Genomic DNA, 72,089 nt, shown 5'->3' on the forward strand with positions numbered 1-72,089 from the left:
GAACATGGGACCAATCGCAAATGCAGAATTGACTTCACAAAAGTGAAGCTGTCCTAATTTCTCCAAGGTCGCAAATGCAACTAATAGACAGCAATTGCGAAATCCACCTCTCATCACAAATGCGAAGCTCCCCAATCCCCTCCAGCATCGCAAATGCGAGACTCGCATTTGCGATCAGAATCTCTCAAATGCGAGATTTGCAGATCAACAACACTAGCAACCTAACAGTTATGCAAAATCAGTTTGCACCCTACCTGAAACTTACCCGAGTCCCTCAGACTCCAATTAGTACATTCACACAAGTGTAATAACACCATACAAACTCGCTCGCAAGCTCAATCATCAAAATAACATTTAAAATCAATAATCAATCATCAAAACTCAAGATTTTTCAAAGTTCTCAATTTTTCTAACTTTTCACATAAAGCGCCAAAACGACTTCGGGTCACCCGAGGACCCAACCAAACATGCGTACAGGTCAAAAATCATCATGCAAACCTACGTGAATCATCAAAACACCGATCCAAGGTTGTTAACCAAAAACATTGACTGTGGTCAATTCTAGCAATTTTCAAAGTAAAAAATCACCCTTTTCGTTAAAAAGTCACATTTGAATTTTTCGAAGATAGGCACGGACCATGCACGCAAGTGATAAATAATCAAAAAAAGCTATGAAATTTTTTGAAATACAGAAAGTGAAGCTAGTACTCAAAACGACAGATCAAATCATTATAGTAAAACACAAAAAAGATATCATATTTGAAGTGTTTTTCACTTCAGATAAAAAACGATGCAGTTAGTTTCTAATTTGAAACTTCAGACTCATTGAAAAAGTGATTGTTACTTCTTCAAATTTTTTTAAAATTTCACACGATTTTAATTATTAAATTTGAAGTTTTCAAGATGTTTTGAGATTCTGTAAGTTATGAAATCTGAAGTTTCAAATTTTAGACAACTAAATATGATTTCTAACCAATTGTAAGTAAAACAAAACTAGTTTATGTCAGACTAAAATGGCTAAAGTTAGCTTCTAAAATTTTAGAACTTCAGACTCATTCATTTGAAATTTTTCTGGAAACAATTGGTTGTTTGTTGAAGCTGATTTTATTATGAAATCTTAAGCTTTCAAAATATTTGAGGCTCTACAAGTTATAAAATCTAAAGTTTCAAATATCAGACAACTAAATATGATTTCTAACTAATTTTAAGTAACATAAAGTTACTAAATTTTATTTTTTTCGTGAAGTTTTTTTTTTTAAATTGTTAAACTTCAAAAAAAAGAATCTGATTCTAATTAATTATAATATAAAGCTCGATCAACCACAAAAATAATGCAAAATCTAAAGTGCTTGATGAAAGCTCGATCAACTACAGAAATATTGATAAATAAATACATAAATAATACTCACACTACATCTGTAAATTAAATCTGAAGTGTTTTTGATGATCAACAACAAGTTTTGGATTTTTGAATAAAGCTACTGCATTGAAAAACTAGAAATTATGGTAGCAAATCACACGATCTATATTGGACGCAACTTTTATAATGTTCCTTAGTTTTTTTTTTGTTTGAATATTATTAATTTACTACTAAGTGGGTACCGTTTAAATAATTTATAAAAAGAGAATACATGTTATGCAAACCCCTTCGGTTTATTAGCGGGAAAAGTTGCAAAAAATGGCGGGAAAATTCTTCAACATTTTTATAGGGTTACAATATAGAATAAATTCCTCTGTCAACAAAACACCCAACTTAATCTATTTCCCTTTTTGAGAGAGTAAAGTAAAGAAAGAATCGAAAAAATGTTCGGAGGCAGTCAATTGGACTCATTTTCTGGCGGAGGTTTTATGCCTTCTCAATCAACTCAAGGCTCCGATCCTTCACGCACTTCCGCTAAGGTAATGAATCTCTACTGCCAAACCCAATAAACCTTTTCCTTTTCTGATGTATTTTTCTCGCACATGACAAGATTCTTTTTATTTTTTTGGACAGAGTCGTGATAACCCACCTCTGCTTCCGCTAACAGTGAAACAGATAAGCCAAGCAATACAATCAAGTGATGAGAAATCTAACTTTGTTATTGATGGTGTCGATGTCAATAATGTAAGTGTTGTTTTATTTTTTTTTTCTTTTTGAAGTCAAGAATTTGTTCATTTTTTTGGGTACTCGGTCCGTTCTAAAAGAGCACAAGGGTTAAAACATTTAAATTTTGGTCTTAATTGGGGTATCCATGTCGCAACTTATTTTCTAGAAAAAATGGGAATTCACATAACTGGAAACGAAATGAAAAGTATTTTCAAATCACAATTGTTTGTGATTACAAGGATTCAAGAAAAAGCCACTTTGACTGTTCATATTAATAGTGTCATATGAATTGGGAGGAGGTAATATTTTGGATTACTTGATTCTTCTGTTTAGAATTTTTGAGGGTCAATATTGTTATTCAGTAAATCCAGGTATACCTGTGGAAATTTCCACTTAATTTTTGGTTTGTAGTTTTTGTGGGTTAAAATTGAGTCAATTCAAAGGGCAATTGTTGGGTTAAGCTACTCTTTCGGTGGTGCTGTGTGCTAAGGTGCCATTTCCAGTGTTGTGTAAATATTGCATATTTATTCCTTCCACTAGAAAAGATATTTTGGGGGTTGTCTGTGAAATTTTACCCAACTTTTTGGTTTAGGTGAGATTGGTCGGATTGGCATTTAAAAAATCCGAGAGAGTGACAGATGTGACTTTTACAATTGATGATGGCACTGGTCGCATTGAATGCACTAGATGGTAAATTTTCTTGCTTTTCTTTTTCTTGACATTACATTTTCTCACTTATATAAAGACATAAAAATACATATATGATCTACATGCTGTTAGGGGGCAAACAATGGTCATCCTAAGGGGATCCATTGCTGCAAGAGCACTTAAATTAAAACTTACTTCTTGTAAGTAACTTTCACATTTTGGCTGTGTTTCTTGAACAATTGAAGTATTTAAGATGGTGATACAGGATCTTTACTGTGTTATTAGTCATTTTCCTATCGATTGGTTTGGGTGCTTTTATTCCTAATACTGCTTTCAGTACATAAAAATGGAGGTGCCTTCTTAAAAGAAGTTCTTCCTGTGCATAAAATGAAGGTGAACTTGCATTTTCTCTTTTGGTAACTAATGTGAACTTGTATTTTCTGTAATTGAAATGCAACAAGTTTGACCAAACTTAAAAAAATTAGGGAGCTCAATGCAGTATTTGAAGCTTGATGTTGTCTACCTTGATGGCTCTAGGTTTAATCTCTTACCCTTTTTCAGGGTGAATGATGCTGTGGATACCAAGGAAGTAGAGGAAGTATCGTAAGTCACGTCTCTATCAACCATTTGGGAGCCAATGATGTGTTTTTTCTTTTTTACCTTTGTAAATCTACATTTCTTTAAGCAGGGATGGGATGTATGTGCGGGTCCACGGACACTTGAAAGGTTTTCAGGGTAAAACACAGCTAGTGATTTTTGCTATCAGGTTTGTGAAGTCTATGCTTCTATTCTTGTTCTATTTTAAAAAATGCTCTAAACTTGTACGATCTTAACTATTCTATGGCCAAATTTTCCTTACTTGTTATTGCAATTATGTTGCAGTTCGTCATTAATATCTCTAACAGATAATACCTTTTTCTTCTCAAGAGTTAAACAATATCATGACCTCATAATGTCTTCAACGATTGGAACTACTTTTTTGATAGAATATTCACACCCTTGATTTTTCTCCAATTAGTGGGGGAAAACTAATCCATAATCCTCTTCTACTTGTTAGTTTTGATCCAAGGATGATCTCTTTGTTCATTTATTTGTGTTCTCTCTGAGGGGGGAACAACCTTTCCCTTTAGCACTACCTGATTTCAACTTACATAGCCAAATTTGCAGTCCTTCAAGTGTGAGGTGTTCACTGAGAACCATAGAGATTTACAGTGTATGTCTTATGGTGTTTCGTCAATTGAACTTTATGATCTTTATCAAACTTTGGTATGATTAGTCATTTCAAGTATGTAATATCTGCTTTTCCAGGTATTTTCTTAAACATTTTAAGACTGATCCATAATTTATCAATCATGCCTCCTCTTGTTGTACACTGTATTAAAGTTCGCGCTCCCAACTTTTTGTTTTTGCCTAGAGAAAGGTAGAATATTAGAAGACAAACAATTTAGTATTGGACGCTGGGGACATGCTATGGAGTTGAATCAGGACAGCTTAGTGTTTATTTGTTATAGAAACTATTTTCTTGGACTTGCGTACTCTTTGTTTGTGAATTAATGTCCTTTGAGTGTCTTTTCAGATGGTGTGAGGTTTTCGACATTGATTTCCAAATCTGTTTATTGGTATAACTTCCAATTCCTATGTATAGCTTTCTTTGTGTTTCTCTTTCTTGATCATTTTTAGGATGTCTATAGTGATATTGAGTGCCGAAATTATCTTCGGGTGGTTTGTGGTTGAACTTTGCTTGTTCCACAGATCATCCTTGACTAATCTTTAGTTTGGCTTATTACTTGTAATTTAGAGATTTTATATTGTTTGTCCCTTATGGACCTTAGTTTTAATTAAATTGAACTCTAGAATCAGTTGTTGATGAAGGGTGAGACTCCATTCTCCCCGGTTGTTTTCCAGTTTTCACGTGGCATCCCTGAGTTTTCAAGATATGCATAGCACCTCTTAACCTTTCGAAAGCAAGCATTTTATCTCCAAGTAACTTAGTTTATGCTGCATGTGCAACTAATGTAAAATGAAGTTGGTTTCTTTAGCTTTTATTTTCCTCCAAAATATGATATGTGAAAATTTGCCCAAATTCTCTTCCTTTCAAGTTGTAACAAAAGGTTTATCCTAACTCTTTGTCCCCCTTGCCAGAAAGATTGCTAAAAACTTTACATCATTGTATATAGCGATTCTTTTATAAGCTTATCAATAAACACACTATTTTGGTCGTTGATGATATTTCAGACCGATTACTGATTACAATGAAGTTGCTACACACTACCTTGAATGTATCTATGTCCATCACTGCAATAGGAAGCCACAGGTAAAAATTGGCTTCTAAAAGCAAATGAGAGTTTGATATAAATCATCCTTTTCTGTTCCTTCTACAGCCCTACTTGTAGAATAACTTTACTCTTTTCTCCAATACAGAGCGGTCTCTCTGTCTCCGCTCCCGGTCAAACTGATGTGCTTGCAGCAGTTAGTGCCCCTTTAAGTGGATTCAGTTCCAGTCAGGTTAGTATTGGACTATGCAGTGAATGATGATTCCAGATCGCTATTCTATTATGCATCATGCACAAATGATTTTGTGTGATTATCTGCTTCACCCATTATTTCTTTCAGTTGTCTGGACATTTGAGCATCGATGGGCTCAAGGGCATAGAGAAGGCAGTGATCGATTATTTGGAACAGCCGTCATCACTGTAAGTTGTTTAATATGCTGTTAATCATATCAGTGATTCATGATGCTCATAGCTTCTCTTTGGTTGATATACTATTTCAGAAGAGAAAATTTTATTGAGTATGAATCGTATGCTTTCCGAATGACATAGTCTAGTTTTCAAGAGTTAAACTAACTTTTTTGGTTTGAGTTTCCTCTCCATCTCAAAGTGAACGACGCCCTGTTCATCCAAAAATTAAGATTCTCTTAAAACTCTAATTTGATGAAAGATTTATTCAGCATTTGAAATCCAGGAAGCTTCTTCTTGATCTTACTTGTTTATATTTTGTTATTTTTCTCATTTTGTTCTTCAAAAGCATACGAGAGAATTATCAGAAATAAGTTTGATCAAGTTTGACCTTTTAAAAAGACAAGGAACTTCGAATTGAAGAGAAGGGGGTAACATTATCCTTCGTCACACTCGTTTCTGAGGGTTAAATGGCACCTAGTTGGCTTTTCAAACATTCCAGGCAAATTTGGCAGCTGCAAGAATATAGGTTTACTTGATTTGAGTAACTTCTCTACTGTGATTAACTTGTGAAGCTAGAAAAGATACTGTCATTCATACACACATACATGCATATGTATACAAAGATGCATATACACAGTACAGCCCAAATCTAAATCCTCTTGAGCAGACACTGAACACAACATGATTTATCTATGTTCATATTTTGCAATGACGACGATGCTCTGAGAGTATTTTGGTAAACTTTATGGGATAATTATATTTTGTTCAGAGCAATTGATTTTGAAAAAGATAGTTCTGAAAGAAAGGAAAAGTAGAAAAGAGGTCAGCAGCTTTGAAACTACTGCCTCAAAGTGCTGAAGGCATTTGATTTGACATTACTTGCCATTTTAAGCCAAATATTTACTGAAAATAGTGAATCCTATTTGGTTGTGCTTGTGGGAGGTAGCAAGTATCCCATGGAATTAGTCAATGTGCGCTCAAGCCAGAGACGAATTTAGGATTTTTAGAACATGGGTGCACCGCTAAGAAAGAAGAAAAAAGAATATTTAGTGGGAACTGATACCTCTTCCTTTGGGTAGAAAACTCAATATTTAACCAAATGCACCATTCAACCATTTTGGAGCATGGGGGCCAACAAATAAGATCAATTCTAGGAAATATGTACATAAAATACTTGTTTTGGAGGAAAGACCATGGGTTCACGTGCATCATAATTTGGCCAAAATCTGCCGCTGGCTGGCTTGCTCAAGTTGGACCAGGCACCACGGTTATAAATTTGATTGTGCATATAACATTTTCCGAAACTATTATCTGGAAAATGTTCTTTGATGAGAACCATTTGTGGAGGTTATTTTCAGTGCTTGATTGGTCATGCATATTTGTAGCAATTAAAATTTAAGGACGATTCGAATGTTGTTTTCATATGGATATCAAAAATAAAAACACTGTTCTCTATTTGTAGGAGTAAGTGATATTGTATAGTGGAGGGAATCACAATAATTATGCCCTCAAGGAAGAAATGCATTGAAATATGGTGAATCTTCCATCAAACTAATAAAAAGATCAAGATTCCATGCTTCATTTGAAATCAAGATAGATATCATTTCCTAGAGTTGAATTGCTCGATGGTAGTTAAAACATAATCGGCTCGTACCAATTTTGCTTTTTGTGGAACATGTAGTTGGCGTCTGAGTAATTCTGCAACATGTAGCACTCAACTGCTTTTAATACCAAGCTGTAATATTGTAGAAGGGGTCTTTTGAAGAACATCATTCATCTTCGTTTGAGTTGATCATGTTTCCTAGCTCTAGATGCAAAATCTTATCATCTATCCATGTTCAGTTCACAGGAGAAAGGGATACACTGGAATGAAATTGCTCAACAACTTAAAGTTCCTCTGGAGAAAATCAAGTATATCTCTTTATCTATCAAACAAAAAGATAAAGGACAATTTTGTTCCTCATTTTCATTTGCATGCAGATTGTAACAAGTCCCTTCTTTATAACCTAATCTTTTTTGAATCTTGATAGGGAAGCAATAGCATCTCTTGAATCGGAAGGGCTGGCTTACTCTACCATCGATGAATGTCACTACAAGTCAACAAGTGCTTAAAGCTTTGCTTAAATGCTCAGGGAATCAGGGGAAAGATCATGCATTATAGTTAAGCTTGCCCTCGTCAAATATATCTAGTTTTAGTAACTGATTTCTGTCAGTGTAGATTCATGTTGGAGTCGACTTTGAACGAACTAAAGCCTGTGAGAAGGTTTTTGTGTTTTTTGCTATTTTTTTGGGTTGTATTTGTTAGGGTTCGTTGATCTGTTGCCACTCCTGTTTTGATGTAAAGAATTACCCATGGATAGGGGTAAACAGGTCTTTCGTCTTTCAAAATCTCCACAATGGCAATGGTGCTTTCGGCAGACCTAGTAGTGGAGCAACCCAGTTGGAGCCCCTTTGGGAGCTCAATGTTTTTTTCCTTCATTCATTAGTCAAACGATAACCGTGTCTTTTATTGAGAGCATTGGTCAATTATTAGATCCCTCTATTACAAAGCCACACTGGATAACCCAACAGGCACAAAATTTTTATGTAAGAATTACAAGAAAATACATATGACTTCACGCCATAACAAAAAATGATCCATATTTTTAAGTTTTATCGGACCTAGTCCACATTATACATATTTTAAAAGCACTAGCAAATTCAAAATTTGTGTCCTTGTAACTATTGTTTCTAAAAGTTATGGAGTTAAATGTGTTTTCACAACCATTGCTTTCACTCTCTTTTCTTCTCACATCTTATACATATGCTTCAAGGGGCCGTGTATTTTTTGCTTCTCCTCTTATGTCACCTGCTTGCAATGTAAGAAAATTGAAGAGTAGAAGTCCAACATTGAAGACCATTCAAAGCTTTGCTTTCGAAAATGTTTTTTTTTGAATTTGTTGGTTGTTTGGATTGGGTGTTGCTCTAATTGATTGAAAATATCAAAAGAAGTTTAAAATTTAAGTTTGAAGTGATTTGGAGTAGATTTGAGTTAAATTTTAGAAAAGACGCAAGGAAGAAGACGACGCCAATTTTTTGTATAATTATGTATAATTTTGTATAATAGTGTATATTAGTGTAGAAATACACCTTATACACTATTATACACTTTTATACACATTTATACAAGCGTCTGTAGACAAATTTTTTCTACGATTTTCAGTTACAATTCTTATTCAAATCAGTCCAAATCTCCATTAAATGATTTCAAATTTTATATACAACCTCCTTATACTATGTCTAACAAGTCTAAATAGCACCCACTCCAAATTTCTCACAAAATCAAATTCGGAATTTAAACCCACATATTTAAGCTTGTTGAAAATCTAATTTTCACCACCCAAATGAATTTGGTTTGTTGTACTAATATTTGAGCCACAGTTACTGATTCAAAAATTAATTTAAAAGCTTGAGGAATCTTTTTTTAAAATTAAATAGTAATTTTAGAATTTATTGGAATTGGATATTGAATCTTAACCTATTATTTTTGGGCTAGTTGGTTGTAAATTGAAATATAGACTAAAAGCGAAAAGTAGGGAGCCCAATAGTTCTAATGTGAAATTTTTCCAATTTTTAACCACTTTGCACCAAGAACAATAAATGCAACTCGACGTACCTTTGATCTATGTTTTCATCAATTGTTAATGGTTATGTGCCAAATGTATTTTAATTTTGCGAGGGTTTAAGTTTCTTTTTTTTTGGCTTAAGTTTAAATTTTTGGTTTGGTGCTAACACTATTGGTAATGTTGATTCTGCTAGAATGAGATAGTGTAGAGAACACTCTTATTTGGGCTAAGATGAGTTGGGTTAAAATGAGCTAAAATTCAGGTCATAGCTCAACCTGCCCAATTCTTTTCAAGCTTCACTTAATATGTGTTGTCTTCTTATGAATTGTATAATTAGTAAGGAAAACTTCTTTTTTCTTTTGTTATAGTCATATATAACATATCAAACAAAAAAAATTTATTTATAAGATATTTTGACAAAGTTATTCATGAATCAATTTGGGCTAAAAATTGGCTCAATTTTAAATGAGAAATTTTCGTTCCTATACCATATAAGAAACTATATTACCAAATATGTTCATAGTTTGCATATTACCCACCATGCTAATAGTTTCTACAAAATATAAACAATTCATTAAATAAAGAATCATTGTAGTTGTAGGCTTCCTTATTTAGGCGCACTAATATTGAAGAATTAAATATTCTTCCAGATATTTTACAACGCAAATCATGCATTAATATTATCGGCTGTTTCGATTCAAAATTTAGCGACTCTGTTTTTGCGATACACTGTGTTTCAATATTTTTTCTGATTTCACAAATCAAAAATGACTATATCTTCTACAATTCTTCTGCAACAAACACAATTATGTCCAAAATTTCAATTATGCTACAACTGAATGAGAATTGGGATAACTATGAGAGATTTAGAGAATTTCAGGTCGATGACATTGTAGTCGATGAGGATGCGAGTTATAGTCTATTGATTTCTACAATAGCACAACAATTAATGATCGATACATCCGAAAAATTATAGAAATCAAATACAAAGCAAAGGAAAAGAGAGCAACAATTCCACCATTGACAGCCATTAAAAAGCTTTGAAGCTTTGAATTCGAATTTGGGTTTTCAAAAATTATTATTTGTTTGGATTGGGTGTTGTTGAAAATAATTGGGAATATGGTTTGGAGTTTATATCTCAATTTTAAGGGGTTTTGGTGAAGATTAGGCTTGGTTTTGGCTGAATTTCATATTGAAACTCGAAGAAGAAGAAGAAAAAGAAGACATGACATACATTATATTACAAAAATTGTAGACTGTTGTTTATTTATTTTTCTTTTATTCATTTAACTATTGTATGAAGGTTGAACAATATTGTATAAAAATTGTATGTAAGTGGTATTATATTGTAGTTGTGTATTCATGGAGACGAAAAAGAAAAACAAAAACTTATGATCATATCCGCTATGTATAACTGTTCGCGATTTCAATATGTAATTGAGTATCACCAATGAGAACACAGTTGCAGGTTTGTGCTGATACATTTTCTATCAAATTTTGGTTGTATATCAATGTCCTACACTTTATCTACATTTTATCTACATATATATATATATATATATATATATATATATATATATATATATATATATATATATATATATATATATATATATGTATGTATACATGTATGTATATATGTATGTATGTATGTATGTATATATATATATATGTATGTATATATATATATATGTATGTATACATGTATGTATGTATGTATTTTCACAATATCTACAAAATTTCTACATTTATTCTACAATAAAACTACATATCATTTGAAAAATTAATATGAAATATAGAATTTCAACGTTTCTACAAATTATCTACAAAATTTCTACAAACTGTAACAGAATTTATCTGTATTTTCATGCAGGTTCGTCTGGAACACTAAAGTTACTTGATATGCAAACATCTCCCGTTATAATGGAATATGAAAGTATAATAATAAGAGATAGTACACCAAGTTTTATTGAAGTAGGACAAATATACCAAGACAAGCAAATTTCATACAACTAATTATACATAGTAAAAATAAATTTCACACAACTAATTATATATTATACAACTTATTTTCATACATTATTTCTACTCAGTTATATACAACTACAACATAATACCAGTTAAATACAATTTTTATACAATGTTGTTCAACTTTCATACAATAGTTAAATAAATAAAAGAAAAATAAATAAACAACAGTCTACAATTTTTCTACATTTTTTCTACAATTTCTGCAATATATTCAATCTAAAATTCAGCCAAAATCAAGTCTAATCTTCACCAAAGCCCCTCAAAATTGAGATATAAACTCCAAACCATATTCCCGATTATTTTCAACAACACCCAATCCAAACAAATAATGATTTTTGAAAACCCAAATTCGAATTCAAAGCTTCAAATAATGATCTTCTTCTTCTTAGAGTTTCAATCTGAAATTCAGCCAAAATCAAGTCGAGTCTTCACCAAAACCCCTCAAAATTGAGATATAAACTCTAAACCATATTCCCAATTATTTTCAACAACACCCAATCCAAACAAATAATGATTTTTGAAAACCCAAATTCGAATTCAAAGCTTCAAAGCTTTTTAATGGGTGTCAATGGTGGAATTGCTGCTCTCTTTTCCTTTGCTTTATATTACTAAAATTTGGGATTGAGAGATAGAGAGAGACGTAGAGAGAATTCTCAATTCTTTGCAACAACATCCAATCCAAACAAGCAAATGTCTTTTGAAAACCCAAATTCGAATTCAAAGCTTCAAAACTTTTTAATGGTTGTCAATGGTGGAGGGGTTACAAATTTTCGCTGGTTTTAGAAGAGGAAATCGTGGGTGATTGAAGAGGAAATCGTGGGATGTGGTTTGATACGTGAGTGAGGTGGTGGGATTTGGAGAGAGAAACTTGGGGGAGTGGGAATATACGGTTGAGTAAAATTAGGAGACTAATTAATACCATTAAAATCCTAAAATGGTATATAGATGGTAATTAGGTATATAGAAGGTAATTATATTAAAAGTTAAGCATGAAGGGTAATATAGTTTACTATATGGCATAAGAATATAAAAATTCCATTTTAAATGGGTTGAGATGAATTGAGTCAAGATGGGTCAAGTTTAACAAATTGGCGGGTCAATAACCAACCCAACCTTGAACGAGTTGGGCGGGTCATTTGGGTTTGGGTCAAATTTGACAGCCCTAATACTCCATTGATACAACGGGTTGAGTGACGATAAAAAGAATCCTCGATTAAAGTACATATTTATATACGCAGTTTCAAATGAAATAAGGCGATGGAAGCAAAAGATTGTCAATTTTTATTTGGAATTAATCAACGACCCATGTTAAAAGATGAGCACATGAGCTTTTCATATCCACGTAAACAAACTAATGGTGATAGTTTCCCTGTCGCAATATAACCTAATCTTAATATTATAAATCAAACATGAAACATTTCCAAAATAATGCATATGCACTAGCAATTCAGCCACAAAAGTGTAGTTGAGGGTATATATTAGACCAATTTGATAGTTTATTGACTTTTTGTTTGTCTATGCGGTACCAATATGGTGAATGTTATAGCCGTGATGAACATCCGTTAAAGCAAGAGACAACAAATACGGGATGAAGTTAATGCTGCGAGGCTCTTGTATAACACCCGTTACTATGGGGCTAAGGTTTGATCCGTACGACATGGATATAATGACACCAAGATTGGAAGTGCGGGAACCAACAAGGATAATATAGTCAAAAGTGGCTAAACAATTTAAGACTTTAAGATGTGAAAACAATGGCTAGATATATTTTTTGCATGTCCAAGGAGGCTACAGACTTATACCATATAAGATGGTCCTAAAATAAGTGTATCATGTATTTTGAAAGTTAACTAAGGTATAAGAAGATCTCTAGCACAAAATCAAGTAAGAATTCACACAACATCCCCGTATTTCAAAGGAGCTCGTACCAGCTTCAATTTCAAACAAGCTACCTACCCGTGTATGATGATTTAGGTGGTGGATTACTTATCAAATTAAAGGTCTTAAGTCTCGTTTTCAACATACTAATGGTACAAAAAATTATACGTGTTATACTACGAACCTGCATAGTGCCCAATGAATACGGGACACATAACACCTCCTAGGTAAAGTCGCCAAACTTTATGTTTTATAAGGTAAAACTTTGGGAATTCATTCTTAGTCACTTGCTAAACGTTTTTAGGCATAATCTCTCCATTTTTCCTCTTCTCTCACCCTCCAAGATCAAGATAAGTGTTTCAACTACTACTCTAGCTTAAATAATTATCAAAGACATGAATCTCACCTCAATCCATCTTTGGGTTTTAGAAGCAAGGTCCTCCTCTTAGTAAATTCAAGTGAAGAACTTCTAGAGTACTACCAACAAGGTAAAATATCTTCTTCTAAGCTATGATACTGATTCATATGAGTATTTCTAGTATATTGTATGGCGGTGGACTCACGGGACGGTGATAAAAAACCGTGAGTCCAAGTTTTGCTATTTGTTTGAGATGGTTAGGGGCTATTTTGTATGTTGATGCTATAAGGAAAGTATTGGTTGACCTCACAAGATGTTTAGTATGCTATTGTGAGCTATGAGACATAAAGGGTGTAGTGAAACTCCATTGTAAAAGAACCTTAAAGCTTTACGCTCGTTAAGTGTTTGACGATTTGCCTAAATGGTTGGAACCAATGTTTGATTGTTAACATGAATTTCTATTATCATTATTGTTATAGATTGAAGCTACTAAGAAGTATTTTGATTGTTGTAATACGTTAAGGATTGGAATCGAAGTATGTAATGATCACTATCTTGTTTCCATTTTCTTGCCATGACTCCATATGACATGTTTCCTCACAATAGAAATCCTAAAGAACGAAATGTCGTGAAGCTTCTATTCATATACTTGATATTCCTTATTTGCCTTCATGTGACATTGATTCTATAGTATCAAACCTTCGGACGGTTTCGTAAAATTCCTTGTTTCTTCAAAGTGTTTAGATTTCCTTATATGAAGGGTCTGTAACATACTTGTATCAAGGAATCGTTCACATAGATAACTGCTTTACTAAGTTGTGAACATGTTTCAGAAGCTAAGAAACAAGAACCTTGTTAAGTTATCTTTATGTACATTTATCCATATGATATATGAAGGTCGTGCCTCACATGGGGTTTAATAAGGTCTATTTATCTGCATGATATTTGAAGGTCGTGCCTCGCACGGGGCCTAATAACATTGCTCTCGTTATTTTCAACTTTTTTCCTTCTCTAATGTCTTGCTTCAATTTGTGACAGAACCTTTTGATATGCCCTTTCTTGCCACAGTGGTTGTACGTAATATTATGGTATTTGAACCTTGACTTACTTCTGTTTTTACCTCTATTCCTCGAACCTCTTTTTCTATCTCTCCCCCGGTCTCCTGTAACCAAGATATATGCTTTGTGAGGACAAACCCTGAGATTTTCTCCTTACTTCCTCGTTCAACACACCACTCTTGGCATATTCCATCACCTTACCACCAGGAGCTGAATTTGTTAATGAAACATGAAGAGTTTCCCAAAAATCTGGCAAAGTATTAAGAAGCCAAAGTCCTTATATCTCATCATTAAAATTAACTCCCATTCCAGACAGCTAATCAAGGACGCCCTGAAAATTATTTATGTGATCAAGAATAGGACCGCCCTCCTTGTATTTAAAGGTCATCAATTGCTTTAGTATGAACAACTTGTTGTTTCCAGTTTTTGAAGCATAAAGAGTCTCTAGCTTTTCCCACAATGATCTCGTATGTGTCTCATTAACAATATGCTTGTGAACATTATATTCAACCCATTGTCGTATATATCCATATATTTGCTGATGCTCGAAATCCCAATCTTCATCAGATACAGTCTCGGGTTTATGAGTTGCAAAAACTGGTAGATGCATCTTCTTCACGAACAATAAATCGTTCATCTTGCTTATCCAAACATTATAATTGTTTCTATTTAAACATATTATCTTGCTCATATTTGCCTCCATTCCGTAAAAATCCCAGATAAATAATCAAAGCTCTGATACCATTGTTATGTTGGGGAAGAGGCAAACCCAAAAATAAATAAGATAAAGAACACCAAATTTTAACGTGGAAAACCCTTTTAACCGAAGGTAAAAATTCACGGATCACAAAGATTAAAAAAGCTCCACTATAACAATAAGAGGGTTACAAAATTTCTTCAAATTGACTACACAACTAGTGCCAAATACGGGGCAATAATAGCAACAACAAATTAAGGTAAGAAATAGGAGAAGTCACAAAAACGGAACTGCTCGCATCTCCAAATCTCTACCACAAAGTTTGCTACCTCCAATTTTGTCCGGTGAGGAAATCTGGGAGAGGGTTCAGAACATCACTACAGTTACCGAGGCCCTACATTCTAGATTTTCTGGATATGTTGTTACTCATAATTGCATAAAACAGAGCATATTTTGGGAGTTGCCATATTGGAAGGATAATCTTCTACGACACAATCTTGTGTCACGACCCAAAACTAACCCTGTCGTGATGGCGCCTATGTGGTACTAGGAAAGCCGAAACATTACCAAAACAAATCGATATTTCCATTTCAAAGATAGTTCCAAAACTATTTAATATAAAATCTTCATAAAAGAGTTCAAATCAAAATAAAAGTGCAGAAAGAAAGTCTGACATCGGGGTGTAACTAGTTATGAGCATCTGCTACAACCCTCTGACAATATCAAGACTAACATAGTTTGGAAATAACTGAATACAACTAAGGGAAGATAAAAAGGTAGGAAAGCAGGGCAGCGATCGCCAGGCTAACTCCGATGGATCTGCAACTGAACAATCAACACTCGCTACAAGGTGCAGAGAGTAACGTGAGTACGCCAACTCAGTAAGTAACCAAAGTAAATAAAGGTTGAGCAGTAATGACGAACAATAAAGCATGTAAAGTTCATATCATGAAAGTAAAAATACAACAGACTTTAAAAGCAGAGTTTGAATCAAATCATTTCGTTTAAACTCAATTCCAGTAAAAATCATTTAAAGATATTTTTCAACAATTCTCAAACAGAGGCTCAATGCAATAGTGAGTAAAATGATGGAATCATAAACAGCCCCTCGGGCAAAACATCACTCATATACATCCCCTTGGGCATACCTCACAGTCATTCGTATACGGCCCCTCGGGTATACCTCACTATCACTCATATACAGCCCCTCAAGCAAAAATATCACTCAGTAGGTACTTGCGCTTACTAGGGGTGTGTAGACTAAGCCCAAGTGCTATAACAAGCGACCTCGTGACATAAATCAATCAGGCCCTCGGCTTCACATAATCATGAATCAGTAACAACATGCTGCGGCGTGCAGTCCGGTCCCATAAATATCCTCACAAATCAGGTCCTCGGCCTCACTCAGTCATAAACCTCTCAAGCCACTCGGGATCTCAGTAAAATAGGGTAGGTATTCAGCCCAAAACAACATTTATATGCATCAAAATAGAGTAATAAAGATTGAATTATGGAATCAATAAGTATAACATGACTGAGTATAGATTTTCAATCGAAAACAGTGAGAGGATAGTAAGAAAAAGGCCCCTAAGGGTCCAAATAACTCTGGCACAAGGCCCAAACATGGCATTTAACCCAATTTACAGAAAATCTTTCTAAACACATAAGTATCATATAGTTTCAACTAAATACGCAACTTTATAGTTGCTACGGAACGGACCAAATCACAATCCCCAATGGTGGACGCTCACACGCCCGTCACCTAGCATGTGCGTCACCTCAAAATAGTAATACGATACAAAATCCGCGGTTTCATACCCTCAGGACTAGATTTACAATCGTTACTTACCTTAAACCGGTCAAATCTCTACTCTACGATGATCTTGCCCCTCGACTCGGCCTCCAATCGCTTCGAATCTATTCATAATCAGAACAATACCATCAATATGCACTAATGAAATGAATTCCACAAGAAAAACTATCAAATTAGACACAAATTGTTACAACCCATGTTTTTGTACGTGAAAGTACGTCGTAAGTCCGTTGATGTAAGCTCAGAAATGAGATCCTTTTGGAAAGTATATAAAGTGATTTTACATCCCATATTTTTTTTTTCAAGCCTTTGAGAGTTAATATTCAAGGATAAATGTTTATAAGGGTACATGTTGTTACACCCCGTACTTTAGACGTTACTATCATTATAGGATTATCTAATGTAAACTCAAAAAGGATGAAATCTTTCTACAAGGATAAGAAAGGTTTGCCGAAGTGTTAAGTAAGTTTAGATAAATATGAGACTTGTTAACCATGATTTAAATGAGTTTAAAGCCATGATATGACTATATATATGTTTGTATATGAAGTATAAAGTTTGAGAAAAATCGGATTTAAGTTGCGGAAAAACCGACTAAGGATTTGCCTTGTAATGGAGCTTATTGAGTAATAAATTTCGTGTGTTATATGAGGTCTTTTTGGGACATATTATATACCAAATTGAAGGTCTTGGAATGTAGTTTCCAACGCTCTTAACCATTTGCTCATACGACATCCGGAAAAAAAGATATAAGTATTTGAAAAAGGGCCAATGAGATGGTGCCAAGTAGCACCTTTTGACTTTTCAACCAAAATGGATATTTATCTTCCTATGTCGTCTCTTTCTGCATAATTCCAGAGAGCTCGACCAAATAAGACCCCTAACCTCACCCATAAGCTGTTCACAAGGTTATCCAACAAGATTATCATCCGAGGCACGAAATCACGAAGCAATAACACTAGAACGATCCCCACGACGTAAGTATCGCTATATAACCTCTCTTTTTCTTTGTAGTTTGAGTTTTGGAAGGTATTTTGAGGTTAATAAAAATGCCTAATTTCTGGTTTCAAGCTCTTAAACATCAAGGAAGATTGATTAATTTATTTCATAATAGTTAGAACTCACGGGACGGTGATCGGAAGCCGTGAGTTCGAGTTATTTGATTTGTAATGGACTGTTTTGTGGGCTGTTTCGTGTAGCTTTTGGTCTGTATATTTTGCTGCTATTTAATGGAGTTTTTGGAAGATAAATGGTGTGGAGAAACACCACTTAATGGCGAAATGATGGATTAGTCATTCTTTGTAATATTTTCGGGGTGTTGGACACTATTATAGTCGTCGTTTTTGGTATGAATTGATTGGGGTATGTTGGGCTGTTGTAATCTAAATATAACATGGATTTCGACTTGCATCCACTGTAGGTGGTAATTATATTGTGTTCCTACAGGCGCTTAAGGTTATCTTGGCATTGGTTAAGTTAAGTGGATGAACTGGACCTGAACTAGTGAATAAAGTTGCTAATTAAGAATAATTGGAGTTGTGGATCATTTTCTTTATTATGGATATATGGTATAAGGCTGGAATTATTGATGAATGACTTCATTATCATGTTAATGATACTATTAAGTTAAAGTAAAAAGTCTATAAAAGATGATATGGGGCATACAAATTCCAATTGGAGCTTGTCGCTCGTCGTAAAATAGTTATGACTTGTTGTTTTATGGTGTCTTGTTATTGATAATTATATATTGCTGGATTTCTCTGGTAATTGTTGTTGGTATATGGTATTGGAGGAGGTCCTTGTTTTAAGGGAGATGCTGCCCGAATTTATATAAACGAACTACAAGTTTAAGTTACAGACTTAGCCTTTATTCAACACTGATTTTGAATCTTTTTATGCAATGGTAGATTGAGTTGAGTTGTTTGAAGAGTAGCTTGGGAGGTATTAAGGACTCACCATGGTTAAGGTATGTTAAAAAACTTTCCTCTTTCTTTTGGCATGATCTAAAGTGAAATGAATACGCTATTTCATAACGGATTTACTCCTAGAAACTAAGGTTGCCCATGTTGTTCTTTCCTTATAAAGTTATTTTAAGCAAGTATGTATGATCCTTGAATTCTATAGAAGCTCATATTGATGGTATGATGTCTATAATGTTAATCGAAGGTGCAACGACCTTAAGTCACTCCAAAAGGTTTAGAACGTGATTTCATGAGTCTAACATGCATTATATATATCATCTACTTTACTCTACCGAGCCGCGCTATAGTAGGCCGGGTACAATACCTTATTGTGCAACCACTGATCAGTTGGGTTTACCGAGCTCCACGTGGCCGTGTACGATTCTACCGAGCCTTATGATGGTCGGGTACGTTTTTACCGAGTCTTCTTTTAGGCCGAGTACGATATGATGATGATAATGCCCACAGAGGCGTATGTTTTTAAAAGTTTATGTATATATATGTATTATGCATTTCATGTCAGTATCCCACAGAGGCACTCAGATGTTACAGGTTGTATCTCCTCTATCTCTCTTTACATTAATGTTCTTGTTTATGCTTTCCTGCCTTACATACTCGGTACTTTATTTGTACTGACGTCCCTTTTGCCTGTGGACGCTGTGTTTCATGCCCGTAGGTCTCGATTGATAGGTTGACAATCTTCCTAGTAAGCTATCAGCTCAGCGGAGGTGTTGGTGCACTCCACTTGCTCCAGAGTTGTCTATTTGGTCAGTATGCTTTGGATATGTATTGATTGGTATGACGGGCCCTGTCCCGACCTTTATGATTTTATGTACTCTTAGAGGCTTGTAGACAGATGTCAGGTTTATGGATACTTGTATGGCCTTGTTGGCCTATGTGTTGAGTTTACAAATGGTCATGTCGGCCTTATAGGCCCGTATGTCACATGTGTAAGTTTTTGTATCATGTTGGGTCGTCATATGTTGAGTATTCCCTTACGTTTTATTCTTGTTATCTCATGACGGGTTTCTGGCTCATTTACTCAAGATAGTATAATAAGAAAGATATGTTATGTTGGTACTCGATTGAGTAAGGCACCGGGTGCCCGTCGCGGCCCTTCGATTTGGGTCATGACAGAAATGGTATCAGAGCAGTTCTGTCCCAGGGAGTCTACAAGCCGTGTCTAGTAGAGTCTTGTTTATGGGTATGTTGTGCACCACACTTATAAGCAAGAGGCTAAAGGGCATTTAAGACTGTCACTCTTTCTTCTTGTTCTAGATCGTGTGATAGAGCTCAGTTGTAATAATTCAAACTCCTAAATTTTGTTTATTCATAATACAGTGATACCTACATTCAGAAAGACAGTTGGTAAGAGATTGATTTTTGATGCGAAAGAGTTGAGTCAGGGGAACTCAATTTTGCATCATGCTTATGACGAGCAAATGTGGGGTCTTCAACAAATCATGTGTGTACTAAGATGTGTAAGCTTCTTGATAAGGAGTCATAAGGTAAGAATATATATCCACTCGTATGGTAAAAAGGAATAAGAGAATCGGAAAGTAGACACAAGTTTCAACAAGTAAAACAAGCAAGATGACGAAGTGTAAGAGGTACCTAGTTAATGAAGATTATTAGTATTTACAATTCAGGCAGAGAAATGTAAGTATTGGTGTTACCTTTAATATTAACGGTGATATATACAATTGACCACACCCATCTCAGTTGTGCCCAATGGGAGCTAACAAATATAGTTTAAAAGAAGAAGGTGATATCAAGATTCAATTCGGGTTAGAGTAACCAAAAACAATTGTGGATGGATTGTTATCATTAACTAATGTTTCCGAAAGATGGTGCAAATGTGGTAATAGATCTCCTTGTGAGACATTCAAATGGTGAACTCTAGAGTAGTACAATCAGATATGAATACTGGAATATTCAGAAATTTCAGAAGATAGGCAGTGGGATCCTAGAAGGGACAAATATTTACCTTAGTATGACTCTAGCCCCGAGTAAAAAAAAGGAGAATGTTAGGCATTCCAAAGAGCTAGTGAGATGACGCTAGGGGAGCAAAAAGGGAAAGAACTTTTTTGTTGAGATTTTTAGAATAAAGTGATAAACAAAAAGTATTATCCGGAGAATTAGAAGAGAGTAAATGAAGCATCATGAGTAAGATGTAATATATGAGTCAACAACAACAACATCATCCCAGTATAATCCCACAAGTGAGGTCTGGGGAGGGTAGTATGTACGCAGACCTTACCCCTACCCCGAGGGGCAGAGAGGCTGTTTCCAGGAAGATGTGATATATGAGTGATAACAGTAGATCAAAATATGACATGATGACAGAGTCTATAGTCAAGTGAAGGAAAATACAAGAGGTGATAGGCCTTGAGACAATAAAAGAGTATAAGCCATAAAGTCATATCCTTATTTCGAGAAATGAGTTGGTGACTTCAACGTGATTACCAGGAGGAAAGGTTAGACCCCAGAGTAATAAAAATCAGTATGGGCTGGTGAACAAGATAACATGAACATGAATTAGGGACTGAAGGATTTTATAATGGCTGATATCATGAGAAATTTCAGAGATAATATTTCGACAATAATAGAATGGACAAAAAAATAATAACCTTGAAGGTTCATTCAGGAAGATGTTTCCCTAAAGCAAGCACGTGGAACAAAGTTAAGCTTAAGGGACTAAGTGTGCCAATTACATTAAGTGTCACCCTTGTGCGTAAATTCAATTATCCCTGGTATAGAGAGGTTATCGCAAGACGAGTAAGATGTTAGTGAAAATGTGAAAAAAATGGCAAGATGAAGAGGTAACTATGGAATAGTAAAGGAGGAATGCGGTAAAAAGGTGAAAGGAATGAGATATCATCTATTCAGATCCTATAGATATGATATGACTCCAAAACATTATGCAAGCATGACGCCGGAGAGAAACGGTAAGGGTTGCGCACCTGATGATATTGATAAATAAGTGCAAATGAACACTTGATACATAAGGAGCCAGTACGAGAGGTAACTTAAGATAAAGTAATTAACTAAAGAGAGATTACACGGAATATAGATATGAGAATGGACCAACGAGTAGTTTGTAGTTGATTCAGGAAGAGCCATGTTATGGCTATACAAGAGGTTATAAGCAAATCAGCAGATCATGCAAGATAAACGTAGTGAATCCTAATCTAGTAAATTCAGTCTCGCAGATATGATGTCGTAACCTTGAGAAATATTCAGATATGAGTTGTGTTACTAAAGGTACCGTATAAGTGTTACGGAAATAATAGAGAGTGCCACTAAGGAGATAATCAAAATCTGAGTTTAGAAGTAACCCTACGAGCACAAGGGCATGAAGGTATGTAACTAAGGATGTTTGTAGGCGAGTAAGAACATCGAAAATTCCTTCGGGTATACAGTATAACAAGATCGTAAATTTACAAGATCCAGAAGGTCTCCTTAAGTACTACAAAGAAAGACTAGCTGACGAAATAAGGAAGAAGGCTTCAACTTAAGCATAACGATATAAAGAAGAAATGGTCTTGTAACAACAGTCTCACTACAATATGGTATACACTCCATAAGAAAGTGGCACCTATCGTGACTAATGAACGAGAAGTCAAAAGTGATATTTGATATCATATGAGTTATAGGAAATTCAAGTATTGGTGGGCAATAAGATAAGCCAAGTATTCATGCAACAAGTGGCATAACGACCAGGAAAAGTGATTGCTTACATTTAAAGAACGCTGAGAAGGCACGAAAGGAATTATTCAATTAATGTTCCAGAGTTAATTACGTTATGAATGCACTTAAGACTTCAGAGTTATATCCATGCAGCATATATGTTGACATTCATACAACTATAGGAGACTCTAGTATAAGTTAAAAGAAAGAATTAAGTCCACGTCACCTATAAAGGCTTGAATTGTTAGAAGATTATATCATGGATGCTACATAGAGTTCATGAAAGGCTAATATAATAGCTAATACACTAAGCTGAAGATTGGAAGATAGTCTAAGCTTAATTAAAGGCCGAGAAGGAAGAGGAAGCTCGAAAGTTACATCACGAGTCCGATTGTTAGACCCAGATGATTATAGAAATCGTGACTCAAACCATAGCAGGAACACTTTTAATAGCAGAGGTATAAAAGAAATAGTACAACAATCATATTCTATAAAAGCTCTACGATAAAGCAATTAGAAGAGTACCAGCCTCATAAGACGTTAATACGAAGCTCCTACCAGATTGTGTATGCACCAGGGTTGCAAGTATTATAGTAGAGCTCTAAGGTATGGATGTGAATTCCACCAATGTAGAAGGGAGGTTATGAAATCGATAGAAGATACGGTGCAAGATTTAAAGGTAAGTATGGTAAATATGAGTGAGAAGGTGATAATAATAGGCAAGGTCTCAGGATTAAACCCGTCAAAACTAGAGGGCTGATGCTTTCCATGAGCTATAGAAAGCTCGATACACTTTGAATGAACTCAGAGGAGTCTAAGAACAGGAGCAATTAGAAGAGATGGAAAACTGCCCTGGTAGTAGAATAAGGGTGTAATTGTGATAGTTAAAAGAATGACGTTTGGGCCTTCGATTGAGTAATGATTTAAAGAAAGGGGATTTCATGGATGGAACGGTATTAGAATGCCCCCGTAAGATGAATACGTTGGGATGTTATGAAATTGCAGTTATTGAAGTATAGTATCGTCCCTAGGTTCATCAAGAAAATCACTTCAAATGTTCCCTAATGAGACGCGAGCCTTAGTGACAATGTATTACATCAGAGGCGATGGTTGGAGTTAGTGAAGACTATGATGTTTATATTTTATGTCATCCAAGGAAGGCGAATATAGTAGTCAACACCCTCAATCGTAGATCTATGTGTAGCCTATCATATTTACAGACATAGAAGAGTGAGATAGCTTGTGAGATTCATCTGCTAGCTAATCTTGGAATTCGATTACTAGATGCAGGTTGTACCAGAGTTACTACTTAGGACATGGAAACCTCCTCTTTAGTAACTGAAGTGAAGGAATGCCAGTATGAAGATCATGCGCTAGATCATTGAAGAGATACAACCCCTCAAAAGGAGAAGACACTATTTGAGATTACAGGAGATGGAGTCCTCAAATATCGAGGTCGATTATATTTCCTAATGTGGCAGGGTGAGATGGAGTACTCAAATATTGAGGTCAATTATATGTTCCTAATGTGGAAGGGTTGCACCGACAGGTTATGGGACAAACAATGAGAAAGTAACCTAGAGTTGTGTAGCACACCTCAGTAATAATACCAAGGCTATAAAATGAAATATATCAATAGTCGTACATTCAGCAAAGTACCAAGCGAAGAGCTTAAATATACCTATATATGCTCAGAGGGACATCATGTTATAGTTCTATATATGTATTTAGAAAGTGAAGCCAAGAGATTGGCAAAAAGCTGGAGGAAAAAAAGAGAGAAGAGTCGTGCATAAAAGGACATAGTCATATATGATACATCATAGAAAGTAGTCGAAGTTACGAGATTGGAAGAACTCCGGCCATAATTCTCGAGGTGAGAATAGGACTAAAGGGGGAAATGCCCTGGTTTTTAAATTTATTCACAGAACAATTGCCTAGATAACAAAAGACAATATTAAAGTATTCATAAGATCCATATGGTATGAGAATGAGAAGCGCATCAGTCAACATTCGAGGACAAATGTTCCAAAGGGGGGAATAATGTTACAACCCATGTTTTTGTACGTGAAAGTACGTCGTAAGTCCGTTAATGTAAACTCAGAAATGAGATCCTCTTGGAAAGTATATAAAGTGATTTTACGTCCCATATTCTTTTTCAAGCCTTTGAGAGTTAATATTCAAGGATAAATGTTTATAAGGGTACATGTTGTTACACCCCGTACTTTAGACGTTACTATCATTATAGGATTATCTAATGTAAACTCAAAAAGGATGAAATATTTCTACAAGGATAAGAAAGGTTTGCCGAAGTGTTAAGTAAGTTTAGATGAATATGAGACTTGTTAACCATAATTTAAATGAGTTTAAAGCCATGATATGGCTATATATGATGTTTGTATATGAAGTATAAAGTTTTTAGAAAAATCGGATTTAAGTTGCGGAAAAACCGACTAAGGATTTGCCTTATAATGGAGCTTATTGAGTAATAAATTTCGTGTGCTATATGAGGTCTTTTTGGGACATATTATATACCAAATTGAAGGCCTTGAAATTTAGTTTCCAATGCTCTTAACCGTTTGCTCATACGACATCCGGATAAAAAGATATAAGTATTTGAAAAAGGGCCAATGAGATGGTGCCAAGTAGCACCTTTTGACTTTTCAACCAAAATGGATATTTATCTTCCTATGGCGTCTCTTTCTTCATAATTCCAGAGAGCTCGACCAAATAAAACCCCTAACCTCACCCTTAAGCTGTCCACAAGGTTATCCAACAAGATTATCGTCCGAGGCACGAAATCACGAAGCAATAACACTAGAACGATCCCCACGACGTAAGTATCGCTATATAACCTCTCTTTTTCTTTGTAGTTTGAGTTTTGGAAGGTATTTTGAGGTTAATAAAAATGCCTAATTTCTGGTTTCAAGCTCTTAAACATCAAGGAAGATTGATTAATTTATTTCATAATAGTTAGAACTCACGGGACGGTGATTGGAAGCCGTGAGTTCGAGTTATTTGATTTGTAATGGATTGTTTTGTGGGCTGTTTCGTATAGCTTTTGGTCTGTATATTTTGTTGCTATTTAATGGAGTTTTTGGAATATAAATGTTGTGGAGAAACATCACTTAATGGCGAAATGATGGATTAGTCATTCTTTGTAATATTTTCGGGGTGTTGGACACTACTATAGTCGTCGTTTTTAGTATGAATTGATTGGGGTGTGTTGGGCTGTTGTAATCTAAATATAACATGGATTTCGACTTGCATCCACTGTAGTAGGTAATTATATTGTGTTCCTATAGGCGCTTAAGGTTATCTTGGCATTGGTTAAGTTAAATGGATGAACTAGACATAAACTAGTGAATAAAGTTGCTAATTAAGAATAATTGGAGTTATGGATCATTTTATTTGTTATGAATATATGGTATAAGGCTAGAATTATTGATGAATGACTTTGTCACACCTCCTTTTTCACTACTCCCCCGGAAGGGAGTATACAAGGGAGTTTTTCCAATTAAAAGGCAATCGAAACATGATTTATTTATTATTAAAAATTCAGAGTCGCCACTTGGGATAATTTATGGTGTCCCAAGTCACCGGTTCAAATCCCGAATCGAGGAAAAGATTGACTCTGTTTTACAGTCCGCGAACACAGGAATCCGGGTAAGGAATTCTGTTAACCCGAGAGAAGGTGTTAGGTATTCCCGGGTTCCGTGGTTCTAGCACGGTCGCTCAACTGTTATAATTGGCATATTATCTGATTTTAGTACGTGTTTAAACCTATGTGCAAATTTCCTTTCTCAGCAGTTCAAAACCAGCTATAACCACAAGAGTTTCAGAGGCAAGTAAAATTACTATAGGGCTATACTGACTTTAAAGAGGCAAGCTGGCTAATAGCTCCCATATTAAGCATACGACGTGTCAATTAATTAAAAAAACAAAACTGAAACTAAACTAATAGATTTAAATGTGCAGAAGACTCATTTGGAACTCCAGCTTTCATTTCATTTTCAATACCAAAACCTTGTGTGAAATAGTCTAAAAACATGTACATGGAAGTAAAGATGAAACAGATGGGTAAGGATTTCAACAGTAACAACAGTAGAATTAAAATTCAGCAGCAACAAGTGACCAGCAAACCAATTTCAAACTTAGGAGGTAATATACAGCAACCCAGAAATCAGTTTTGATCGAACGACAAACCAGATTCAGTCAACTTTCGATGAAATTGACTCAAAAATCAGTGAATAAAGATGTAGGATCTCTATGTATATGAATTCAGTCTATATATTTCCCTCTCTTTGGTATGTCTCCCTTCTCTTAGGTTGGTATCTCTCTCAGAAAGTTTTCTTCCTTTCAATCTCCTAAACTCTCCAACTCTCTTCTCTAATCCCCTTTTTCCTCTGTCCTAAGTCCCTCCATTTATACCCAAACACTGACCCTGCCAGCTCGTAAGAGCACTCAGGCAGAATTAAGAAACTAATTCTGCCCATGATATTCTTTAGAACTCCACTAGAGTATGTTTTTTTTCATTAACCCTTGTCTTTCCTTTATTTAAAGTTCTAGCAGGTATGAACAACATATTTTAATCAATTCCTTTTAAGCCTCCCCATACCATCATGTTTTGTTTCCCACTAACACATTAGATTAATGGTTAATTAAGTACTTTACTGACAGCCCACTTAGCAAGACCATTTGCCAAACTTTTAAACCCCCAAAATACCCCTGAAGACCCTGTGACTGCAGCTATAACCAATTCTCCTAAGTTCTGAATGCAACCTTATAACTCACTACTATCTAATTAACATTATCATACCAACACTGAATTCAAACCAATGTCAGATTCATTTCAGACCCTAAACAGTAGGATTCAATTCATCAAACTCAACAACAGCTTAAGCTTGAACCAGGTTGAATCAAATAACAACAAAATAAAGGCCAAGGATTTTAATGATTCAGAACACCCTTACAGGGAATGACACAGTAGGTTCAGGTGACAACCAAAACAACAGTTCATGTAATTTCAAAGCATTTCAACTGACCAAGCAATTCAAAACAATGTGATGACCGACTAAGCGATTCAAACATTGTGATGAACCAATCCTTAATTTTAGCAAACAAACAAACTTAGTTTATCGATTGCGAAATCGAAAATGTTCTAACAAATCGACAAACTGACTAGATTCAACAATTGACTAAAATTAACGAGTCGACACCAATTACCAAACCAAAACAAATTGACGTGACAGGAAATTAGTCCGAAAAGATACATATCGAATGAAGCCTAAAAAATGAGATGAAACAAAGAAAAGAGAAAATGAGAAAAATGAAAGCTAAATGGCAAACTCCAAATGGAAATGGGAAATACCTAAAATGAACGACCAGCTCGACTTGAACAAAATCTGGCACCTTTTGATTTTGGTCGGAATAGGTCTTAATCACGAGTTCTCCAACGAGAACACACGAATAAAACCTATTTCGGCCTCAAATCTTCCATACAGGCTCTCGATTTGAAAACTCAGCGTTCGTTCATTCGAATTGAGATTCGACAAGCTCCGGTTTGATTCGAGTGGAACTAGGGGTGGTTTAGGGATGAAGGAAGTCAGGTGGTGATATGGTGTTAATTTGGGACTGATTGGGTAGTTTAAGGTTTGAGGTCTTGTCTTCGATCTAAGATTCGAAGCAGTCAGCCATGATTCGAGGGTGATGGTTAGAGGGGTTAGGTTGGGGAGGTCGAAGGGAAGCTGGGGTGTGAATTTGGTGGCCATTGGAGTACCGACCGCCGGGTTTTGGGCGGTGGAGCAGGCCGGCGGTGGCTAGGTTTTTGGGGGAGGGATTCCGGTCTCTGAAGAGACGATTGGAATGGGGGCGGGGGATTTGGGAAAGGAGATGGGTTTAAGGGTATCTGGACCGTTGGATGGATGGAAACCAACGGTCCCGATTGAGTCGCTTAACAAAACGGGGCCGTTTGGTTTAGGGCTGGGGACTGGGTCGGGTTGGACCGGGTACAGGGGTGTTTGAATTGGGCTGTAAGGATTTGGGCCTTGGGGATTTAAATTAATTTTGGCCCAATTCCGATTTCCTTTTCTCTTACTTAATTATTTTCTTCCTAAATTGTCTAAAAAAAAATAAAATTAAAACCAAAATCCCAACTCAAATTATAAAACCAAAATTGACTCAAAATACTAATCCACTTCAAATAATATTTATCACAAGTAATTAAATACTAAAAATAAAACAATCACACAATTTGACATTAAACACTTTAAAAATGTAAAGTACGTTACTTTTTGTGCATTTTTCATTTTTTTTTGTAAAAATAACATTTTACTAAATTAACCAAAAATGTAAAATCAAATCCTAAGTGCAGATGCTATATTTTGGTATTTTTAATTTAAAATTAAATATGCAAACAATCAAGAAAATTGCACAGTAATTTCTAGAATAACACATAATTAAAGCAAAGGCCTAATTTGAGAATTCTTTTGGAGTAATTCGTATGAGGCAAAAATTACATGCTCACAGACTTCATTATCATGTTAATGATACTATTAAGTTAAAGTAAAAAGTCTATAAAGGATGATATGAGGTATACAAATTCCAATTGGAGCTTGTCGCTCGTCGTAAAATAGTTATGACTTGTTGTTGTTTTATGGTGTCTTGTTATTGATAATTATGTATTGCTGGATTTCTCTGGTAATTGTTGTTGGTATATGGTATTGGAGGAGGCTCTTGTTTTAGGGGAGATGTTGCCCGAATTTATATAAACGAACTACAAGTTTAAGTTGCAGACTTAGCCTTTATTCAACACTGATTTTGAATCTCCTTATGCAATGGTAGATTGAGTTGAGTTGTTTGAAGAGTAGCTTGGGAGGTATTAAGGGCTCACCATGGTTAAGGTATGTTAAGGCACTTCCCTCTTTCTTTTGGCATGATCTAAAGTGAAATGAATACGCTATTTCATAACGGATCTACTCCTAGAAACTAAGGTTGCCCATGTTGTTCTTTCCTTATAAAGTTATTTTAAGCAAGTATGTATGATCCTTGAATCCTATAGAAGCTCATATTGATGGTATGATGTCCATAATGTTAATCGAAGGTGCAACGACCATAAGTCACTCCAAAAGGTTTGGAACGTGATTCCATGAGTCTAGCATGCATTATATATAGTATCTATTTTACTCTACCGAGACGCGCTATAGTAGGTCGGGTACGACACCTATTGTGCAACCACTGATCAGTTGGATTTACCGAGCTCCATGTGACCGGGTACGATTCTACCGAGCCTTATGATTGCCGGGTACGTTTTTACCGAGTCCTCTTTGAGGCCGGGTACGATATGATGATGATGATGCCCATAGAGGTGTATGTTTTTAAAAGTTTATGTATATATATGTATTATGCATTTCATGTCAGTATCCCCCAGAGACACTCACATGTTACATGTTGTATCTACTCTATCTCTCTTTACATTAATATTCTTGTTTATACTTTCCTGCCTTACATACTCGGCACTTTATTTGTACTGACGTCCCTTTTGCTTGGGGACGCTGCGTTTCATGCCCGTAGCTACCGATTGATAGGTTGACAATCTTCCTAGTAGGCTATCAGCTCAGTGGAGGTGTTGGTGCACTCCACTTGCTCCGGAGTTGCCTATTTGGTCAGTATGCTTTGGATATGTATTGATTGGTATGACGGACCCTGTCCCGACCTTTATGATTTTATGTACTCTTAGAGGCTTGTTGACAGATGTCAGGTTTATGGATACTTATATGGCCTTGTTGGCCTATGTGTTGAGTTTACAAATGGTCATGTCGGCCTTATAGGCCCGTATGTCACATGTATAAGTTTTTATATCATGTTGGGTCGTCATATGTTGAGTATTCCCTTACATTTTATTCTATTTATCTCATGACGGGTTTCTGGCTCATTTACATAAGATAGTATAATAAGAAAGATATGTTATGTTGGTACTCGATTGAGTAAAGCACCGGGTGCCCGTCGCGGCCCTTCGGTTTGGGTCGTGACACAAATCCCGAAATCCACTCAAACCCGGCCCCTGGGCCCACATCTCAGAATCCGACAAAACTAGAAAGTCCTTTCACTCGCGAGTCCACACATACGGAATTTATCAAAAACCGACTCCATTTGACCCCTCAAATCCTCAAATCAAACTCTCCAAAATCCCAAGCCTTAACCCCTCATTTTCACCCCTAATCTTCACAATTACATAATTAAACAATGAGAAATTGCCATAAACACGAGTATTAGGTCTCAAATAACTTACCTTAATGAAAACCCCCTTGAATCCATCTCCAAATCACTCCCAAAAGCTCCAAAACCGAATAAAAATGGTGAAAAAGGCACCACAATTCGCGAAGTGTGAAATATATACATTCTGCCCAGGATTTTTGCACATGCGGCCTATTTCCCGCGCCTGGGGGACTGCACCTGTGGTCAAGGCGCCACGCTTGCGAACTCCACTTAACTCACCAGCTTCCGCACCCGCGCCCCGAGCCTCGCACATGCGGGCTCGCAAGTGCGGTCAAGCCTGCGCACATGCGCTCCATCCTCAGCTTTCCAAATTCCGCATCCACAATTCACCTTCCGTGCCTGCGACCCTCGCACCTGCGGTTCCCACTCCGCAGGTGCGGAAACATCAGAAGCAACAGCTTCAGCTGCGTTATTCCACTTCTCAACTCTCCGTTAACCATCCCGAGCCCTTCGGGACCTCAACCAAACATGTCAACATATCCCATAACATCATTCAAACTTAGTCGAATCTTTAAATCGCTTAAAACAACATCAAAACACCAAATTACCCTCGGATTCAAGCCTAAGAACTTCTAAACTTTCAAATTCCGCAAACGATGCTGAAACCTACCAAACCTTGTTCGAATAACCTCAAGTTTTGCACACACGCCACAAATGGCACCACGAACCTACTCCAACTTCCGAAATTCTATTTCGACCCCGATATCAATTTTTTCCACTGCCTACCAAAATCGCCAAATTCATAACTTTCGCCAATTCATGCCTAATTCTACCCCAGACCTCCAAATCATATTCCGGATGCGCTCCCAAGTACAAAATCACCTAACGGAGCTAATAGAACCATCAAAATTAAATCCGAGGTCGAATACTAAAAAGTCAAAACTAGGTCAAACCTTTCAAATTTAAAGCTTCTAGCTGAGACCATTCTCCTAAATCAATTCTGGATAACCTGAAAACTAAAACCAATGATTCAGATAAGTCATAATACATCATACGGAGCTACTCATGCCCTCAAACAACCGAGCAAAGTGCAATTGCCGGTCGTTACATCTTGATGTCATGCATATAGAGAAGAACTATTTTGACAATTTGTTCAACACAGTAATGGATGATAAGAATAAGACAAAAGATAACTCGAAGGCTAGACCGGACTTATAAGAATATTGCAGGTGACCTGAATTACATTTGCAGTCTGCAAACAATGGTAAGGTGTTCAAGCCCGAGGGCCAGCTACGTATTCACTTTGGAATAAAGACGACAAATTTGTGAGTGGGTTGCAAATCTAAAGATGCCTTAGGGTTATGCTTCGAACCTAGGAAAACGTGCTGATATGATTAAAGGAAAGCTGACTCATATGAAAAGTCATAACTGTCATATCTTCATGGAAACCTTAATCCCTATTGCATTTTGTGGTTTGCTTGAAAATATCTGGAAATCCATCACAGAGATAAGTTTGTTCTTCAAAGACTTATGTTCTACCCTTCATCTGCTCCATTTGCTTCATCACCAGCTGGATCGCATCCATCTAGATTTCAGCTAACCGGATCGCAGCAGTGGTCTAGATCGCATCAAGGGTCTATATCGCAGCAAGGTTTTGGATCACAATCATCTTCATCAGCGACCCCGTCTCCCTCTCTACAGAGTTCGTCTCCTAGCATTTCTAGACTTCGCCTTCGGGATAGTATCAATGAGACAGATGCCCCCTTCTACGCACGCTTCAGATTCATCGGAGGATGATGATCCGGAGGAATTGCAGTGTGATTGTTATCATAGGATGATCATCAGGCCTGAGGGCAATGAGTAAGATTTATTTATTACTTCTTTATTTTTTTTGAATTATAATAGCTACTCTTGTTTATTTAATATAATGTAATTGCTATGTTAAAGGTTCATACCTAATCATCGGACTACAAAGATAATCACTGAAGCTTTTGGCCGGTTGTATGATGCACTCTATGCGACTTGGAGTGACTTTCTACCGGAGCTCGTGGAGCAAATTTTTAACAAATTTAAGGTTTTAATACAATTATTATCTATTTAAGCATTATATTAATAATATTTTCATCTAACGTTACACATTTCTTTTGCAGATTAAGTGTTCCCGGGAGGACCGACATAACAGTGAAATTTGTGCAAATTTTGTGTTCAAATGCCGTAAGAGACTATCTGATTCCTTCTGCTCTGCTCGAAAGAAGAGCAATAAGTCTTCATGGGTTCTACCGTATTTATGGGAGGATCAACCGAGGCAGTGGACCACCGATAAATCCGAGAAGAGAAGTGAATAGGGAAAGAAGGCCCGAGCATCTGAGAAGGATGGCTCCTTACATTGTGTGGTGCAAGGAGCATGGGGACTACGAGGAGACTACTAGTAATTCCTTAAAATATTTACATCTATTTGTATCGAACTATATTTAAATATTTTAATTTAGTTAACACGTTTTATTATATTTGTAGGAAAAATAATATGGGAGGAAGATGACTCATGAAGAGTTCTTCATGGAGACTCACTTCCGGAAGAAAAAGGCACCGACAGATCCATCTAGATGGGTCGAGGATCGAGCAAAGACTGCATATGTAAGTTTCATAACTACTATAACTTGAAATTAATATTTATAATATTATATAGTTAATAAATTTCTATCTTCTAAATAAAGGGTCACTAGAAGGCTAATGTAGAGGAGTACACTCAAAGCTTGCCACTAAATGAGCAAGACGAGCGACCACCCATTTCAGACGAAGAAACGTAGAAGATATAATTGGATGTTGTCGGTGGTCCTATAAAGGGGATAGCATACGGCCTTCCAGAGAGATCATTTCGGCACTACAGGGTTGGATTACAAGGTATAGGGACTTTTGCCTAGGGCGAGGCAATTGATACACTACTAGAAATCCGGGCAAAATCGTCCAAAAAATGACCAAAATTGGTCGGTAATGGCCAATAATTGTCCAAAATGCGACCATTTACGTGTGGACGGTATTTTAAAGGTCGGAAGGGCATACTGATCAAAGTTGGTTGGAAATTACCCACCAACTTTGGTCGGTCAATTAAATTCAATAAAAAAAATATTGCCAAAAAAAAAACCCGACCAAAGTTGGTCGGTTTTTTCCTATCAAAGTTGGTCAATATTTTAATTATGTAATTAAAAAATACACCATCTGAAAATCGAACCGGGGTCTGTTCTTTGGCAGGATACTATTCTATCACTAGACCATTGGTGTATTTTATTTTAAGACTGTATTTTATTTTATTTATACTCTTTAATTGTATTTTCGCACGAAAATAACCGGCCGAATTAACTGACCAATTTTGGTCGATTTTTTTAATATTAATTTTAATTTATTTTAAATAAAAACTGATCAAAGTTGGTCGGTTTCTTGAAAAATAAATTTCGCGGGAGTCAAACATAGTTTTCTGCTTTTTTGCGCCAAAGAAAATCGACCAAAGTTGGTCAGTTTCGTAAAAAAAATTAAAAAATAAAATATTTTGAAACACTGACCAACTTTGGTCGGTTTTTTGGCCGGTTTTGACCGTCCAAAATTGGTCGGTCGACATTTTTACCAAATTTTTAGTAGTGATAGGTCGACTCTCTCGTCTATGGAGAAGAAGATCGCAAAACTGACAGCAAAGCTTGAAGAGACAAAGACTAGAGAACAAAAGAGAGATAAACAATTAGATACCCTTCAAGTTCAGCTAGAAAAGAGGGACCAACAATTTAATATCCTTCAAGGTCAGCTAACCAATCTTCTTGTTAGTGGTGCTTTCCCGATTCCCTGGTCTCGACAGCCTTCCCCAGATGGTAATTCTTCGAACCATGCCGACGATGAATGTTATAGTAGTGGAGATGAAGATGATGTAGTACAAAATACTTATTGACTGATGTTTGAATTTTTAACTTATGAAACGTTTTGTTGTTAGGTATGATGTTTTGTTAATACAGTTTAGTGGAGATGGAGATGGAGATGGTGATAATATTTTGTTAATAAAGTTTTGATAATTGTTATTGTTATTGGTTGAATGACAGCACTGTAATGTTTCCATTATAAGTGATTGGTTATTGGCAGGTGGTGCAGCTATAAAATAGCTATTTTCGGGCACAAAATTACCCAGAAAATCGATCGACTTCGGTCAAAAATGTTCATATTAATTCCTAGAAAATCAAATTACCGATCGATTTCGATCGGAATTTATGATTTTAAATTTTAATTATTTAAATAATACCGATCGATTTAAGTCAAAATTGAATACTTTTTAAAAAAATGAATAATGAAATTTCAGAACGACTTCGGTCGCTAATTTAAAAATAATTAAAAAATATTTTTAACAATACCGACCGAGTTTGGTCGGTAAAATTAATTTGTGTCAAACTACGTTGACAGTTACCGATCGACTTTGGTCGCTCCCCGTTTACGACCATTATTTTATCGACCAATTGAAAACGGTCGAAAATCAATTAATTTTTCCTGGATTCCGACCAATTTCGATCGATTTTTGTGGATGCTTTTTGGCAGTTTTTTTAGTAGTGCGAGAGTAAAGATCAAAAGTAATAAAAACGATAAACATAAAACAAATTGAATACAACGACATACTTGGACCTTTTCCCAAATGCTAATACAAGTCATGTTTTACTCTAATCCTAACATTTTATAGATATCTAAATTTCCATATTCATGTCTGCAATCCCTTAGCGCTCCTTCATCTTATAGTACTTTTAGAACAAAGAGGGAGTAGACTATGGGTGTTTATCGGGCGGGCTAGGACGGACTGAACGGAAAACCCCCCAGCCCGTTCGGTTAGCGGGCGGGCTGTTAGCGGGCTGGGGATAACGGGCTGTTATAGGGCTGGAATTTTTCGGGTTTTCATGGGCTCGTACGGGTTAGGGCTCACACGGGTTCGGGCGTGCCGAGCTCAATTTTTTTTATTTATTTAAATTACACCAACAGCTCTCCTAATTAAAGTAATTTCATCTCTAAATAATTCAAGGTCACTCTTCACAATCAAGTTATAAATATGACATGCACATCTAACATGAAATATTTCAGGAATTGGTGGGTGTAGATGCAATTTTAATATTGTAATAGCAGCAGTGTTGTTAGAAGCAATATCAAATGACATACACAAAACTTTTTCTGCAAGATTATAAAATATAGCAACTTCATGTATATTATTACTTATAAATGCACCAGTATGACTTTGATCTTCATCATATTTAAAAGCAATAATACGTTTTTGCATACAAAAATTATTATCTATCCAATGGCATGTAACAGTCAAATAATCATTTCCATTCACAGCACGACCAATATCAAAAGTAAGAGAAACTTTACAAGGAAGACTTGCGGACAAATAACGTATATATGTCTGATATTGTCCAAAAAGCCTAAAGATATCAGCTCTACAAGTACTTCTAGGAATACCTTTAAACATAAGGTTATAAATTCTTTGAATATAAGTAATAAGATACGGTGAAGAAGCAAAACTAAAAGGTAAACAACCTAAAACAATCATTTTAGCTAATTCTTCCCCATCTTTCTTAATATCGTATTTCCCAAATAACCCACCAGTACTCGGGTTAAGTCTTTGTTGCCCAGATAACTCATCTACTCCCCATTCAAGAGGGTGTTTCTCTTCCATATGCCTACGAAGTTAACCCGTTCCCCCTCCTTTACCGGGCTCATGTTTATAATGTTCACTACAAATTTTACATTTTACATGTTTTTTTGATCTTCTAGTCTTTCAAAAAACATCCAACACTTACTTCTTAATCGTCGATTCTTCTTAATAGGGAGAAGAGGCCTACTTGTTGCACCTGCACCCCTAACATTTTGAGTTTGACTAGCATTACCAGGTGTAGGTGGTGGTGTGTCAAGATTATCGGGTGATTGAATATCATCTAACAAAGCATCTAAATCATCATCTACACCATAATTTTCTTGCATTCGCTCATAATCTACATTTAAATTTTCAGGTGAACTTTCAGAAATATGTGTAAAGCTACTAGAAGAACCAACACCACCTCTTGTTCTTTTTGAAGTTTTCTTACTACCACCTCTAGTGCACGCTTTTTTGTCCGCTCTAAGTAAATCCATTATATAAATTAAAGTAAGAAATTAAATTAAGAAATTAAATTAAGAAACTAAATTAAGAAACTAAATTAAGAAACTAAATTAAGAAACTAATTAATAAAATAAGTGTACACCAAATAAGAGAAAGAGATGGAACGAGTGTACCGGGATTCCTTATGCCGCACTAATTTTGAATTTTTGATATCAAAATTCAAACTTCAATTGATAGACCGAAACTTGATAGTTGATAATACTTGAATACTTGATAATTGATACCACACTTCACTTGAATAATTGATATTTGATAATAATAATTTTGTAATGGCTAAACTAAATAATTGATGAAACTTGAAATAATAAATAATTGAGAATTTGAGATTTGAGAATTTAAGAACTATAATATCAAGAGAGAATTGAGAGTTTGATACTTGAGAGAGAATTAGAGTAGTAAGAGAGTGAATTTGTGAGAAAAAATGAAGAAGAAGAGGGGCTATTTATAGATTTTGGGGTGGAAGGGCTATATTATTAATATTATTAATAGGGGGCCGAAATTGGCCATTTCTGCAATTTCTGGCCGTTCCCCAATGGTCATTTCTGAATTTGACCGTTGGGAACGGTCCAATTTAATTAAAAAAAAAATTCAAACAGAAACCGGGCTGCTAACGGGCTGCAGCCCGTTAAGGAAATTCAAGGAAATTCGGGTTTAACGGGTTCGGGGCACGATTAGTCTAAACATGAACGTACACAACCCGGCCCCCTTCCCAACCCGTCCCAACGTGAACAATAGCGAGCTGAACCGAGCTGAAGCGGGCTGAAAACGGATCAGCCCGGCCCGATTAACACCCATAGAGTAGACGACGCACTGATGAAGAATGAATATGTACATAAAATAATCAGAATAGACACGCGTTAAACAATGGGACCAAATGAAATTATTTACTACTCGTCCTTAGTGTCCCCTTCTCCTCCCTCTTGCTTCCCCACATACACACAATCTTTTTTTTACACTTTCTCTCTCTCATCCCATTGTTATTCTTCCCTTTCCCTTTATCTTTTTCTCTTTTTGTCTCAAAACTTTTTTTTCTCCTAATAAAGTTTTCGCTTTCTTCGGTCAAGAGACAGACAAGAGAGACCGCCCAGTCATTCCATAATATCCTTCCACTTGCTTTCCTCTGCATTATTTGTTTGTTTACACATTCATGCACTGTAAAGACTGCAACATTACATTAACAAATGAGGAAAAAAATATGAAAACAGATTATTCTGTTTAGCACATTCAACTTTAGATCAGAATTAATTTGTCATGTCATTAACATGCATGATAGACATTAATTCAACTTAATTATCTTCAAGCGATTGTTGACATGATCAGGATAGATTAGATTTTCAATTATATTATGTTATAAATACCATCTTTTAGTTTCATAAATCGCGCTAATATTTTCTTTCCTCGAACTATGAGCATATATAATTAGCGATAATTAATCAGCGTAAATCCAAAATCTTTCGTCGTTCGTATCTGATGTACTATTTCTAAACTAGGAAGAACGCAATTGCTAGACAAACTTATGCCCAAAATCTCATGAGATTGAACTGGATTAACGTGACATAGCAAAACTCTGATACTTAGTTAAATATGATGAAACAATACTTCAGAGATCATTATATTGTACTTAACTTTAATTTTCTTTTCTTTCTATTTAGACAATATTGTCTACCATCTGCAAGTAGTAATCCTCAGTCTCGATTATTCTATATATTATCTCGATTAATTCATGTAAAATCATTGGCAAAGTGTCCATTGTTTTACTTTCTCTTTCAACGTTAATCAATGTGAAAAAAACTCTCTAATCTCACCTTAACATAACAAATTAAATAAATATGAACAGAAATTATTATCTTTCAACCATTTAGTATATCCCCACAAGAGAGACGCCTCGGTTCTCGTGCATAGTTATCTCCCCCCTCTCTCTGTACACATCTATCTAACACAGATAATATCTCTATATTAATGTCTTACTCTTTCACATAGATTTAAGCGTGTAATTTCCAGTCTAAGTTAAATCTTCAATCAGTTCTTGGGAAAACAAAATAAGTAGAGCAGGCAGTGTTTAGTAAGCATAGCGCTGTTTCCCAAAGAAAAAAGAAAGTCTTTCCCGTTCACCGACGATAATGGATATGGATTCTTCTTCTGAGAACTGGCTTGGCTTCTCACTTTCCAATATTAACAGCAACAGCAACAACAATAGCAGCATTAACTTGCCTTCTAATAATTCTTCAGAACTTTGCCTCTTCCAAGCTTTCAACTCCAAACCTAATAGTATTTTTCCCTTCTTCACTCTTCTTTATTTTCGACTTCTCTATCACAAAGATCCTACATGTAACTTACATGTAGGATCTCTGTCACTGTGTATGTATAAATCTCTATGGCTGGCTAAACGCATAGAGATCTTCTAAGAAGCATTTTAGCTGTATAGACATGATATATTGATAGTATATGATTTAACCTATAGTATACACTTAACTATAAAGTGATTCAAGTTTAAATATTGATGGGTCTGACTCATCAACCTTTAGGGTTCTTATTACAGTACGTACTATTGCACTCATGAAATTATAACTTCTTACTTGTATGCCTATATACCCTATATGTAAAAAAGATTGACAAGTGTTTTAACCTATTTTGGCGAGTTAATTACTTTAATTTTCAGATTATTAATCTAATTTAATATGAACTGTATATGTAGTTGTGTTTTAAATGATCTCATATCGTTCAACTTTTAAATTTGTTGTAAAGGCTGATCAACAAGTATGGATGTGATTTTGTACGTATAGGCGGAGTGGAAGAAAATGGAAAAGGTGCTGATGGTCCGCCAAAGCTTGAGGATTTCTTGGGAGGAACCTCAAGCATTACTGCTGCAGCTACTGAAGTGTGTTGGGAAAATCCAGCAACAACAACAACTACTACTTCTCTATGTGAATATGGCTCTGAGCTGAAGACCATAGCCGCTAGTTTTCTACGTAGCTTTTCTGCTGATCAAAATAATTCGCAGAATAAGCAGTTGGCTGTGGTGGCGTTGCCGCCGGCTAAGAAGGCAGTCGAGACCTTTGGACAACGCACCTCTATTTACAGAGGTGTTACTAGGTGAATATATATATATATAATTAAAGACTTACATTAATGGTTTTTATTCTTTTTGGAACTTATTAATGGATTTAGATATACTATAATGATTTTGTGCTTTCTTTTCGGGATGTGCTTTAGACATAGATGGACAGGAAGATATGAAGCTCATTTGTGGGATAATAGTTGCAGAAGAGAAGGACAAAGTAGAAAAGGAAGGCAAGGTATGCATTTTAGGGTTTCCGGCAACTTCCTTTCTGTTTCAAAGCTTATCATTTAAGGGGAGAGTTCTACTAAAAAGTTTAATTTCTTCTAAATTTTTTATTTTTGCAAGGTCATCCAAATATCATAGAAGTTAAAGATTTTATTTGTTTCAACATGAAAGTATATGATAAATACTAGTAACGCATAGTTTTTCTCTTTACCGTGGAAAATTATCTCTAGATTTGAAGTGAATCTTCGAAAGAAAAGATTGTAGTACTTATATGATATGATATGCACAAAGAGGAATATGGACTAATTTTGTTTCTTTCTATGTCAATATTGTACAACCGAATGATTGTGGCTCTGGACGATTAAAATCATCATTGCGGAATTTCAGTTTACTTAGGTGAGTACTGAAATCTCCATTATCCAAATTCATTCATTTACTATTACTGTGTTACAGAAGATTCATTTTGCAATGAATGTGTACGTTTAAGGCTTTAGATTCTCATTGGATTCTTATTTTCTAATGCTTTGTATAAGATTTTTTATAACCTAATATTCTTTTACATCTTTTTATGATTAGGTGGTTATGATAAAGAAGAGAAAGCAGCTAGAGCTTATGATCTTGCTGCTCTCAAGTATTGGGGTCCGACCACCACCACTAACTTTCCGGTAAGGAAATTTAGAACCAAATCTCAGAAGGGAAAATAAAGAATTTTCTAATTACTTTCTCTTATTTCCTCTACATTGAAATTTAATATTGAAGTCGTGATCTATATATTTGAAGGTATTGAACTATGAGAAGGAGCTTGAAGAAATGAAGAGCATGACAAGGCAGGAATTTGTTGCTTCTCTTAGAAGGTTAGAACTCCAAATAATAGTAGTAATAATCATTATAATTATAGTATAGTTTTCTTTTCCACATAGACTAAATCTACTTTTATCTTCCCCCCCCCCAATAAATGTACTTTTATCTCAGTGCGGAATCTACTGCATAAGCTAAGGCTTTGTTGTATTTTCTTTTAAATCATTTTCTTGTCTCGTTGAGCCCAAGAAAGTGCGTAATCCTATATACTATATTTACTTATCTTTTTGTTAATGTAGGAAAAGTAGTGGGTTTTCAAGAGGAGCCTCCATCTACAGAGGCGTCACAAGGTTCGGAATATTATTTATCTTTTGTTTGTTGTTTTTGTCTGGTTTATGTGTTCAATTAAGGAGCTAATTCAACAAAGGTTTGTTTTATTTTAGGCACCACCAACATGGTAGATGGCAAGCAAGAATCGGAAGAGTGGCAGGAAACAAAGATCTCTATCTTGGAACCTTTAGTGAGTTTTTATTATCTTTTTGTTGCCCTCCACAAATATATAATATCTAGTCCTCTATTTAGCTCGACTAGTCAATAGATCATCCATTGTTTATATTATATTATATTATTATCCATTATACTCCCTCCGTTTCAATTTATGTGAACTCATTTGACTGGGCACGGAGTTTAAGGGAAGAAAGAAGGCTTTTGATCTTGTGGTCTAAAATGAGTCACATATATAAATCTTTGTGTAAAGGTAAATTGTTTCTAAATAAGGAAATGAGTCATTTTTTTTGGCACGGACTAAAAAGGAAATAGGTTCACCTAAATTGAGAGTGAGGGAGTATTAGTTGTGTTTATTCCACCAAATCCAAAAAACAAAAGCAACAAATTAATATGCACGTCATTCAACAGCACTGCCTTACTGCTATTTGATACCTTTGGCGGTGGATACCCTAAATTATCTGGCTCTGCCGTAAGGTAGGGGTTGACAATAAATGACATACGTGGCTTTTTTTAAGTGGTCTTTTGGGTGGCAACAATATGAACGTTTTATTTTTGTTTTTGGCTGGATCTCCTTTTAATTGCCCAAGGTTTTTGTTGCTGGTATTTGCTTGTCCCTACTCTCTGCTTACTTGACAGTCGAGAAAGAGGGGTGGGAATATGTTTTTATAGGACTACCGTAGCTTGTGATAGGTACAATAATATTAAGAGGTTAACTCAAAAGAATTACATTATCTCTGAAAAACGACTACAAATAATTTTTGTTAAAAAATTAGAATTGCTAAGTTAGGAAATAAGACATACAGTAAGTTAAATTTCTTTATAGTGAATATTAATTCAATCCCGAAACTAATAAATTTAAGTTATACACAGTTAATAATCTTTTTCCTATTAATGAATTTTAACCGGCAATATATTGCAAGTTAGTTGTCATTTTTATTATAGTATAAAATAAATACAAGAGTCAGGCTTTGACCGTGTATTTATGCTGGCTAGTCTCTTAGCTTCCAACTTGTCCTTGAATTTGTTCAATATGTTTCATTCATTAGAATTGTCTTTTTAATTTTATTTTTCGATGGGGAAGGCTGTCTGTGATGATGATCTTTTGCAACAAATTTAAGTCCGTCAATATAATCAAAACTCTTTAGACTAATCGTGATGATTTTAATGCAAATAATAGGCACCCAAGAGGAAGCAGCAGAGGCCTATGACATTGCTGCAATCAAATTTAGAGGACTAAACGCTGTGACGAATTTTGACATTAGCCGTTACGACGTTAAAAGTATCGCCAGTAGCAATCTCCCTGTTGGAGGGATGAACAATAAATCAAAAACCTCATCAGAATCTGCTTCTGAAAGTAGTAAGAATGTCGAAGGAAACCGATCGGACGATCGAGATCGAGATATCTCCTCTGCTACCTCTGCTCCATTTTCCTCTCAAGCTCCAAATATGGTCAACCTTGGTTTCGGATTGCCTATCAAGCAAGACTTTTCCGATTTCTGGTCAATCCTCGGATACACTAATGATCAAAACAACGGCAGCAAAAACCCTAGTGCAAATGCAACATTCTGTCATGGTCCGCCTGATGGTACGACTATTCAAACACAAGGTACAACAATCATCAGCATGGATCTCCCTGCTACTACAACCTCTCTGAATGAAGTCAACAACAGTCGAGTCATATTCAATGAAGAAGGGTACTATCACCAGCAGCAGGAGCAGGAGCAGGAGCAACAAAGTGGTAGTTGTAGCACAATAACTTCTGTCCCTAGTGACATAAGCATGGCCTTAAACAGCAATGCCACTACTACTACTACTCTTGATGGCTCTAATTTTGGTAATTGGATGCCACCTTCTCTTCATTCATTCCAGACTACTGCAAAGAATAACCTAGCACCATTCCAGACCCCAATTTTTGGCATGGAATAAAATGGAAAATAATTGGAGGGAAATTGAAAAGACGAGAGAAGTGGTGGACTTTTCCCTCTTGTGTTTTGAATGGTTTTTTGTCACTTACCAAAGAAGTGGGCTGGTCAAAAAAGGTGGTATTGGTGAAATTTGCTTTTTTGCATGGGCAAGAGAAGTGGGACGTACAATAATTTCACAGCAACTAAAACAGAGATGGCAGGGTGCTAACTGAATCTTTTTGATTAAGTTGTTTCTTTACCTTTTTTTACTTTTTGCTTGTTTGACTGACATGAGTTATCTATAGCTAGAAAATCCCTTTTGTACATTCCCGTCAGCAACAATTTCATTTCCAATCAAATTTCTTCCCGCTCATTCTCCCCTTTGACGCGCCTGCGTTGTTTTCTTCTGATGGGGTACGGGATATGAGAATTGACCACATATGTATGCTGTCATTTTCTTCAGAATGATGACTAGATACAAGTTTTTTCTCCTCTTATTTTCCAGAGCACGTTTGGGTTGATGTAGCAAGATGATCATGATAATAAAACCGTATTACTTTAATTTTGTGCTTGGTTACTTATACATCTCTTTAAGGGGTCCTTTGGAAGGGTGTAGAAGAATAGTGCGGGATAATGTGTATTAGTAATGCATGAGTTAGTAATGTAAGTATTAATTATGCAGATATTATTTCTTAGCTATTGTTTGGTGTGATGTATTTAAAATTCTAATGCATTACATAATTTTAAGAAATATAGTTGTTTATAAAAATACCTTCCATATTCTCTAGCTTTAAGGGACTTTAACGATAATTTTGTCTTTAAGCATACTAATGCATGCATTAATAGCCTTGGTATTACTAGTGTCATGGTTTTTTATGCATTATTTATATATAGGATAATACCAAGTATGATGTATAACTAATAATACAAGTATTAGTTATACATAGGTTAGAAAAATATATCAAACAAGATATTAGTAATGCGCAAAGCTAATGTTTGCATTATTTTTTTTAATACCTCCTACCAAACGACCCCTAAGTATTGTCTCTTGCTTACCCTATGGATAATACTTTAAAGTTTTGATAATAGAGCTCAAGCAACTTACAACAACAATAACAACAACAAACCCAGTATGATCCCAACAGGTGGGGTCTGGGGAGGGTAGTCTGTATGCAGACCTTACCCCTACCTAATGCAGGTATGGAGATTGTTTCCAGTAGACCCTCGGCTCAGGAAGGGTAAGAAAGAGAAGACGAAAGCAAGAAAGGAAGAAAGAAGGAAGAGAAAAGAAAAAATGAGAGATAAAGCAATTGATGAAGTAAATAACGAATAAAGAAATACAGAAATAATTCAAACCACACGAGTGAGATAGTTCCAGTCTCAGTGAAATAATCAGCCTCGATTCGAGTCCACTACGATCGACAATAATGAACAGGAAAGATAGCTAATAGCAGAGAAAATAATAATATACTGCCTTGAAGTGCGAGTTACAATGTGTTTTACAAGCAATCATACCCCCTTTATATAGTAGGGGAATCCTGCATTAGGTACAACTCTATAAAAGGTAAAAAATTCTCCTAATTAAATGATTGCCGATTTCTTCTTAGTACGTGCTGAGATCCCTGTAAGCACGCGATTTTTGCCCTATGTGAGAATTACTCCCAAAAAATTCAATCCGTTTCGATTGTCCTTTAATTGGGAAAAACTCCCTTCTGCGCCCCTTTCCGGCGGCGCGGGCGAAAAAGGAAGTGTGACAATCCCCGTTGTGATATTCGGTCGATCACGAATATCACGATCTTTTGTTGGCCGTGCTCGACCACCTAACAACGTTCTTCGAAGTTAATCAAGGTCACAACCCCGATATCCTCGAGGGCAGGAGTTATGGTCTGGACTCTAAATTGATGAGATCTCTACCTCGGTCTAGGCCCCCCTATTACTATAACTCGGCCTTGCTCGTTATGTCGGAGACAAGGATATACTATGAGATCAGTTTTAACTGTATATAGATAGTCCCTTCATTTCTCAAAAAAAGAGTTGATGAGAAATGGCATGAGTTTCCCTGTTCTTTCTTTGGTATTTCGCATCAGAAACGACAAAAATGCGAAACGTCTTGTCAGTCACGTCATAATGGCATTAAATGTTTGTTAGCCGCCGGCCGGCTATCCCTGAATGCAGAACGTCGCTGAGTTCCTATACATACTGCCTCTTTTGTTCATTTTCACTTTTCATCAAACCTTCTACCTTCAAGTTTTCAAGATTTCCGCACTCCTCCAGTGTTTTTACCTCCATCACTCAAGGTCTTTTGCAAAAGTTTCACCCATCTTCTTCCCAAACCAACAAGCCATTCTTAAACTTTCTTTCTTTCTTAATATTTCCCAATTTTTCCTCCATTTTTACTCTCCAAACAAATGGCAAAGACTTCCAAAACCGTTCCCAGAAAAAAATATCTCTCAACTTCGCGTCCCACCACTAGGGTCGAGGCGACCACCCGGAACGTGGAAGTTGATAAACCGGTGGCTGAACCTCCTTTGAAAATGTTCATACCCGGGGGTGCTCGGTAAATAACGATTTTAAGGTTGAAAAAACTTCTTCGGTATCGGGTCGGTGCGAAGACTTCTCGAGATACATCTGTTCGATTACCGAAGAAATCCTCTCAACGGTCCAGATAAATTGCAACTGGGCTAACAAAACTGTAGTGGTTCCCGACCCTGATGAGGCCATTACCACCCATGCCGAGGGATACTTGAGTTTTTAAACTTATCCTTTCACATTGGGACCGATGGACCCAATCATCATAGATTTCTGCAACAGGTATGAAGTTTGCCTCGGTCAGATCCATCCTTCAATGTGGAGGATTGTGATCCTACTCCGGTTCTTCGTGAGCAAAATTGGTAGCTGCCGGTTCACCGTAGATCACCTACTTCGTTTGTAAAATCCCCGACTATTCCGAGGGGGGCTGATAAAGCTTGTGCGTCGGGCCAGCAATGCCACGTTCTCTAGTATCGATGAGGACCGGAATCGAGGCTGGCAAGGCCATTTTGTCCGAGTGAAAAATTCGGACATGATCCCGGTGGAATGCATGCCATTACCCGAGAAGTGGAATATAAGACGTAAGTGGAACTTTCCTTTGAATATTGATTTTACGTTTACTTCTCTTTTTCTTATTGGCGTTTGTGGTGGGGCAGTCGTTGCTCGGGTACCAAATGTTGTTCCTCGACTCAAGGAGTGGGTCAAGGGTATCATTTATCAGATGCCCTACTCCGACCGTTCGTGGCGCGAACTCTCGAAGGGCCGTTGGGAGGCCCGTTCCCATGGTAAGATCCCTTTTCTGATCAGGTCGTGTTAGGCCTATTCTTTTACTATCAAGTTCTTATTCCCTTTACTTTCTTTCTCAGGTTTGCCTAAGGATGTTGAACTTAGGCCTCCGGTTGGCGACGAGGACTTGCCCGTTGAGGCTCCTGCTCCGAGGCAGGCCAGAGAAAAGAAAAGGAGGAGGGCTCAGAGCTCCCCAAGCTCGGAGAAAAAAAAATTGAGGAAGAGGCTGGTCCGCAAGCCAAAGGAAACCTCCAGCTCCCGAGTACTTAACTCGAGCTTACTCCACCGGCTAAGGGACGAGTCCGAGGAGGATAAAATTATAATGGCTCGAGAACTATTGGCCCCCGAGGAACGGGTGCCATCCGAGGAGGGAACATCAAAGGTAAATCCCTCACAAATACAAGAGGCCGATGCAACAGTGAGGTTCGAAAACCTTCAAGACACCGGCTCTTCCCCATCCGTTATTATTGACATAACAGGATTGCCTTCGTACACAGACTCGATATCTGTTGAAGCTCAAACGACAAAGGAGTGGCCGAATGAGGGGGTCCATGGAGTGGATGATCCCCTCCAAAGATATTTTTGATGGCATGGACTCTACCACGACGGAGGATGTCACCGGATTGGGTGACTTAGAAGTACCAAGAAGAAGTCCGCCCTCGGGGGCAGGTGGATCTAATTCGAGCCCTAGACTGGTCAACCGATTCCCTGCCCCGAGTGCCGATCCCAGTCGGAAGCGGTCGATCATTATCTCTATTTTGGAAGATGCCCGGGTCCTTTCCGCACCCGTTAGGGTAGCTAGTTACCTCCGGTGCCTTGTGACTATAGAGGATTAGCCAAAGATGAACGAGGTGGATTCCCCATGCTTATTCAACGAAGCACATCAGACACTGAATCGGGTAAGGTGTTACCAAACCTTTTCATTTTCCAGCTTTGGTTACTTAGTGATCTTCATATTTCTCCTTTTATTTGCAGGCCTCAGTGCTTCACCACAAGACCTTCCTCTGATACTGAGAATAGCTGAGCTTCCTCGAGCCCGAAGCCAAAGAGCTTACTGAGAAGAGAGACATGTACAAACTTCTCAGTGAGCAACGCGAGGAAGAGGCTATGAGTCTTCGGTCCGAGTTGGATATGGCTCAGAAAGAACATGCCGACCTGGTGGAGCAGGTAAAAGCCTTTGAGGTTAGTGACGATGAGCTAGACTCGATGACTAACAGTCAGAACCCGCAGGTCCAATAGAAAATCGATCGGATCAACCAGCTTCGGGCCGAGATGGACATTATCAAGGTCTAAGCCGAGGAGTGAAAAGGCAAAATGGACCATTTGGCCTTGGAAAAGGACACTCCCCAGGCACAATTGGACTCGACGGATGATCAACTTTGAATGATGAGGGAGAAGGCCGAGGCACAGTCCCGGAAAGCTGGAACTCCAATCTCAACTGAGCTAGGTTGTTTCCGACCGGGAGACCCTCGACATGAGCTTAAAGCGGCCAAGTCGGTGGCTAAAATTACTAAGGCCAATGCCTACGAGATGGTGGCTCAGTATAGAGCCGATGTTGAGGCGGCTCAGGACCGCTTGAAAGACATTGTTGAGTATGAGAAGTGGCAGTATTGAAGGGAGGCCCTCGAGGAGGTTCAAGCTGGGGGTTTCGATTTGTCGGCCGAGATCGCAAACGCTAAGGGGCTCGAGGCCGAGGCCAAGAAGTTGGCTTACCCCGAGGATTTCGAATATGAAGACTTAGAGGGTCCTGGTGGATCTGAGGGCAGAGAAGACCCTGATGGTCTCGGTGATGAGGCGGGCTCCGGTGAGGACCATGCTACCTAGACGCCTCACAAATGTTTTTGCTTTTTGTTTAATTTTCTTTTTTGTCGAGGCTATTTGGCCTTTGTAAAAATTTCTCGAGGCCATTTGGCTCTTGTAAAAATCATTTGATATATATATATATATATATATATATATATATATATATATATAAAGCGTTTTGCCTTTAACAAATTCCAAGCTTTTTTCTTTTTATGATTGCAAAAGATATCGAGTTCCTTAACACGTAACAACTAGGTGTTGTTCGGAGGTTCAAATAGGCCTAGTTTATTATTTTGCTTAAAACTCATGGGGGAGGGGGGATTGGTATGACCGAAAGCTATCCCCAAAGTATTTGGAATATTTTGGGTTACAATTTGCCGTGGGTAGCCTTTTGAACCGATTTAAAAATCTTAAAGGCCTTATGTTTTGGTTATGGATCTCTGACGTCTCCAAGCCGTTCTAGGACGGTCGTAACCTTTTAATTTGGGTGTTGCCCAATAGGCTTGTTTCCCCGAGTCATTCGGGCTTACCCGAGACAACCGTTCCCGAATGGAGATGGCCGTGGCCTTTTAGTTCGGGTGTTTCCCAATAGGCTTATCACCCCGAGTCATCCGGGCTTACCCGAGAGAACTATTGCCGAATGGGGATGGACGTAGCTTCTAAAGTTCGGGCACTGCCTAATAGGCTTTGTGCCCTTGGGCTTCGCTATCTCGGGCCGTCCGAATCTGCCTTGGACGACAATCCCCGAGTGAGGTGGCCCTTGGGCTTGATGCTTTTAGGGGACCAAATGTAAGAAAGATTTTTTTTTTGAAAAAGGGGCAGAATATTTATCCGCAAGGTAGAAACTTCCTTTCATTTTTGTGCGTAATGAACAAGGTTACATATGTGTACACGCTTTGTGTCATGGCTCGGGCGGTCTATGTGGGCACGGTTCATTTGACCGTTTGACCCTTAAAGTAAATCCTATCGATTGATCCTAGGCTATTCATTGACCACAAAGTTTCTTTCTCTGCTAAAATCATTATCCGAGGATGATGCCCCCAAATGTTCGAGGCCGATCATAGAGAAGCCTCGGATACTGTTAAAGTGATCCTTGACATCGGTTTATAACTGGTCTTCGATTTGAAGTTAGTACGATCCATTGTTGCCTCATTAAAAAGCTTGCCGAAAAGCCCATTTGGGACAAAAATGGTTCAAGAAAAAAGAGTGCAAAACGTGCTTTCAAGCCTAAAAATTGCATCGTTCCTTGTCGGTTGTCTACAAGTGTTGCTCCAAAATGTAAATAAAAGAAATTAACGGGACCGTGCATTAGCAGTAATATCGTTTCAAGTGAGTTATATTCCAGTTGTTCGGTAGTTGCTCGCCGTTCATTGCTCCGAGCTTGTAGGACCTTTTCTGTGATCTTGATAATTTGATACGGACCTTCCCAGTTCGGTCCCAGCTTCCCTTCGTTCGGGTTCTGGGTGTTTAGTGTAACTTTCCTTAATACCAAGTCCCCGATGTTGAAGTTTCGAAGGTTGGTTCTTTGATTGTAATAACTTTCAATCCGTTGTTTTTGGGCAGCCAATCGGACGAGGGAGACTTCGCGCCTTTCATCTAATAGTTCCAGGTTCGTATTCATGGCCTCGTTGTTTGACTCTTTGGTTGCATATCAGAACCTAAGATTCTGTTCTCCCACTTCGAGTGGTATTATAGCTTCGGCGCCATAAACCAAAGAGAACGGGGTGGCCCCGGTATTGGACTGTGAGGTCATACGGTATGTCCAAAGTACTTTGGGCAAGATTTATTTCCACTTTCCTTTGGCGTCGATCAATATCTTCCTGAGGTTTTGGAGTATGGTTTTGTTCGTGGACTCCGCTTTTTCGTTCCTACTAGGGTGATAAGGTGTTGCGAGGATCCTTTTGATCTTATGGTCTTCGAAAAACTTGCAAACTTTGTTGCCAATGAACTGCTTTCTATTGTCGCACACGATCTCAGCCGGCATCTCGAACCGACATATTATGTGGTCCCAGACAAAATCGATGGCTTCCTTCTCCCTGACTTTCTTGAACGCCCGGGCTTCCACCCATTTAGAAAATAAATCAGTCTTAAACAATATAAATTGGGCCTTACTGAATGCCCATGGAAAGGGCCGATGATAAGTGGGGATTTTGACTACTTATTAACGCCTTTTTACTTTCGGTTTTAGTCCAAAAATGCTTAATTGTATTCCCAAAAACTGATGAAATGAGCTTACATGCAGGAGTATTGAAAAGTGAGCCACATATATGAAATCCAACTCAAAAAGAAGTAAGGTGAACTCAAGGACAAAAAGTAGGGAAAAGCATAATGTGCGGATTGTAGAATTCCATCTGCGGCTGCAGAATGTGAAAGAAATCTGTCAGAACCCAAGAGCAATGTGCGGACCGCACAATTATTGTGCGGCCACAGTAGCTAAATCAGAGTTAAAGTTTAGAGAGTCACCATTTCGAGCAGAAAGAATGCGGACCATACAATTATTGTGCGGCCACAGAAGTTAGCCACGCGGCTGCACTTAGAATTGTGCGGTCCGCAGAAAGGGCCTATGCGCCCGCACTCAGTTTTGTGCGGACCGCAGAACACTCAAGATGCGGCCGTATTCCAAAATTGTGCCGCCGCAGATCCAGCTCCTGCCAAGTCTTCTGAGTAAGTGCGGACCGCACATGAAATTTTGCGACCGTAGAACCTCTGAAAGGGCATTTTTGTCCGAAAATTCTAGCTTTGTATAAATAGACTTCTTTCACGAAATTAGGTCAAGTTTTGAATATATAAACTCCTGTAGCCATTTTTCTTTACTGCTTTAGGAAATTTTAGCTTACTTTAGTGATTTAACATTGGATTTTTGTCTTTTAATCTTTAAATATGAGTTTTATTATCATTTCTTCTACTGTTTCTTCCATTAACTTTAAACTTATTTGTTCTATCTTCAGACTCAATTTCTACTGCTCCATTAGAGAACACTTGCACAGCTCTAAATGGTAATGACCATCTAGATTTTATCTTACCTGGAAATAATCTTAATCTCGAGTTGTGTAACAACACGAGATCTCCGGGTTTGAAGCTCCGATCTAGAATGTGCTTATCATGCATCATTTTCATCCTTTCTTTGTACAATATTGCATTCTCAATCTTGATCGGAGACAGTGCCGGGGTCAATATGGCACACCCTCCCCAACGCACATAGCCAAGCCATGATCTTCTTCTGCGATTTTGTATTTTGGGTGGCTAGTGCATCAACTCGAGCCCCCACTTCTGTGACAGAGGTTCCCAACCATGCCATTTCATGCTCTAAGGCTGTCATCCGCGTATTCCGTCTGACCACAGATGTTCCTTCAGGATCTGCAACTTGCTCATGTATGGGTGACTCAACCCCAACTGCATCTTGCCTTTCATCTCCCTCCTCTAGCGCATTAGAATCATCACTATTAGTACCTCCAGGTACCACAGGGTCCTTCCCAATGGTCACTTTATCCGCCTGGAACTTTGGTTCTTTTTTCACTCTTCCATCCACGCTCATGTTCTCCGGCACCTGTGCTGCTCGACATAATCTAGTGACCAGGGAAGGGAAACAGAACCTATACCTCTTCATTGGACAATAGATGAACATTTTGTCGTGAATAACCTTGGCCATATCAAAATTGTGGCCATTCATGAAGCACCAAATCAATGCAGCTCTGGGACCATTCACCTCAGTGGTGTTGGAGGAAGGCAACATGTGGCTATTGATGACATACAACCAACACTTCCCTTCAAAGCTGAGTAAAGCCGAATGAAACTTCTTCCCTGGCGTAATCCACACTACTTCTTTATTGGGCACACATATTGTCCTAAAGAACAAACCCCACGTGGTTGATAGTCTGCCGTGGGTGACATAGTAGTCCTCCGCATATGGATCTTCCCCAAACATTGGTAGCCTATAAGCTCTTCGAATGGCCTCTATGGATGCGTCCACATTTTTCTTTCGCACCGTGCAAACATGGTTCACATGTTTTGGGATGTTCGCGTAAAAATCCCTCACAATCATCAAATTAGCTTCGTTCGTTTCTTCAAAGAAAATATCCAGCCTGTGCCAGACCAATTCACGGTACATATTGGGACAATCATTTTGGATGGACCCATAACAATTCCTCTCTCCGGTATGGTTTTCTTGGATGCCTTTTGACCAAAACGTTCCTGAGCCTCGCTAGATACGAACTTGGTACTATTATACTGGCGAACATTAGCCGAAGCTCATGGCCTGGATGATCCAGCGTGACCACTGGAGGATGCACTTGTGGTTCTTCATTTCTTGGATGGTGTCATACTACCTGAAACAAATATCACCATCAGCGAAAAACAAGATATGTGAACCAAGGGCGGTTACTCAGACTTCACCCGCACAATTGGTCACAAATTACATTCAAGACTCACTGTGGCATTTAAACAAACATTTGATGTGCAGATTCACCCCAAATTTCCCAAACACCCAATTCGACCTCAATTCCACCACAAACTTAACAATGTTCAATCCAACTCAATAAAATCCACTATCCTCACATACGAACAAGTATATTAGCAACACAAAATATAGACAAGAACAGCAATGACTTCTATTACCATACAATTAAAAGAGAAGAAGAAAAGAAAAAAATTAGAAAAATGAAAAAAAAACTGAAGAAAAAAAGAAAATAGAAGTCATGGCACTTACTTGAAGATCTTGTGAGGAATAGAGATTGGGGATTGAGTGAGTAGAGAATAGGGGGCAAGGGAAGTAGGAGAGATGAGGGTTTTGGGCGTGTGAGTTGTTTGAGAGATGGGGGTTTGTTTTTGTTTTTGTTATCTCAGATTTTATGGGAGGGGAAGGGTGGGTAGGTTATAAGTTGGAAAAGAAACAAATACAACTAATGAAAAGAAAATAAAAGGAAAAAAAATAACTTTAACTAAACCTAAAAATGGTGCCCAGTGCACGGTCGGTCCGCGTTTGGCCCGCAGTCAGTGCACGACCGTGCACGTGGGGCAGTGTGGGTTGCGAATTGCACGGTCAATGTGCGGCCACGGACGTTGCGACAATGGGAGTCTGAAAGTTCGCGGCCTGTGTGTGGTCAGTGCGCGGCCACACACGTTTGGCCTCCGAAACTTTCCCCTTTTCGCCACTTTTTACCTATCTCCAGGTTGATTCCTTCACCCCGAGTCCTTCCAACGCGCACAATTTCATCCCTGCACATTAATAGACCTGTCAATGCTTTCATAGTTCAAAATCAAATAAATAAAATAAGCACAAATAAAAATATTGGGTTGCCTCCCAAGAAGTGCCTGATTTAACGTCACGGCATGACGAATTACAACAAACCATGGGCTGCCTCCCAGGAAGTGCCTAATTTAATGTTGCGGCACGACGCATGCTTTCATTATTTCATTTTGCTCACATATTGGGGCTCTTATCACAACTTTCTCCCCTTTTTCTTCAACCATTCCAAGGTAGTGTTTCTACCTTTGCCCATTCACTTTAAACTTATTCGTTCCATCTTCAGACTCAATTTCTACTGCTTCACTGGAGAACACTTGCACAACTCTAAATGGTCCTGACCTTCTGGATTTTAGCTTATCTAGAAACAATCTTAATCTCGAGTGGTATAACAACACGAGATCTTCGGGTTTGAAGCTCCGATCTAGAATGTGCTTATCATGCATCATTTTCATCCTTTCTTTGTACAATCTTGCATTCTCAAATGCATGGAACTGGAATTCCTCGAGTTCATGTAGCTCGATGACTCTACTTGTGCCTGCACTTTCCATATCCAAATTCAACTGCCGCAGTGCCCATAGGGCTTTATGCTCAAGCTCCACCGGAAGATGACATGCTTTTCCAAATACTAACTTGTATGGAGACATACCAATTGGAGTTTTAAATGTTGTGCGGTACGCCCATAATGCATCATCCAGCTCCTTTGCCTAATTAGTCCTTGTCGCATTCACTGTTTTGGTCAGGATACTTTTTATTTCCCTGTTGGACGCTTCAACTTGCCCGTTCGTCTGTGGGTGGTAAGGTGTGGCAACCTTATGATGAACTCCATACTTTTCTAACAACCTTACAAACGCTCTATTTCTAAAATGGGTTCACCCATCACTAATTATAGCTCTCGAAGTTCCAAAACGTGTGAAAATATTTTTCTTTAGAAAGCCTGTCACTCCTTTGGCATCATTTGTTGGAAGGGCCACAACTTCAACCCATTTGGAGACATAGTCAACTTCCACCAATATGTATTTGTTACCATACAAGTTGACAAATGGCCCCATAAAATCAATCTCCCACATGTCAAATACTTCCACCTCCTGAATTGTAGTCATCGGCATCTCGTGACAGCGGGATATGTTGCATGTCCTTTGGCACTCATCACAACTTTTCACCCAAGCATGGGCATCCTTGAATAAAGTTGGCCAATACAAACCCGACTCCAACACCTTCGTCGTTGTTCGAATTCCTCCAAAGTTCCCACCATATGGTGAGGCATGGCAAGCCTACAAAATAGAAGGTTGATCTTTCTCGGGGATACACCTCTAGATCATGTTATCTATACATATTTTAAAAAGTAGAGGTTCATCTCAGTAATAAGACCGACAATCGTGAAAGAACTTTTTCTTTGAAATCGAAGAGAGTTCATAAGGTACAATACCGCTTGCTAAATAATTAGCAATATCAGCATACCATGGCATCTCCTGCATTGCCACTGCTAGTAATTGGTCATCCAGGAATGTCTTAGTTATATCTTTAACCTCTACCTTCTTTTCAGCTCCCTCCAACCTTGAAAGGTGGTCTGCCACTTGGTTATTTGTCCTTTTTTTGTTGCGGATCTCCAGATCAAATTCTTGTAGCGAAAGAACCCAACGAATCAAGCGTGGATTTGACTCCTTCTTTGATATCAAGTACCTAAGTGCTGCATGGTCAATATACACAATAGCATTTGAACCAATCAAATATGACCTGAATTTGTCGAATGCAAACACCACATCCAATAGCTCCTTCTCAGTCACGGTATAATTGAGCTGTACACCGCTTAACATTATGCTTGCATATTAAATTGGGTGCATCAGCTTGTCCTTTCGCTGCCCCAGGATTGCTCCTATAGCATAGTCACTTGCATCGCACATTAGCTCAAACGGTTGCTCCCAGTTGGATGCAACAATGATGGGTGCAGTCACCAGTCTCTTCTTTAGCTCCTCAAATGCTAACCTGCAATTATTAGAGAACACATAGGGATGATCATTTTCAAGGAGTTTACATAAAGGGTTAGCAATTAATTTTAGAGAAATCTTTTATGAACCGCTGTAGAACCCGGCGTGCCCAAGGAAACTTCTCACTACCTTGACCAAAGTGGGCGGTGACAACTTCTCAATCACGTCAACCTTAGCATGGTCGACCTCAATTCCTTTATTGGACACTCGATGCCCCAAAGTATCCCTTCTTGTACCATAAAATGGCATTTCTCCCAGTTCAACACTAAATTTGTCTCCACGCATCTTTTTAGCACTCTTCTTAAATTGTGAAGACAGTCTTCAAATGAATCCCCAACCATGGAGAAATCATCCATAAAGACTTCCATAATATCTTCAACCATATCTGTGAAAATGTCTAACATACATCTCTGAAATGTAGCCGGTGCATTGCAAAGGCCAAACGACATTCTCCGAAAGGCAAAGATGCCATACGGACAAGTAAAGGATGTTTTCTCTCTGTCTTCAGGGGCTATTGAAATCTGATTGTACCCCGAAATTCCATCCAAGAAGCAGAAGTGGGACCGCCCATCCAACCTATCCAACATTTGGTCAATAAATGGCAATGTGAAATGGTCTTTCCGGGTGGCTGTGTTCAGTTTCTGATAATCCATGCAAATTCACCAGCCCGTGACTGTACGAGTCGAGATCAACTTGTTATTCTCATTTTTCACGGCCATTATTCCACCCTTCTTCGGCACACATTGAAAAGGCTGACCCAATTACTGTCAGAGATGGGAAAGATGATACCCGCATCTAACCACTTGATCACTTCTTTATTCACCACCTCTTTCATGTTCGGGTTCAACCTTTTTTTATGTTCTCTGGAACGTTTGTGCCCTTCTTCCAAGAGAATCTTGTGCATACAAAAAGCCGGGCTGATACCCTTTATGTCTGCCATGGTCCAACCAATAGCAGTCTTACATTCCTGTAACACCTGTAGGAGTTGCTCTACCTACACAGCTAACAAACCGGATGATATAATAACAGGTAAAGTATAATTAGGCCCTAAGAAAGTGTACCTGAGGTGAGATGGAAGCAGTTTCAGGTCCAACTGTGGTGGCTCCTCTATCGATAGTTTCGCATGTGGTGTTGTTCTTTCTTCTAAGCGTAGGGGCTCGAACTAGGGTTCCCTTGTCCAGAACCCTCAACCTTCGAGAGCCATGACCAACTCTGCCAACTCTTCACCATCCACATTTTCCAAATTCATCAAGCATGCTTCTAACGGATCTCTAACATTAAGGGTCTCATCCTCCTCTTGTAGTATTACATCCATGACCTCCACTAGCGAGAAATTTACAAATTGGCTGAGTCTCCTCATAGATTGTTGAACATTGAATATTATTTCTTAATTATTAAGCCTCATTTTTAACTCGCCAGTCTCACAATCGATCAATGCTCTCCCAGTGGCTAAGAACGGCCTCCCCAAAATTATTGGTATTTCTTCACCTATTTGACAATCAAGAATAACGAAGTCAGCTGGAAATACAAACTTCCCCACTTGGACAAGCACATCATCCAGAATTCCAGTTGGTCTGTTTACTGTGCGATCAGCCAATTGTAGCAACATTGAGGTCGGTCTAGCTCTGCCATTGCCTATTTTTGTGTAGATTGCCAAAGGCATCAAGTTGATACTGGCTCCCAAGTCACCCAATGCTTTAGCGAAAGCATAACTTCCAATTGTGCATGGGATAGTGAAACTACCGGGATCAGACAATTTTTGAGTCATAGGTCTTGTCACTACCGCGCTCCAGGTCTGAGTCATAGTTACAGTAGATAGGTCCTGAAAGTCAAATTTTCGAGACATCAGATCCTTCATTATTTTTGCATAGCTTGGCATTTCCCTCAAAGCATCCATCAGAGGAATATACAATTGATTTTGTCTTAGCATTTCCATGAATTTCCTGTATTGATCATCTTTCTTTTGATTGGCCAACCTTTGAGGGAATGGTGCAAGAATTAGCTTCTGCCCACTGCTTGGTGTCTTTTCTTTATTAGGATCCTTCTCCACCACCTGTTCTGGGAGTTGTTCACTTTCCTTCTCCTTGCCTTTGTCAACTTGTGCCTAATCAATTACAACCTTTGTGAGCTCCGTCGACTCATCGGTCTCTAATGCCACTGGAGTAATTGGCATTGCGTCTCTCCTAGATTGAGCAAGTTTTTGATCTTTGTCTAAATCCCTTCCATTCCCGAGACTCACTGCCATTAACTAATTTAGGTTCTGCTCCTTTGGATTGATGTTTGTGTTTGTAGGCAACGTTCCTTGTGGGTGATTGTTCAAGGCCATAGATAGCTGTCCCAATTAAGTTTTAACGCCTTTAATAGCCGAATCATGTGCATCTAACTTTTCTTGCATCTTTCTATTTGTCCCAATGAGTTGTTGCAACATGCCCTTAATTTCTATCATATTACTGTCCTGCTGTTGATGAGGTAGTTGGTAAGCCAACTGTTTTTGGTGCTGCTGATTGTAGCCCAGCTGCCTTTGATAAGGCATGACTTGGCCTTGTGGTCGTGCTCCCCCTGGATAGGTATTGTGTTGTTGCTAGGTTGGTCTGTACTGCTAATTTTGAAGTCCCCATTACTGTCCACCTTGCCTCTGACCTCCAAAATTATTGACGTAATTCATGTCTTCTCTAAAGCCATGGTTATCATTCTCTCCACTCCATGAGCAAACATATGACTAATTTATGCAGGGAGTGCATAGGACTCCATTTGTCGTATCAATAATGTGCACCTATTTCGTACCCATCTCATCAATTTTCTTTGTCAACAAGCTCATCTGGGTCATGAGAGTGGCTATGTTTTCTGCATTTGTATTGTTTGGGTCAAGAGCAACAAAATGCACTATTGGAGTGAGTGTTGTATCTCTCGTCATCCAGCCTGAATTTTGAGACATCTTGTCAAGAAGAATCTTACTCTCTGTGAATGTTTTGCTCAAGAATGCACCCCCGGATGAAGCATCTACAATGGCCTTCAGCCCGTCAGCCAAACCCATATAGGGTCTCTGTCCCAGCATTTGATCCGGGATGCTATGGTGTGTACACTTCACCAGCATACCCTTAAACCTCTCCCATGTTTCTTGCAATGTCTCAGTCAGTTTATGCCTGAATTGCAATATCTCATCAATTTGCCTCGTAGTTTTGTTGGGTGGATAGAACTTGTTTAAGAACTGCTTGACTAGTTCCTCCCAAGTAGCAATGGAGTTTATTGAGTTTGAGCCTCCCCAGTCACTAAGAATAGGAACAGTAATAATTTGATTGCTTCAGGAGTCACATTCGGTTGTCTTTCAGTGACACAAATTGATAGAAAGTTCTTCAGATGTTGTTGTGGGTCTTCGATGTACGACCCAAAGAACAACCCTTTATTCTGCAGCAAATGCAACATGTTGTTGGTAATCTGAAACATCTCTGCTTGTATCTGAGGGACTGAAATTGCTGTGGCTAGGTTATCAGCAGTTGGTTGTGCCCAATCATAAAGAGCAGCTTCCAGCACAAGAGGTGCTACCACTCCGATGTTTGGGTCAACTCGATCATTCCTATTGTTCCCATTGATGTTCTTGGCATCGTCCATTTCAATTTCGTATTGGTCATTTTGTTTCAGCTGTTTGCCCTTCTTGTTAGCCCGATTCAATGCCCTGAATGCTTCTCGGGATCTGAGAGTCCTTGAAAAGTTCACCAGTTCTCAAGGATCTTCTAGGCATGCACCGAGTCACAGAAGCTTTCAAACGTGAGAATTTCAATGGGAATATTTTTAACACCACAGAAAATTGATCTAAACTAAAAATCCTAGCAATTCATCCAAGTTGTAATAAATAACACTGTTACTTCCCCGGCAATGGCACCAAAATTTGATCACGCCCAACTACGCCTTATAAAAAGGACTAAGTAATCGCTGCAAATATAATCCGGTTCAAGAGTCTGGAGTCGAATCCCATAGGGAACTAACCTATTTACTACACTTTTAGTAACACTAATGATAAGGTCAGACAATTTTCAGATGCAAGATTTTATTTGATAATTAGAAGAAATTATTTAACTAAGGAAAGATGATAGTAAAAACTATCAATAATCAAGAATGAAGTTGCATTTAGTGGTAAAAGGATCTAGGGTTATTGATTTTCTCAATTGACGGATTAATTCCTGACACGTTAGGTATAATCTCGCCGTAACAATCTATAAAGATGATGAGTTCTTATTTACCGTAATTATTTCTCGATCAATTACGATGATTTACTCTAAGCATTCTCTCGAATTACTCTAGTTGACAATTTGTACAACTCATAAATATCACACCAAAGCTTCGTTATCTCTAACCCTGCTTCTAAATTAAAGTAATTAATCTCTTAACTTACCCGAAAGTGGCGTTGTTCAACAACAATCTAATCAAGTTTTCTTTCTCAAGCAACACAAGATAATTAGACACGATTAATCAAGGGCCCTTTCAATTAATCACAAGACAACACATAGTTAAACAATTATAGAGTAAAAACGACTCAATTATATTAAAACATAATCAAGACTTCATCAAAAAATTGGTTCCATCAACCCCAGATGATGACTTTAGCTACTCATACTACTAGACAAGATTACAATATAGAAAGTCATAACCAACAACGGAATTAAGAAGAAGAAGATGAAAAACTCGTAGATGATTCTCTGTCTTCCTCCTTTTTGTGTTCTTGCCTCCAAAGTTCTCCTAAAAACAAGTATCCCCTCTTTTTGGGCGAGTCAAGCTTAATATAGGTCAAGGTTAGTCGGCTTTGAAATTACAAACTTGGCCTTGGACTATTTTTCCTCGGAAGCCCATGCACGGCGTGGATCAACCGCGGATTGACCGTGCATTTTGACCAGTGTTCTGCTTGACATGTGCGGCCAGTGCGCGGTCGCGCATTGACCGTTCACCTGGAGGAGTTTCTGCCTTCGTTTTTTTCTTTCTTCTTTTCCGCGCGCTAACCTCCGATTGACCTTCAATGCTCCATATTAACTCCAAAACACTCGTTAATGTCCTCATAGCCTGGAATTTCTCCTACAAAGCATAAAGTTCTTAATTAGAGCAATTTGTTATCATTTAACATTCAAATATCAATAAAGTGCAGCTAAGTTAGAGTGTAAATGGTAGCTAAACTACATAATTATAGCCTACTATCAGGTTGTGATCTAACCCTAGTGTGTAAACCTAATGGGTGTTTAATTTATGGCTTGTTTATGGTTGGGTGTTTGTTATTTAGCCTTGTTCTTGCTTTTTTATTGTAGAATTAATGGTTGCAAACATTGGTTCATGACTATTTGACTTGGTCTATACTTGAGAATGAAAGACTTAGTCTAGGAAAACTTGGCTAACAAGAATTTGGGATGAAATCAAGAGATTGATAGTCTCAATTAGAGGGTTGAACCTAGAGATAGTAAAACCCGACTTGAGCATTTTATCAACTGTTTTGTTCAATACCCATTTAGACTTGAGAAAGCCAAATTAGGGAAAATCACTCTCTTATCGAGAGATATTGATTGGGTAATTGAGTGTTGATAGCTATAGCACACCCTGACCAACAAAACAAGCTTTAAAGTATACAACCCATTAGGCAAACACCTAGGTGAAGGTCATAGCCCTAGGCCATTTATAATATTTGAAAACAACAACAAAAATACAATTTCTTAGTTTCAATTACTTATTTGCAATCTTAGTTTAACTTAGCTATAGAACCAACCAAATTTGTGGAAGTGTAATCAAAGATAGTTCAAACTCATACACCGTAATATATACTCCTAAATCCCAATCTCATAGCTTCCTATGGAATTCGTCCCCAACTCTGTTGGGTACTACTATTGCATTGACCGTTTTAATCTTCTCGAACAGAGGTGTGACTTGGACGAGATCAACCGACGATGTCCATTCCCCATTTCATGAACGACCAGGGTGACAAGACCAAATTTAGCAGGTCCCCGGGTTTATGAATATTGGAGCGTGCCTTTGACATCCGTCACATTTTCGTACGAACTCCTTCGCGTCTTTTTCCATGTCAATCTAGGAGTAGTCGGCTCTGATTACTTTCCAAACTAATGATTCGGTGCCCGAATAGTTTCCATAGGTGCCTTCGTGGACTTCCCTCAGAACATACTCGGTATCTCCTGGTCTTAGACATATTGTGAGTAGGCCAACAAGCATTCTCCATAACAGGGTACCGTCTTCAGTCAGGCTGAACCGGGACACCTTCGTATGCAGAGCCCTCGATTCCTTAGGATCAGAGGCTAGTTTTCTAGTCTTCAGATACTCTATATACTTGTTTCTCCAGTCCTAAGTTACTCTTTTTGAGTTTATCTCAGTGTGACCTTCTTTCACTACCGATCTCGTGAGCTGTACGACCATTCCCGAGTTGAACACATCATCGTCGACCGACGATCCCAAGTTAGCGAGAGAAGCGGCCTCACTGTTTTAATCCCAAGGCACATGTTGTAGGGTACACTCTTTGAATTGATGTAACGTTACCTGTAGTTTATCTAGGTATCTCTGCATTTGTTCCTCTCTGACTTCGAACGTCTCATTAACTTAGTTCACCACAAGGAGGGAATCGCACTTAGCTTCGATCACCTCCCCTAAAGCTTTTGGCCAGTTCAAGACCTACAATCATGGCATCATACTCAGCCTTATTGTTAGTCAATTTTACAGTTCTAATAGATTTTCTAAGTACGCTACCCATCGGTGGCTTCAATACTATGCCAAGTTCGGACCCCTTTGCATTCAAGGCATCGTCCGTAAAGAGGGTTCAGATTCTCGAGGAAGTCCCCGAGTTCAACAGCAATTCTCTTTCGACCTTGGGTATTAGGGCTGGCGTGAAGTTGGCCACGCTGTCTGCTAAGATTTGAGATTTGATTGCAGTCCGAGGTCGATCTTTGATATCGTACCCGTTGATTTCCATGGCCCATTTGGCCAGTCGTCTAAGAGTCCGGGTTTGTGCATTATGTTCCTCAATGGGTAAGTATTCACAACACATATAGGGTGGCATTGAAAGTATGGTTTTAGCTTCCTAGAGGCGCTTAGCAAAGCGAGCGCCAATTTTTCTAGGTGAGGATACCTAATTTTGGCCTCTCCTAGAGTTTTTCTGACATAATAAAGAAATTGTGTACCTTCTTCTTCCTAGACTAGGACTCCACTTACCCCCACCTCGGATACTGCCAAGTATAGGTACACCTATTCGTCTGCCTTTAGATTGTGAAGCAAATGTGGACTCGAGAGGTACCGTTTGAGTTCTTCCAAGGCTTGTTGACACTCCGGAGTCCATGAGAAGTTATTTTTCTATTTCAAAAGTGAGAATAACCGATGGCTCTTTTCGGAGGACCTTGAGATGAATCAGCCTAAGGCGGCTATGCGACTGGTTAACCTTTGAACAACTTTGACATTGTCCACAATAGTGATGTCTTTAATGGCCTTGATCTTATTGGGGTTAATCTCGATCCCCCAGTTGGATACCTTAAATCCTAGAAATTTTCCAGACCCGACTCCGGACGCACATTTCTCCGGGTTCAACTTCATGTTGTACTTCTTCAATATGTCAAAGGTTTCCTGCAAATGTTTTAAATGGTCCTCTGCTTATAGGGACTTAACTAACATGTTGTCAATGTAAACTTCCATTGATTTTCCTATCTGTTCTTCGAACATTCGATTTACTAGGCGTTGGTAAGTGGCACCTACATTTTTTAGTCCGAGTGGAATTATGTTATAGCAGTAGGTACTGTACTTAGTGATGAAGGAAGTTTTTTCCTGGTTGTCCGGGTCCATCTGAATTTGGTTGTACCCGGTACAGGCATCGAGAAAACTAAGAATTTTGTGGTCGGCCATCACATCGATCATGCGATCGATAATGGGCAAAGGGAAAGAGTCCTTTGGGCATGCTTTATTCAAATATTTATAGTCTACACACATTCTTAATTTATTCCCTCTTTAGGGACTACCACTATGTTTGCTAGCCAATTCGGGTATTTAATCTCCTGAATCGACCCTATTTTAAGGAGTTTAGATACCTCGTCTTTGATGAATGCATGTTTGACTTCGGACTAAGTTCTTTATTTCTATTTGAATGGATGAAACTTCGGGTCCAGGCTCAGCTTGTGAGTGGTTATTTCTGGGGGATCCCTATCATATCAAGGTGGGACAAAGCGAAACAATCCATGTTAGCTATAAGGAATTGAATGAGGTTTTTCCTGAGCTTGGGACTTAACCCCATGCCCAGGTATACATTATGTTCGGGCAAATGCTCGATCAGTACGACTTGCTCCATCTCCTCGACAGTTGACTTGGTGGCGTCGGAATCATATGGGATTATGAAGGACCTGGGGACCCCGTAGTCATTGTCTTCATCGACCCCCTGCTTCTCTGGTTGGGTCGCGGCCGGTTTTGGTAATTACTATTTGGCTTCTTCCTCGGCGGTCGAACCCGAGGTTTTTGTCGTTGTAAGTGTTGGTATCAGAACCACCTCTTCGACTGCGAACATTTTCGTCGCAACTAGTTGTTCTTCATAGATTGTTTTAATCTCTCCTGGAGTTGGGAAGTTTAACACTTGGTGCAGGGTAGAGGGTACGACTATGATGTTGTGGATCTATAGCCTCCTGAACAGAGCGCTGTATCTCATATTTCCTTCAATTACATAGAACTTGGCTTCCTGGATGGTCCCGACGATGTTCACCGGTAATGATATCTCCCCTTTGGTGGTTTCACATTCCATGTTGAATCCATTTAAAAGTCAGACTGTAGGCACGATTCGATCTTGTAGACCGAGCTGTTCCACAACCCTCGATCTGATGATGTTGGCTGAGCTACCTGGTTCAATTAACACACGCTTAACTCGAGATTTATTTATGAGTACAGATATTACTAGTGCATTATTATAGGGCTGCATGATTCCTTCTGCGTCTTCGTCGTTGAATGAAAAAGTTCCTTCGGGCATATAATCCCAAGTCCATTTTCCCCTTGTGTGGATACTTCAGTGAGCTTTAACATTGGCCCCTAAGGAATGTCTACCCCACCGATGATCATGTTAATGACGTACTGAGATTCTTCCTGCTCGACCTATTTATTAGCGTCTATGTTCCTGAAATGATTCTTGGCTCGATCGCTCAGGAACTCTCGGAGATATTCATTATAGAATAGTCGGGCTACTTCATCTCTTAATTATCGGCAATCTTCTTTTCTGTGTCCGTGATTGCTATGATATTTTCATATTAGATTACAATACCTTAGGGTTAGATCAGATTGTAGAGGTCGAGGCCATTTGGTGTCTTTGATGCGTCCGATGGCAGATGCATGGCGGTGTCATCGATGTTGAAGTTGTATTCCGATAATCTTGGTGCTTCCTTAGGCCCGATGGGCCTGTCAAAACTGTTTTTGCTCATGAGTCCCCAGTTGTTTTGACCTCGATCACTCATCCTCTCACTTTTTATAGGGTTTCGACCGGACCCATTACCTCTTCGGTCCCCGTTGTACGGTTGGTAACGATCTTTGCTTGATCTTGGTTCACGATCACTGTCTCTCTTGACCGTATCAATGGCTCTGACGGGATAAATGGACTTGGAAGGAGCCCCAAACTGATCATCCTCGACCCTAATTTTTGATTGATACCGGTTATGCACGTCGGCCCAAGTGACAGTTGGATATTCTATCAGGTTTTGCTTCAACTGTTGTGAAACCAACGAGCTTCGAACATTGAGTCCTTGGGTGAAGTCTTGAATGGCCGAATCGTCTGCAACCGAAGGCAATTTCATTCGCTCCATTTGAAACTGGGACACTAATTCCCTGAGCATATCGTTTTCCCTCTGTTTCACTTTGAAAAGGTCTGGCTTTCTGGTCTCGACCTTGATAGCCCCGGCGTGTGCTTTCACGAAGGAATCTGCAATCATATCAAATGAGTCAATAGAATTAGGAGGCAGGTTGTGGTACCATATCATGGCCCCCTTGGACCGAATTTCCCTAAACTTTTTCAGTAGGACAAATTCTATCTCATCGTCCTCCAAATAGTTCCCTTTCATGTCACATGTGTAGGAGGTCACGTGCTTATTTGGATCTATCATTTTGTTGTATTTAGGAATCTCAGGCATGCAGAACTTCTTGGGAATCGGCTTTGGAGCGGCACTTAGAGGAAAAGGTTTTTGAACAAACTTGTTGGAGTCCAGGCCCTTCAATACCAGTGGTGCTCCTGGGATTTGATCGACCCTGGAATTGTAGGCTTCCACCTTCTTGTCATTGGCTTCGATTTTCGTCTCTCCCCATTCTATCTATTTTGTTAGTTCTTCGAGCATCTTCATGATCTCGGGGTTGGTCCCGACTCGTTCTCATACCTCTCTAGGATCGGTTCATTTTGTGGACAACTTCACGGGATGGCTCGGGCTCAATCCTGCTCGGCGCACGACTCTGGTTCTGGAGCTGGGCTATCACTGGCTATTGAGATTGTAACATTTTTTGAAGATTACCCGCAAGTTGATCCCGTCATCTTCGCCTTCGTGCGTATTTTGTGAAACTAACCGGACTTCACCGCACATACTATTCTCAGGATCGGTAGGCGAGTTTGCATTGATAGCCACATGCGAGCTAGCATCGATCGGGTACGCAACTGGAATACCGTTGGTATCAATGAGGGGCACCTCGTTACCACGTGCTATGTTGTTGTTCTCGCTATAGTGTCCGGATTCAACATCCACGTTCAGAGGGGCAAACTGGGAGTTCGACATTTCAAACTTTAACCTGAAATCAAAAGCACTCCAAAGAACAAGTGTAAAATAGGGTGTGTTATAGAAGTTTGTATTAAACAACCACTATTATCCTTAGCCACGTGGTGGGCGCCAAACTGTTTACCCTCAAAATCGGATAATAATTAAATTTGTAAGTGGTTTTAAGGATACATGGTTTAATTCGACACAAAGCAATTGATGAATTAAATAACGAATCAAGAAAGACAGAAATAATTCAAACCACATGAGTGAGATAGTTCCAGTCTCAATGAAATTATCGACCACAATCCGGGCCCACTACGATCGACGATAATGAACAAGAAAGATAACTAATAGAAGAGAAAATAATAAAATATTGCCTTGAAGTGAGAGTTACAATGTGTTTTACAAGCAATCAGACCCCCCTTTATATAGTAAGGGAATCTAACATTAGGTACAACTCTATAAAAGGTATATTTTTTTTCCTAATTAACTGATTACCGATTTCTTCTCGGTATGTGCTGAGATCTCCACCGTGATATTCGTTCGATAACGGATATCACGGTCTTCTGTTGGCCATGCTCGACCACCTGACAATGTTCTTCGAAGTTAATCAAGGCTTGTACCAATCCTGAGTCACGACCCTGATATCCTCGAGGGCAAGCGTTATGGTCCGGACTCCAAATTGATGAGATCTCTACCTCGGTCTAAGCCCCCCTGTTGATTCCTAATTTTTCTCTATATATTTTTAAATATGGATAAATACCTTCAAATAGCATATATATATGCATATATAAGCATGCACAAGGTTTTTATAAATTTTTCCATAATTTTAAGGATTTAAATTGATTTATTTTCTTCCCTTTTATTCATAAAATCCTCAATAATTATTTCCAAATTATTGTTATGATGATTTATTCATTTATTCTATATACCTATGCCAAAATATGGTTAATATATTTTTCATGCATTTTTATAATTGTATTTGGTATTTTTTAAGCTAAATTGCATATACTTGCAATATTAGCCCTTTTAATGAATAGTTGCATTTTATATGCGTAAAATTGGTTACTATATTTTTAAAATGATAATTACATATTTTTAATCATTTTGGAATATTAAATTATTTTCTAGAAATTGTTCATTATATTTTATAAATTAAATAGGAAAAATTGGCTATTTAAATTATAGCTAGATTTGGCTTTCAATTTTAGCCCAAATTGAACCCACTCCCCAGATCAATTTCACACCCAATTAACCCAACCCATAACCTATAAACACCTACCCAAACCCGAAACCCATCTACCCGGACAAATCCTGACCGTTGATCTCCCAAATCAACGGTCTACACGAGCCTTTCCTTTTTTAATTCAAGACATCCAACCCTATCTCATTTCCAAACCCCCACCGCCTTCAGATGCTCTCGTCTTTTCTCTTCACTCAACCTAACCCTAATCCCTCTTCAACCGCCGCCTCCCTCTCTGGTCTTCTCCGGCGACCACCTTTCAACCCCAAGCCTCCAATGGTTCCTCCATCGCCTTGCTCATCCTCTTTGAGGCCTTCAAGGACCCTGGGCCACGTCGACATTTATCGAGGGTTTTTGTTTTGGCTGTTCATGGCTTCTCCGGTGTGATTTTGAGCATTATCACGCTACATTTGTTAAGATCTTTGAAGTTTATAGCAAGTTCTTCCGTTTCTATTTGGGCTTCCATTGAAACCCTAACTTTTGTTTGTATCTCTCAGATCTGTGCTATTTGTAACGATTTAAGTCTGTTTCTTTCTATGTTTTACACTATTATCAAACTTCTTTTGCAAAAATCATCAACTTTAAGCTGTTTTACTTTCTTTTAAATTAGGGTTTTTTCGGAACTTCTTCTATACTTTGTTTAAACTGATTCTTTATGTCTGAAACTTCTATCCTTGCATATCTTGGCTGATTTTATGTTCTTACTTCTTTTTCAACTCGCCTATGTTAAAAGCCCTAATTATTTTTGGTCTTCTTTGTTTTGGTTCTGTGTGTTAGCATGACTACTCGATTATTGTTTAGTTTCTGTGGTTACCGTGCTTCAAATAGGTTTTACTGAGTCCTTAGCCTACTTATATCACCTCGATGTCATTGTATTCATCTTGATTGTTCAAGACTTGCCTCTTTCTGTCGATATTGCTGACCTTGCCTGTTTGGTACGTCTATTTGTTCTTCTCTACCTATATGTTGAAGTATAGAACCATAACTCCCTCTTGATTGATTCTGATTTCCTTATTTGATAGTTTGATTGAAAGATTTTCTTTTACAACCTTAAAGTTATACCTTGTCTGTTTAAATTGACTGATCCCCCTACCTTATTTGCTGTGGTACTTTATTCTTACTGAATCATTTCCTTAATTGGAGTTTTCTGAACTTAGTCCTAATTGACTACCCTATGCTTACTGAACTTTGATTCTTTCCTTATTAATCATATACTAATTTTCTTGCCTTATATGCTACTAGTTCTTGCCGTTTGAATTAATTCCTTAACTTAAGGGAGTACTTACCTTGATTTTCTGACTCACTGATTCTGAGTTCCTCAATTGCTATGCTACTATGATTCTTACCTTATTTACTACCAGTTTTCAAACTATAAATACTCTAGTCTTTCATTAGCACACGACACGAGCTTTTGGGTTCAAAAACTATCTCTCATACTTAAAAAATCTCTGCTTTCTCTCTTGTGCTACTTGCTACTGCTCTAAGTTAACTGTTAAATACAATTTCTTACTAAAGTTTTTCAACTTGTGTCCTTCACTTCTCACTCTACTCTTAGTCAATAAGTTCTGCCCCCTCTAGTATGTGTACTGCCTTGGGATCCTTTTGAGAACCCTCTGAACTCTGGCATACTGAGGCTGGCCTTTCCACACTGCACTTGTTCAATTCTTTGGTTACTAAGTCTAGGTGTAAGCACTGTCCGGAATCCTTGAGATCCTTAGGAAACTTTGATTCACCTAGACCCTGATTTGTCTATGGAACTGAGGCATATGAGGCCATTGGAGGCTTTGGGAAAACTGTGCCTAATTGAATGCTCCCTATAGAATAACTTCTTGATTTTCTATTTTTTATGGAATTCATTCATTGGCCTGTAATTATTTGTAAATAGATATTGGGGTATTTCGTAAAAAAGGGTGGGTAGATGCATACTTTATGAGGTAATATGGCTAGAAATCTTGCTCCTAGGACCTTACTTTTAAAAGTCTGTAGAAAACATGCTCATAGGACTTTACTCTTTAATCTGATTGCTTTGCCTAATAGAAATCATGTCCATAGGATTTCACTTTTAAGTTTGTTTGCTCATCAAGTAGAAACGATGTCTATAAGGTTTAACATTCTGTCATGTTTAGAAACCATGCTTATAGGTTCCAAACAATCATGTCTTAAAATCAGTTTAATAATAGATGCCATGCCTATAGGACCTGATCCAAATTCAGTTACAACGAGTATTTATGTATGTTTCTGTACCTGCAAATCATTAACAGTCAATGTTACGCTTAGATATCATGCCTATAGGGAGCCATACTCAAAATTCTACTTGTAAATCGAATTTAGTCTAAATAATCAACTTGATTACGCCTAGTTCATTTCTGAATTGGTTTTATTAAGTATTAAGACTTTCCTGAAACAAGTTCTTTCCAACTGCCGCAATCTCATTAGATACCATGCCTATAGGTATTAAAGGAGTCTATCTCACAACCTGTTTTGTTTCTACATTAACATAGACATCAGTATTTTGCGTGTAGGCAAGCCCTTAGGGAATTTTCAAAAGCAGCATCTCTGAAACTGTCTCTATTGCTTAATTGTTTTTGACCCTAACAGGCTTTTTAAAAAAAGTCCCCAAGCAACTACTAGGGTGTAACTTCTGAGTCTAAAAAAGGGGGTTTGTCTATTTCTGCATATTCACTTAGATATCCTGCTTTAGGACATTGTATAACAAAAGACCTTAACTTGTGCTTAAGTCGTGCTGCTTATGTGTTTGTTTGAGGAGGAAACTCTGAGCCTCTTAATTGCTCCCTTTATGTGTTGAAAGTCCTAAATGCTTCTGGCTGTCGCCTTAGAATTTTTGCCTTTTAAAACCTTAGGGGAGCGTCTAGAACAGCCTATAGGTAGAGGTCCTAATTCCCTCCGGGACCATTAAGAAGGGACGGGTAGCGGCATGCAATAGGAATCATTGACCAAATACTCGCTTTGCATGACCAATAAGGGGATGGGAAGGGTAAACATGGGATATGATGACTATGCGCTAATGTCACGTATAGACCCTCATTGAGGAGTGTTTACCGTACATTGTATGGGGTGATCCTATAGGATAACCAACCTAGGACCCCTCTTTACCAACTTCCTGCTTTATTCAAACCTTTGTTTTGCAACTTGTTCAAACCTTTATCTTACTACTTGAGTTATTCTAACGTACTTTACTTGCAACTTATTTGGTTCAACTGTTTACTTGTAATGGACTAATTTGTGAATATAAGTTCGGCCAGGACCCACAGTTGTGGACCAAGAGGGGTGCCTAACACCTTCCCCTCGAGGTGATTTCGAGCTCTTACCCTAATATCTAGTAATGCAAACCAACCCAAGAGTTAATTGCTCTAAGTGCCCTAACACACCATAATCCGTTAGGTGGCGACTCTTCAAATACCCAATTCCCCAAAGGAAATGAGTCATTACACCCTGTGAATGTCGAAACCCGGACCTCTCCCCATCAAAAGGGAGGAAAAAGGGGGTGCGACAGCATGACGACTCTGCTGGGGATATTTTTTAGGCTCTTACCATAGAAAACTTATCTTTTACAAATTAGTCCAAGCATGCTCTATCCCATACCCTTCTCCCTTATTTGAATTTAATTGTCCGTTTTTAAGAATTTATGATTCTTTATCCCTGGAACTAACCTGTCTCTTTGTTTTCTTTTTCCTGCAACTGTCTTTCAATTATTTAAATACTATATTTATTTTTCCTACGTGAAAATACTTGACTACATGTTATTAATTACTGCATAAATCATGCTCCGCATCATATTCCACTCGTGCGTATCGAATCCTATAGCAATGCTTTAATAAGTGGTTGCGCTCTTTCTATTTATTACCCTTAAATTTGGAAAGACTTATTTGCGGTAAAACCAGTCGATCAGTGGTGCAGTCGACGGTTCCGTGCCTTCCCCCTCAAGTTGTCCGCTTGAGGGTACCAGTCTAAAACCCCATAGAAACCTTAATCTGGTTAAGGTAAGCCTTATCCAAAGTCCATCGGGTGTTCCATAATCCCAACAGACACGACCACGTTTTGTGTATTAATTTGGAGAACTAAATACTGATATGCTGATCATAAATTTATAAATAGTCGAGTCCGGTGGGGGTAAGGTCTAACCATTTATTTTGCAAAAAATGAGGCACGACATCCCCAGATTCGGTATGGTTAGCAACATCCCTCCATTATTGCTAGATTGGTGGGAGGACCTTTCCTCCAGTGACAAGAAGCATGTGAAAAAACACCTGGGTAACTTGCCCTCCTTGCTAGATATTGAACCAAACAACAAATTAATCGAGGCTGCCACCTTGTTCTGGGATAGTGAAAGAGCTGTGTTCCGTTTCAGTGA

The 72,089-nt window shown here is 38.0% G+C and overlaps 4 protein-coding genes and 1 long non-coding RNA gene across 8 annotated transcripts; 4 read left to right on the forward strand and 1 right to left on the reverse strand.

Annotated features, from left to right (window-relative positions):
• Positions 1-1,727: 1,727 nt before the first annotated feature.
• Positions 1,728-7,838, forward strand: LOC107785850 (replication protein A 32 kDa subunit A-like). The gene is made up of 10 exons (XM_016607237.2): positions 1,728-1,899; positions 1,994-2,104; positions 2,679-2,776; positions 3,296-3,337; positions 3,423-3,500; positions 4,970-5,048; positions 5,156-5,239; positions 5,348-5,427; positions 7,258-7,326; positions 7,446-7,838. Exons 1-10 carry the CDS (start codon positions 1,804-1,806, stop codon positions 7,525-7,527), a joined length of 819 nt encoding a protein of 272 aa, XP_016462723.2. The 5' UTR covers positions 1,728-1,803; the 3' UTR covers positions 7,528-7,838.
• Positions 7,839-17,677: 9,839 nt separating this feature from the next.
• Positions 17,678-19,853, forward strand: LOC142172902 (uncharacterized). The gene is made up of 3 exons (XR_012702057.1): positions 17,678-17,832; positions 18,763-18,821; positions 19,493-19,853. It is a non-coding gene; the product is annotated as an uncharacterized LOC142172902 (long non-coding RNA).
• Positions 19,854-25,210: 5,357 nt separating this feature from the next.
• Positions 25,211-34,807, forward strand: LOC107785849 (uncharacterized). The gene is made up of 7 exons (XM_075236844.1): positions 25,211-25,339; positions 29,347-29,405; positions 32,291-32,580; positions 32,668-32,794; positions 32,871-33,148; positions 33,235-33,354; positions 33,435-34,807. The coding sequence occupies exons 3-5, from the start codon at positions 32,468-32,470 to the stop codon at positions 33,063-33,065; spliced, it is 435 nt and encodes a 144-aa protein (XP_075092945.1). The 5' UTR covers positions 25,211-25,339; positions 29,347-29,405; positions 32,291-32,467; the 3' UTR covers positions 33,066-33,148; positions 33,235-33,354; positions 33,435-34,807.
• Positions 34,808-38,764: 3,957 nt separating this feature from the next.
• Positions 38,765-43,749, forward strand: LOC107808093 (AP2-like ethylene-responsive transcription factor AIL5). Of its 4 annotated transcripts, none has more exons than XM_016632580.2 (9): positions 38,765-39,253; positions 39,679-39,988; positions 40,109-40,191; positions 40,569-40,577; positions 40,758-40,846; positions 40,962-41,035; positions 41,279-41,329; positions 41,423-41,499; positions 42,664-43,749. In XM_016632580.2, exons 1-9 carry the CDS (start codon positions 39,016-39,018, stop codon positions 43,410-43,412), a joined length of 1,680 nt encoding a protein of 559 aa, XP_016488066.1. In that variant the 5' UTR covers positions 38,765-39,015; the 3' UTR covers positions 43,413-43,749. The 4 variants fall into 4 exon arrangements, with proteins under 4 accessions (XP_016488066.1, XP_016488067.1, XP_016488068.1 ...); XM_016632582.2 differs by having other exon boundaries at positions 38,770-39,163; XM_016632581.2 differs by lacking the exon at positions 40,569-40,577.
• Positions 43,750-57,125: 13,376 nt separating this feature from the next.
• On the reverse strand, positions 57,126-57,983 carry LOC142172505 (uncharacterized). The gene is made up of 2 exons (XM_075236137.1): positions 57,894-57,983; positions 57,126-57,842 (listed from the first exon to the last, which is right to left on the reverse strand). Exons 1-2 carry the CDS (start codon positions 57,981-57,983, stop codon positions 57,126-57,128), a joined length of 807 nt encoding a protein of 268 aa, XP_075092238.1.
• Between the last annotated feature and the right edge of the window lie 14,106 nt (positions 57,984-72,089).

This window comes from Nicotiana tabacum, chromosome 18 (assembly GCF_000715075.1).
Source record: "Nicotiana tabacum cultivar K326 chromosome 18, ASM71507v2, whole genome shotgun sequence".
Classification (NCBI taxonomy): domain Eukaryota; kingdom Viridiplantae; phylum Streptophyta; class Magnoliopsida; order Solanales; family Solanaceae; genus Nicotiana; species Nicotiana tabacum.

What these genes read in the sequence shown, in the direction of transcription:
- LOC107785850 (XM_016607237.2), top strand. Translation starts at nt 1,804, where the DNA reads ATGTTCGGAGGCAGTCAATTGGACTCATTTTCTGGCGGAGGTTTTATG. An exon ending in CTTCACGCACTTCCGCTAAG is followed by an intron (nt 1,900 to 1,993) that starts GTAATGAATCTC and finishes TTTTTTGGACAG; the next exon opens with AGTCGTGATAACCCACCTCT. An exon ending in ATGGTGTCGATGTCAATAAT is followed by an intron (nt 2,105 to 2,678) that starts GTAAGTGTTGTT and finishes TTTTTGGTTTAG; the next exon opens with GTGAGATTGGTCGGATTGGC.
- LOC107785849 (XM_075236844.1), top strand. Translation starts at nt 32,468, where the DNA reads ATGAGACAGATGCCCCCTTCTACGCACGCTTCAGATTCATCGGAGGAT. An exon ending in ATCAGGCCTGAGGGCAATGA is followed by an intron (nt 32,581 to 32,667) that starts GTAAGATTTATT and finishes GCTATGTTAAAG; the next exon opens with GTTCATACCTAATCATCGGA. An exon ending in AAATTTTTAACAAATTTAAG is followed by an intron (nt 32,795 to 32,870) that starts GTTTTAATACAA and finishes TTTCTTTTGCAG; the next exon opens with ATTAAGTGTTCCCGGGAGGA.
- LOC107808093 (XM_016632580.2), top strand. Translation starts at nt 39,016, where the DNA reads ATGGATATGGATTCTTCTTCTGAGAACTGGCTTGGCTTCTCACTTTCC. An exon ending in TGTAGGATCTCTGTCACTGT is followed by an intron (nt 39,254 to 39,678) that starts GTATGTATAAAT and finishes TTGTACGTATAG; the next exon opens with GCGGAGTGGAAGAAAATGGA. An exon ending in TCTCTATCTTGGAACCTTTA is followed by an intron (nt 41,500 to 42,663) that starts GTGAGTTTTTAT and finishes TGCAAATAATAG; the next exon opens with GCACCCAAGAGGAAGCAGCA.
- LOC142172505 (XM_075236137.1), bottom strand. Translation starts at nt 57,983, where the DNA reads ATGGCAGTGAGTCTCGGGAATGGAAGGGATTTAGACAAAGATCAAAAA. An exon ending in CAATGCCAATTACTCCAGTG is followed by an intron (nt 57,843 to 57,893) that starts GCATTAGAGACC and finishes GTAATTGATTAG; the next exon opens with GCACAAGTTGACAAAGGCAA.